General features: G+C 36.1%; 1 pseudogene across 1 annotated transcript; it reads right to left on the bottom strand.

Moving 5' to 3' along the window:
• Nucleotides 1–70,373: 70,373 nt before the first annotated feature.
• Nucleotides 70,374–70,940, bottom strand: LOC104670778 (annotated as a pseudogene). Its single transcript, XR_749185.2, has one exon. The product of XR_749185.2 is annotated as a 40S ribosomal protein S10 pseudogene (transcript).
• Nucleotides 70,941–72,089: the final 1,149 nt, after the last annotated feature.

The following is a 72,089-nucleotide window of genomic DNA, read 5'->3' as shown; positions in this document are numbered from 1 at the left end:
TCAGGACCTTCCTGTAGTTTTCCCCAGATATTCTCATTATTAGAGGCCCAAACTCTGAAAAAGGAAGGATGTCAATAGATCCCTGAGAATAACCTGTTTGTTCTCTAGTAAATTCTATGAGCAAGTAACAATCTTATCATTCCACACTCAAGAGTTGTTTAACACAGACCAGGACAATCAAGATGGTACAGATAGATTTCCCCTTCTTTCAATGCAGTATCCCTGAGGTAGATCCCCATTTTAATGCTGAGTAAATTGTTAGCAAATGGTAAAACTCAAACTACACCTATCTTAGAAATAATATTTATTAGTCTCCAAGTGAGTTTCTGAGAAGCACAAGTTTGGCAGAATATAATTCTATGTGATCAAATGCCTTTGAATATTTTATAAAATGAATAAGTGAGACACAAGAATAGCAGTCATTATTTTTAAACCTGTAGTATCAGTTCCTGAAATAATATCTTCTAATTAGGATACTACAGGTGAATATTTAGCACAGTTACAGAATGCAAAATGAAAATATTTGTAAGCATTCAATTATTTGCCTCATTCAGTTGGGAAAATTGAAAATTGAGTTACAATAAATTGCGTAGTCATTTTATATTAACATTAGCAAAAGTGCTTACAGAAAATTATACCTAAATGTAATTCATAAACCACATAAACAAAAGGTTTATTACTGGAAGGAATGTAAAAGATAATCTAGTTATGAAGCAAATATTCAAGGATTTAAAGTGAAATGTTCCCGTGATGTAAGTGAAGCAACTGAAGCTGAGATAATTTATTTGATTTCCCAACAACATAGACAAGCGTGTTGAGTAGTTCTACTTCAAAATTGTTTTTAAGTTTATGTGTAAATTTTAGGGAACAAAACAAGCTGTATATATTTTATCTTACTTTTTTAAGTAAATGTGATAGTGCCCATAAATTATGGCCATATCAAAATGTTATCAACAAAATTAAGCAAGTCATATGAAAGCTATAATTTCAATTTGTTACAACATTAAATTGGATCATAGTCTATTACAGGATATCCTTTTCTCCAAACAGTTTATTAATTTGTTTTAATTATTAGGTGTCTTACTAGTTATATTCTGGAGCTGTCTTGGGAAAAAAAGCAGGTGGTTGATACATATACTCAAATTAAAAATGAGTTTCTCACTATACTAGTTAATTCTGGCCCTTTCATTTGTGTTGACTACCCTTAAATTTGATAAATATGCTTAAATAAATTTTAAAAAATACATTATTCTCAGTAAATATCTCCTGGGCCTTTGAGGGGAAATCAGAAAACCTAGAATAGCTTGGTAGAAAAAAAAATTTTTAAGAAAGACAATTAATTTGTCAGACAAAATTAACTATTTTTATTTTTTTCATTTATTGCAAGTAAAATGGTCAATGAGATTAGATAATTTCTAGGATTACTCAATGTGGATATGTTACTAAATTCTGTCTAATGCCATCTAAAGCAGAAATGTCCTGCAGACGCTTTCCAAGTGTTCCTTTACAGAGGGTGCTAATATTCAGCCCCAGGCCCTTCTTAGCCATGCTTTTCTCCATTCTTGTTCCCATAAATAGATATCTGTCTACAACTTAGTCCACATGAGTGATCCAAAGATCACCCTAATGATATTTTTAAAAGAAAAAAAAGAACTGAAAAGAGCCTGAGTGCCCAACGAGTTCATAGAACAGAATAGAGTACAAACTAGCTCTTGATTGCCTATAGATTTTCATATTGTTTATGCTACTGTTATTTTGATTATTTCTCACAGCTAAGCTTTAAATAATATAAACAAATAGTCATTTGCACATAATAAAAGTGGAAGGACAACAAAAGGAGAAATAAAGTCAGAGAAAATAGGAACTTATTTAAAGTTGATCTGAACTTTATGCTAGAATGACTCCCTTTACATAATCAAGCAAAAATTTTACCCTCAAAAGCACACAGCTGTATCTTTATACAAATTTGTCACATGGCTGAGATTCCCACAATAAAAAATAAACACAGAAAATCTATCAAAAAATACTGTTGTGAAGAATAATAATTGAACCAAAATCCACAAAAAGAGAAGTAATAAATTTAATGCCTAAAAAATATAAGAGCACCCACAAGGAAAAATGTTATCTAAAGCAAAATCAAAAGATTTTAAAAATTGCAACATATGTGACAAATGTTGTCTTAATGAACAAAGAGTTCACACAAAAATATAGAAAATAAGTGATCCACATCTAGTTATAAAGATAACTACAAAATATTAATCAGCATAAATGTTTAACCTAACTTATAATTTAAAAGATAAGAAAATATATTATAATGAAAACCCCTTTTATCTTTCAGGTTCTCAAGGATTTAAAATTTTGACATTTATTTTGTGGCTCATGCTGGTTAAATGGACACTCACATATTATTCATTGCAGTGGAAACTAATGTAACATAGTTGAAAGACATTAGGTAATAAATACTAAAACTTAAAGTATGTGTGCTCTTTCACTCCCCAAATCTTACTGCTAGACTGCTACCTTGCAGTCCCTATTATGCAAAGATGCTCTTGGTAAGGATGCTGGTAAGGTCTGAATGTTTGTGTCCCAAAATTCATATGTTGAAATCCTAACCCTCAAGGTGATGGTATGAGGAGGTAGGGCCCTTGGGCGGGTCATGAGGGCACAGCCCTCATGAATGAGATTAGTGCCTTTATAATGGAAGCTCCAGAGCGCTCCTTTGCCCCCTCCACTATGTGAGAACACAGCTAGACCGCACTATCTATGAGGTAGCAGGCCCTCACCAATTACTGTCACTGTCCTGATTTTGGATTTCCCATCCTTTAGAATTGTGAGAAATGAATTTCTGCTGTTTATAAGCTACCCAGGCTAAGTGTTTAAAAAATACATATTTTATAATGGTAAATTTTGTTAATGCAATAAATAAGGCAATATGACAGCTATATAATGAGTGAATAGTTTTGATTGGGTGTTCATGGAAAACTCTTCTGAGAAGATGATAATTTAGCTGAAAGCTAAAGGATACCATGAAGGAGTCCCTGCAATGTTTGAGGGTAAGATGTTCAAGATCAGAGCCAGTTGAAAGACACAGTAATAAAGAATAGTTAATATTGGTTTCAGTAAGTTTTCTGCCCTGGTAAAAACAAACATGCCAGGTCTTTCAAACAGAACTGAGATTTTAAGGAAAATTAAGGGTTTTAAAATTTTAGAGGAGTAGGCTCTAATCTGGCTTTCCAGAAATGGCTACCAGTGACTTGACCTGCAAGGGGAGCTATGAGTTTTGAGATTACCACTGGATTTGCTGAGTTTCAGCACATGCTGCCAAAGCTATTATGCAGCGAGTCAGGGTAAGTTACACAGGTGCCAATGCTCCGCATTCAGAAGGCTGGTAAACAGACACTGGAAAAAGAAATTTAGCCACTGCCTCCCCAACACCTGCCTCTCAACATCCAGGAAACTAGAGAATGGATACTTGAACATGGCTGTGAGAATGCTTTGCATTCTCAAATTTGCTTGACAGAAGGAAGAGGCCAAGTTGGCAGGAAGATGCCTACTATCACTCTTCTACCTTCCAAATGTTTGCACATCTGATTAACATTCCTGATATTTATCCAGAAACACAGCTGGAAGGAAATCCAGGAAATGCAATTTTTAGCCTTCTTTTGTTTAGAGGAAGAAGGCAATTGTGGTTAGCCAAGCCAGTTATGGTACAGAGAGAAAGTTTTATGAAATCGGACTGAAAAGGTAAAGGTTGACTCAGATAGGGCCACTTAGGTCATGGTCAGGAGTCAGAATTTTATTCTAGGCACAATGGAAAGACATTGGAATTGTAAAACTGGGAGAATGTTTACTCTGTTTTACATTTTAAAATATTTATGTGTGGTATATAAATTAGATTGTGAATAGAGAGAAAGGAAGGAAATTATGTCTACAACTATGGTATAGGTGAGAGGTGACAGTGGCTTTAATTATAGAGACGATCAATAGGAGTGGATAGATTTAGAATACATTTTGAGGAAAACCTAATGGCACTTGCAGATTAATTGGATATGGGGCCAAGGGAGGTGAGGCAACGACAAAATGTTGGAGCCTTATGTTTGTATTTGAGTAACAAGGTACATAATGCTATCATATACTGTCATGAGACAGAAGGGTGTTATTGGGAGTTTTCAGCAGAGGCCTGTTTGCACTGTGAAAATTTTGAGATTTCAAGTATATTCTGATGTGTAGTATGGAGCTCAATATAGATGCTACCATTGGAAGTAGAATTTTGGAAGTCATTTGGATAAGATACGATATCTAAAGTCATTGGTTTATTGGGTATTATTCAGGAAGAGGGTATATATAGAGGAAGACAGGGAATAATTATCCAAGGCTGATTCAATATGAAGTAGAATTGCAGACATGACAGTAGGTTCCGAAGAATTAGAAGTGTCATGAAAGTCTGGAGTAGAGTCTTTGAAGACGGAAAGAATAATCAACAAATTAGTCATTGTATTACCATATGGTAGGTTTCTATGCAGTTCTTAAAATAAATGGAGCAAATCTATATATGCTAATATATAAAAAACTTCAGAACACATTAATAAGTGAGAAAATGCCTTTGTATTAATCTCCTGTGTGAACAAAATACACTTGCATTTTCATATATATAAAACATTTATAATAACAAGACTCATCAATAATAACAGTAACAATGAACTGTCACACGGGTTTACTCATTGCAACTCATACACACATTGGAAAGTCCTGATTTATAAAATTTTTTCTTTGTTAGAAATAGTTCTGCAAGTCTCTGAGAGACCTGTAAAGATCTAGGACTCTTGGAAAATAAGTGATTAGATACTCTGGTATACTGCAAAAAAAAAAAAAAAAAAAAAAAAAAAAAAAAAAAAAAAAAGCTATGGAATTCTAATCCTGGCTTTGGGGCTTTCTAGCAATGTGCCTTTATCCAGTAACTTAGACGTATGGAACAAGATAATGACAGAAAAAGAGACAAATTCAATTGTAGTTTTTAGTCATGTAATTGTAAAATAGTAGGGTATGTTTAATATAATTCTTATTGATTAAGAAGCAATACAAAACAACTAAGATAATATATTAATAGCAATAGTGATGATGCTGATGGAAGTTGTGGCAGCAACAGCAGCAGCAAAAGCTTCCCTAAAATCTCTTATGTATAAGGATACTGTATTAGTCTGTTTCACACTGCTAATAAAGACATACCCAAGACTTGGCAATTTAAAAAGAAATAGGTTTAATTGGACTCAGAGTTCCATGTGGCTGAAGACGCCTCACAATCATGGCAGAAGGCAAGGAGAAGGCATGGCAGAAGGCAAGTCACATCTCATGCAGAGTGTGGCAGACAAAGACAGTGCTTGTGCAGGGCAACTCCCATGTTTTAAAACTATCAGTTCTCACTAGACCCATTCATATCATGAGAACAACAGGGCAAAGACCCACCTCCATGATTCAATCATCTCCCACTGGGTCTGTCTCACAAATGTGGGAATCATGGGAGCTATAAGATGAGATTTGGGTGGGGACACAGAGCCAAACCATATCATTCCAACCCTGGCCCCTTCCAAATCTCATATCTTCACATTTCAAAACCAATCATGCCTTCCCAACTGCCCCCCAAAGTCATTAACTCAAAAGTCCACGCTCCAAAGTCTCATCCAAGACAAGGTAAGTCTCTTCCACCTATAAGCCTATAAAATCAAAAGCAAATCAGTTACTTCATAGATACAATGGGGATACAGGCATTGGGTAAATATGCCCATTCCACATGGTTCAGAAATTGCCCAAAACAAAGGGGCTACAGGCCGCATGCAAATCTGAAAACCAGCAGGCTGTCAAATCTTGAAGTTCCAAAATGATCTTTTTTGATTCCATGTCTCACACCCAGGTCATGCTAATGCAAGAGGTTGGTTCCCATAGTCTTGGGCAGCTCATGAGCTGGGGTTGAGTGTCTGCAGCTTTTCCAGGCGCATGGTGCAAGCTGTCAATTGGTCTACCATTCTGGGGTCTGGAGGGAAGTGACTCTCTTCTCACAGCTCCACTAGGCAGTGCCCCAGTAGGAACTCTGTGGGGGGGCTCCAATCCCACATTTCTCTTCTGCACTGCTCTAGCAGAGGTTCTCCATGAGGACCCTGCCCCTACAGCAAACCTCTGCCTGGGCATCCAGGCATTTTCATTCATCTTCTGAAATCTAGATGAGGGTTTCCAAACCTCGATTCCTCACTTCTGTTCATGCACAGATTAAACATTACATAAAAGCTGCCAAGGTTTGAGGCTTGCACCCTCTGAAGCCACGGATTGAGCTCTATGTTGAGCTGATAAAGACATACCCGAGACTAGACAATTTACAAAAGAAAGAGGTTTAATGGGACTCACAATTCCACGTGGCTGGGGAAGCCTCACAATCATTGTGGAAGGCAAGGAGGAGCAAGTCACATATTACATGGACGGTGGCAGGCAAAGAGAGAGCTTGTGCAGGACAACTCTCATTTTTTAAAACCATAAGATCTTGTGAGACCCATTCACTATTATAAGAACAGCACAAGAAAGACCCACCTCCATAATTTAATCTCCCACTAGGTCCCTCCCACAACATGTGGGAATTATGGGAGCTACAAGATGAGATTGGGTGGGGACACAGAGCCAAATCATACCAGATACCAAAAAAGTGACTTTATCCTTGGGTTCCTTCTAACTTTGTAAATTCATTTCTTCAAAACCACTTTTTTTCTCTCTGTACCAATATCAGCTCATTGAACTAATACCAAAAGTGAAAACAACAAAGAAACAAAAACAAGTAAACAAATAAAAAATAGATAAATTAGAACTGCTATGAACTAAATGCCTCCAAATTCAGGAGAGCTTTTAGCTTTTCTTGACAATTCTTGAAATTATTCTGCTCATTGATTTTTTTCCCAATATTCTCAATAATTTCTAAAATCTTAGCACTGCACCTCCAATCTGTCTCCATTCACTCTGAATAGACTGCTTTCATACAACTTTGTAGAAAATTGAGGACATTAACAGTGATCATCTATATTGCCCCGACCACATAGAAGAGGATATCCAAAACCAAATGGGAAAAATTAAAAATGTTTGCAGAAAAAAATGGAGAAGCATAATATTTACCATCTAAAACTCTAATCCTGTCTCTCCACTTAGCCCTTCACCCCATGCCATCTGGTCTCATGAGAGCTGATTTCTTTGTTCCTGCCCTTCTCTCACCTATATGCTCAATACTTCCTAAGCGTACTTGAGAGCTTCCTGCCTTCACAGTCAAGGGTTACAAGCTCTATAAAAAGACTGCCCTCTAGTTTGTGAAAGGTGGCATAAAAAGCTGGATTCCCAACCTCCCATTCAGAAATCAACTCAAATGGAAGTAAACATTTTGTCGGATAAAGTAATCAAGCTGAGAACTATCTAAAATTTGTCTACTCAACAGAGCAATACAATGTTGCCAGTCTGTGTGAAAGAAAACTTGACCTGAGTCTTCAATGCAGTGGCCAATATTTAGGCAACGTCATATTGTGGAGGGCTTGGGCCTGCAGTGGAGGGCAGGAGGATGGAGAACATTACACTGTTTCCTGTGGAAATGACATAATCACACGTATCTTCTATTTCAGTTCTCTATCTTGATTTTATACCATTTTCAGTGGAAATGACAAAATCACACATATCTTTGTTCTATTTCTGGTCTTTATCTTGATTTACTGGTATACCTGATTATTCCTGCTCAAAACTAAGGAGAAAAAATAAGTTTTATTTTGTTTTCTTACAGATCTTCTTTCAACACTTCCTGCAAAATGCACTCACCCTCACCATGTCCTTCGGTGAAAATTTTCCTTACCTTTCTCTAAATGCATTATTTGAATGAGAGTTGTTTTCTTCCTAAATATTCAGCACCCTACAGTCTACCCCTAAGAACAATTTCTGCTTCTTAGTACAGGGTCTTTAAAAGAAAATGGTAAATGCCCTCCTGATTGCGCCCATGACCTTGTAGGGCCTCCCTGGTCACTGTCTCCATTCCCTCTTCTCTGCAGAAGTGGTTTGCTTTCATGTGTTTTCTCTGCTTACACTCTTATATCAAGTTTTCCCCTTTCTTTTCTTCTGTACTTTTGTATTAAAGCTTAATTTATAAAGCCTTTGACCCTAGACCCTATATTTTATTTCCACTTGAATTTTGCTCCAATTTTCTAGGCCAGCTTAATCACTTCTTTCCCTAGCCCCAGCATCCTAAATCCAAGCCTACTCATATCTGAGACCCTGTCCACCCAGAAACAGTTCAGGCACGTTTCTGAAGTTGTCTAAAGTGACAACTTTAGACAACGTTTTTTTTCTTTTATTTCTCCTAAAAGACAAGCCCACACAAAGAAGTTATTAAAAAAAAAAAAAATCCTATTGAAAACCTGAGTAGTGGTTGCCCTAGCTTTCTCCATCTAACTTAGACATGGTTGCTTTTGTGCCTCCAGCCTTGCAGACTTCCACAGGGTCACCTGGTGAAGTTGTCAGGAATGCCAGCACGTTCCGGAGATATTGCATACAGGCAAATCTGCAATTGAAGTGTGATCTCTCCTCTTGTAGGGCAAACTAGAAATGCCAGAGAGTTAACACTCAAGACACTTCTCACTCAGGGAGGGTGGGTGTTGGTGGCAGATTTATAGCCTCTCAGAATGTGCCAATGAGGCACGTTCTTCACGGACCCACAGACATAAGGCATTGCCTTTTATACAAAAGAAGTGTCAGTACTCATTACATTGTCTTCTCATTTTCTAGTCTCTCAATCTACTGATGTCTGTCCTTTTCACCTTGTGGAACAGGATTTGATGGACTTATGCCAAGCTTCTCTCAGTGCTCCTGGTGAGCTCACCACTGTGCCCTGGCTCGAACAACACAGTCCTTATCAGAGAGTAGGTAGAAATGTATTTCTAAAATTATCTCTCTCTCCATGAATCAGCGATGTTTCCTCTATGTTCTACATAACTGTCACTTATATCTCCCATCTCTCACACAAACACCTATGCACACACATACAGGCATGCACATGCATACCCCAAATGCACAAACATTGATCTCACAAACTCTACCAGCCTCTCCCCTATCCCCTGCCCATTTCCTTCTCTTTTAAACTCATTACTCACATAGAAATTACAGGGATCTGTCTGAATTATAAATCTGATCTCACCACACTTCTGTCAAAATCCTCTGTTCCCTGCCCCACAGCCTACAGGATGAAGTCTGTCTCCCTCATGTGCATGTTGAAGATCTTAACATTGTCTTCCTCTCTTGCTCCCTTCTGTCCATTCTTGCCGTACAAATTACTTTAGGTTTACTGAAACTTGACATGCTTCCTACTTCCTCCCACCAAGTCTTTCTGATTTAGTCCTATCTGTTTAGAATGAGCTACCTTACCTTTTAACCTTACCTTTTATCCTTGTTTCCTTGTTCTTCTTTCTTTTACTTTAACTTTTTTCTTTTACTTTAACTTTTTTCTTTTACTTTAACTTTTTTCTTTTACTTTAACTGGCTAAGTTCAGTTCAGCCTTCAAAATTTAGCCATTAAATCCAGAATACCTTGTCTACATCTTTAATGAAAAGTACATACATTTCATAAGAATAATCATTGGGAATTTATTTTTCACTGCATTTTAAGTTTCTTGTAGACTGAGTTTCTATTATATACTTTGTACAGCATGAGACAGATAGAGAGGCTTTTAAAATACTGTCAATAAACCAAATACATAGCTTAATAAATGCATTACAAGTGAATTGATCACTGTAAAAATTCCTAACATTTAGAAATCATAGCTTTTCCATATCATAAAACATGCTATTAACAACTACTATACATAATTTTTTTAGTGTGATAAACCTCTTGAGAACTAGCATAGTATCTGGCTCATGTAAGCAGATAATATTATCAGTTTCCGTGGCAGATTGTATTTTCCAACAATGGCCACTCCAATCTATATCTCATCCTTCATGCCCTCTGTCTTAGTCTTTTTTCTATTGCTTATAACAGAACACCTTAAACTGGGTAATTTGTAAAGAAAAGGAATGTATTTCTTACAGTTAAGGAGGCTGGGAATTCCAAAGTGGAGCACATCTAGTTAGAGCCTTTTTTGGTAAAAATTCTCTGTAGCATCTAAGGCGGCACATGTCATCACATGTCAAGGGGGCTGAGAGTGTTAACATGCTAACTCAGGTCTCTCTTTCTTTTCTTATAAAGCCACCAGTTCCTCTCTCATGATAACCTGTTAATTCACAGACCTGTTAATCATTAATCCATGAGTGGATTGATCTATTCATGACGGTAAAGCCCACACAATTTAAACATCTTTTAAAGGTTACACCTTTCAATTAATGCCTCATGGACAATTAAGCCTCAACATGAGTTTTGGAGGGGATACTGAAACCATAGGTCTTACTAAAACATGATGTTGATACTTCTCCATTAAGAGATTGGATCTATGCTTGTATGCAGGGCATATGAAATTAGGTTATATAAAACATATGGCTTCTAGTTGTTGACATACTGGAGAGATCACTTGGAAAGCCTATATAAAGAAAGAGAAGGATGTCCTCAGACTTTAGCTCTTCCAGCCCCAGTAGTTTGTGTATACCAACTGAGGTTACAGATATTGTAAATCAGGGACATCTTTACAGATATTGTAAATCAGGGACATACCTAAACACTTGACCCACAGAATCTGTGAACTTAATGAGTATTTGTTGTATGCTATTAAGTTCTAGAGTAACTTTGCAGCCATAGTAACTGAAAGTTTCAGTGCTACCTCAAATATTCTATATGAGCAAAGGTAAGGATGAATCTTACACAAAATATATTTAAAACCCATTTATCTGTGTTCTTTATATGCCTTCATAATGTTTGACTATAACATCAGAAAGACAAATCACTAGGACAATAGAGGCAGGATAGATTTATCAACTTACTTAATATTGTTTCCTTTATGCCTGTCAATTTTAGTCAAAAAGATGCAGACAGAATGCTCATCATCACTGGCCATCAGAGAAATGCAAATCAAAACAACAATGAGATACCATCTCACACCAATTAGAATGGCAATCATTAAAAAGTCAGGAAACAACAGGTACTGGAGAGGATGTGGAGAAATAGGAACACTTTTACACTGTTGGTGGGATTGTAAACTAGTTCAACCATTATGGAAAACAGTATGGCGATTCCTCAAGGATCTAGAACTAGATGTACCATATGACCCAGCCATCCCACTACTGGGTATACACCCAAAGGATTATAAATCATGCTGCTCTAAAGACACATGCACACGTATGTTTATTGCGGCACTATTCACAATAGCAAAGACTTGGAATCAACCCAAATGTCCATCTGTGACAGACTGGATTAAGAAAATGTGGCACATATACACCATGGAATATTATGCAGCCATAAAAAAGGATGAGTTTGCGTCCTTTGTAGGGACATGGATGCAGCTGGAAACCATCATTCTTAGCAAACTATCACAAGAACAGAAAACCAAACACCGCATGTTCTCACTCATAGGTGGGAACTGAACAATGAGATCACTTGGACTCAGGAAGGGGAACATCACACATCGGGGCCTATCATGGGGAGCGGGGAGGGGGGAGGGATTGCATTGGGAGTTATACCTGATATAAATGACGAATTGATGGGTGCTGACGAGTTGATGGGTGCAGCACACCAACATGGCACAAGTATACATATGTAACAAACCTGCACGTTATGCACATGTACCCTAGAACTCAAAGTATAATAAAAAAGTAAATAAATAAATAAATAAAATTAAAAAAAAAAAAAGAATTTCAAACTGGGGGAAAAAAAAAAAGAATTCCCAATTGAGATTCTACGGTACCTAGTTAGAGCACAGAGCTTTAAAATTCAAGACAAGTCACTGGTTTCAAACTCAAACTGGATGATTTCATGCTTACCATAGAATCAAGTCACAGTATGAAAAAAAAATAAAGAAAAAAATATAGAAAAATATGGTGGTAGTGAAGATTGTTTCAATGTGAAAAATGTGGGAGGAGGCATAAAGTTTTCTTTGCAGAGTGACTTAGGAGTACAAATGTAATGGAAAAGAAAAAAATGGGACTGTGACTGCTTGGGAGAACAGGAACAAATAGCTGATTAACCTGCACACAATAAATACCAAGCTTTGCATATAGGTGGACATGCAGATATAAAGAATTTTGTTACTGAATTTGAAATAAACGATTTGTTTTCAGTGTTATATAATCAAAAGTAATGAGCACAAAGAGTTTCTACATTTTTATCCTTAGTCCTCTCATTTTGGCTAAATGTTACTTGCAATATTTTTGAATTTGTTTAATATTTAATTGGAAGAGTGTTCTTTTCATTTTAGTTAAAAGTAGAAACTAGGAAGGAACAGCAGAAAATTTCATTCCTTTAGTGTTATGAAAAGATACGCTATTATTATCTTCAAATCTGAGATGACATTCTGAGTTAATCCGTGTCCTCATTTCATTCAACATTTCCTGACACTTAACGTATCCCAAACATGCTATGCACCAGGAATATTAAGATCACATAGAAAACTCACATTTTAATGTGGGGTAGGGGTGCAGTCAGGTAACCATAAGGAAAAATGTGGCCAGTGTTACAATAAGAATTTATTCTATCTGTCCTAACTGGCCTTTTATTTATTTTTTTAATCTCAGGACACTTACATAAGGATAATCACAAATACACAATAGTTTCCTTTTGAATATTTATGGAGACAACATCCATTAGCTACTACTTATTTTCAGTTAGTTTCAGACTCACTCTTTTGTGATCTATGGTGCTGTGACTGAACTCTGCAAATTACATTCCCCAGACACCTTTGCTATCTGGCTTCCAGTTACTTTTTGCCAACAGAGGGTATAGAGGACTGGAAGGCAGGCAGGAAGAAGTAACTGTACTTTCTCTTCAGCATAGCATCAGCAGGGAGAGTTTCTCTCACTAGTAGAAGTTTGTTTCAGCCCACTACACTTCACCTAGCGGAGACAGTTGGTTGTAGATGTTAGCCTTTTTAAGAATTCCTATAAAAAAGTCTCATCAACAAACTATCCCTCACCCCCACTACTCCCAGCCAGGTACCAGGAACAGCCTTACAAAGCCCCATCAACAAAGGTTTGAGCCATATTTTACAAAAAAGATATTAGATACCTTATACAAAGTGTCTTCTGTTGAAATGCTTAATGTATTTTTTTGTTTCCCTTATCAAACCTTGGTGAAACTTGCCACAAATGTACAGAAACAAACATAAAACCACAAGAAATGTGCGAGTCTTTAAATATAGAGTTTATTCTTTCTTTCCTGATTATTTTACATGCTTCTACAGAAATTCATGAATTCATCGGTAAGGAATGTTTTATTTCATGTGAGTGTGAATGTAATAATCAATTATATGAAATATACAAAATAGTTACACAAAATATCTTGCTATACATCTATTCTAATTTTGGTTTTTTTTTGAGATTTTGAATTTTCCACCCCATTTTTCTTTATTTATGGCAGAGAAGAAAATATTATACAGCAATTACTCAGAGATAATTTCCCCTATTGTTTTTTTAAAATTATCTTTAGTAACACCACAAGGATAACATATTAAATGCATTAAATATATATTTTTTAAAAACCTGAGTTTATACTACAGAAGGAGAATAAGACATTTGGATGTATGCTGACATGTAAAACTGAAATATACATAGAAATTAAGTTATATTAAAATTGATACAAAATTTATATATTATGTGTAAAATTTGTTGCCTTGAAATCTCTACAGGGAACATATTGGAGGGAGTTTTCTCATATTTTATAACCTTATTAATTAGAACCTATTTAGAAAAATTTGAGTCTCAAATAATGACAATCATGATTTATAAACTCCAAATATATACCATTTTATTTCTTTTACACACTCAGTTTAATTAACTGCTATCAAACATTTTATAATTAGAGATTCAGCTGGATCACCTTCAATGACTAGATGAGACCCATTTGAAATTAACAGCATCCATTTTCCATTTAAATGGTGCTAAAATATCCAATCGAAAATTTCCTAAGGAAGTTAAAATACTTTCTCTTTACCTATCTGCATCATATAATTATATATCAAACCTCTTCTCTGAGATGGTAAGAATAAATTCTTCATCTGGTTTGGTTAAATATCACCTCTTACAAAATATAGTTAAGTGACTCTCTAATTTCAATTGCAAAAATCACACTGGGTTGTTTATTAAACACATAAATTTTTGGGTTATAACTCAGCTACTGAATACAAATTTATGGGAGACAGGCAGAAATAACAGCATTTTTAAGAAGCATATCAGTTATTTCTAGTACCAATAATCTATAAAACACATTTATACAAATAGTAGGGTAGTTTTGATTCTTTATATCTCTGTTACTACAAGGGTAAAAATTGACTGGCTAAGACTAGCTGGGATACTAAAATAGGAACACGTTTCTAATAAATTATTTGTAATTCAGTATTTAAAACATTAAAAAAATTAAAAAGCAAATTAAAATTGATATTTTATATTTTATCACCCATTTTTCTCTTTAGTCTCATCTCCTTCAAAAATCATGTTTTCCAAAATAAACTCTCCGACACTTCTGATCAAGAAAACACTATTCACAAAAAAATGCAGTGGATTCTCACCTCCCTTATCCAGTCTTGGACTAAAACACAATAGGATCTTCTGTGACTTCAAAAATCTACAATAGGCCGGGCGCGGTGGCTGTCACCTGTAATCGCAGCACTTTGGGAGGCTGAGGCGAGTGGATAATGAGGTCAGGAATTCGAGACCAGTCTGGCCAAGACGGTGAAACCCCCTCTCTGCTAAAATTACAAAAAAATTAGCCAGGCTTGGTGGTGGGCACCTGAAATCCCAGCTACTCAGGAGGCTGAGGCAGAGCACTGCTTGAACCTGGGAGGCAGAGTTTGCAGTGAGCTGAGATCGTGCCACTGCGCTCCAGCCTGAGCGACAGAGTGAGACTCCGTCTCAAGAAAAAAAACAAAACAAAACTACAATATATTTAAATGTAGTCCCCTAAATAAGAATCTATCTTAGAAATGGATTCTGAATTCACGTGAACTATTGAAAAAGATTCTTATTCTATAATCCATGGCTTCCAGAGTTCTAGTCTAAGGCACTACATTTATCAATGTTCTAATTCATTTGTGTGTTTGCTGAGGTGTAGGGTAGGTTTATTAGGGAGAGACGGAACTCACAGAGCTGAAGTTTTCCTCCAAATTCCAGTTCTCTTACTGTGTGGTGGTCATTCTTAAATTCAGAGTATGTTGTTGATGATTGCGTGTCTGATCCTCCCTCTCACCTGGCTCCCTATTACTGCTTTGAACTATGCTAAAAATCTTTCTGTCACTAATACTCTGTCTTTTTTGTACCTCTATTACCATACATACACACATTTTTAGCTGCAAGGATACCAGATCTTCCTGCCCAGACTCAGTCATGTTGCAAAATAAGAGACTTTCTCACAACTAGAAAGCCAGAAAGTATTGGAATTTTACTCTTCTTGTCATGATATATCTGATGTAGTTTGGCTCTGTGTCCCCACCCAAATCTCATCCAAATTATAATTCCCATGTGTCAAGGGAAGGACCAGTAATCCCCATGTGTTGAGGGAGGGAGGTGATTGGATCATGGGTGTGGTTTTCCCCATACTGTTCTCATTATAGTGAATGAGTTCTCAGGAGATCTCATGGTTTTATAAATGTCTGGACGTTCCTCCTTTGCTCTTCCTTCTCCTGTCACCTTGTGAAAAAGCTGACTGCTTCCTCTTCCACTATGATTGTATGTTCCCTGAGGCATCCCACCCATGTGAAACCTTGAGTCAATTAAACCTCCTTTCTTTATAAATTACGCAGTCTCAGGTATTTCTTTATAGCAGTATGAAAACAGACTAATACAACATCCTTCAGGTTATATAAAGGTATTATCAGTATCTCATCATATTTTTTCTCATGTGTTTTTTTGTTTCCCTTACCAAACCTTGGTGAAACTTGACACAAATGTATAGAAATAAACATAAAACTACAAGACATTAAAATAGATGAAAAATTAAATTTTTGTACAAAAGCAGTCATTGAAAGCCAATAGCCAGAAACACCAAAGTGACATAGTGCAGAAGCAAGAAAGATTGCACAACTCCACAGGGCCTCCATGTCTCACTATGCAGGATCCAAGCAAAACTGCTGCTGTAATAATAGGTAAGATAAACCTGTTCCTTCATCAAATAAACACAGTTGGTTGCTTCTGTCGCTCAAGATGTCAGACAACTCCTCTTTTCACTTCAAAAAGATGTCTATTACCAATGACATTGGCTGATTAGAAGGCTAAGCCTCAGTTACTTGACAAATCTTTAGTGGAATACAGTATTAAGTAATATTGGCTAAATGAAGTATTATTGTCAATTAAGCAATAGTTGTAGCTTATTTAATAGCATTTTCAGTGAATTCTCAAATTATTACTGAGGAAAATGTGACAGTGCTTCAAAATAGTAGTAATTTATTCTCATCATGCTGCATTTATTATTAAAACCAACAGTGGACAGTGAATGACCAACGGATCCTTTTTGGGGAACATTACTTCCAAATGAACATTAACTTAAATATTGGAATATGAATACACGATTGCTTTTACACTAGAGAGGTTATTCCTGGCCACTCTTTCAGCAGCATGTAGCTTCAGGAATTCATGTAAGTGATATTAATCATCATTGGAGACATCTTCCCTTTTCTTCAGGATTTCCTGTAGTGGAGGAGAGTGCTAGACTAAAATCTGAAGACAGGCAAAATAGCCTCAAACAGTGTCTCCTGGGACTCCTAAGCACTAAGAAGTCTCATTGGACATTGATAGTGCCAAAACAGACATATTTGGGGGATCATCAAGTCAAAATTTTATTTTATTTTTTCTGTTTTTTGGAGATAGATTAAATATCTTACTAATTCAGCAGAAACTAGGGAAAACAGGTCTTGCTCTGTTAACACCCATTAAGTACTAGTTGCTACTTTAATAATATCTTTCACGAATTTTCAAATTATTAGTGAGGAAAATATGGTAGTGCTTCAACAAAGTACTATTATATATAGGGTATACATTTAGTAAACAGATGTATCATCATTTTATAATAATATGCTCTAAGTATACTATTATACTTCATTATGCTAAAGAGACAAATAATCATTTTATAATGATATGGTCTGGCCAACATTTGTGAAGATGCCTGTAACATTATTTCAGATTATTATCCTAAAAAAAAGATTTCAAAAATGATTTTTTCTTCTAAAAAAACAAAAGCAACTGTTCTTGGGCGGGAAAGGCGGGAATCATGGTTATCTCCAGACAATTGTAGACAAGGATTCTTACACATATTTTAAAAAGAGTAAGATTTGGAAGTCTTTCCTGATCTATTTATAAGCAAAAATAGAAGACAAATGATGGGGAACTGAGGGGAATGCACAAGAGAAAACCCTGTGTTTGAAAGTCTGAGTTTGTCCCTATTCCAAATAAATGCATTGCCAAGAACCTTTAAGGATAATTTGCATCTGCTGCAAATGAAATGTGATTATAGCTTGTATAATGATGGTTTTGATCACAGGTCCATTGGTCTAAAAATGTACACTTTTACAAGGGATCATATTTTCAGGTCTTTCACATGAAATTTGGAGAACTATATGCATGTAAGTAGCTTTTCTTGTCAAGTACCCTAAAAAATTGGTACATGTCCAAAGAATCTCAATACTGTGGCAACACTAACAGTTCTTGTCTCTGCCCTTTCCAAAAATAGTGCCATTATTTTTAAAGTTTATACTACTTTTAAACTTTCCTTTGGTTATTTTGGGAAAATGTTGAGCAAATCCAACTGGCATTAGAGAACATGTATATTAGATAACCATGTTTTATTTTTCTAATTTTAAAAATGTTCACATTTTAACCCTCCATAATTAAGTAGCATCTTTTATTTGTCTTTCCTTTTGCTTTCTTCTCTACTTCCTTCTTCATTTTGCCTTTCTTTTTTTTCTTGCACAATTCCTCTATTCTTTCTTACTTAACATATTTCCCATCTGCATTCTGATGGGATTTTGGAAACTTTAAGTAATCCACTGAATATAATATAAAAATCATTCACTGAGTTTATAAAAGGTAAAACAGAAAATTACATGTAATTTTAGAAAAATGAATGTGGGTCATAATATAAAATATCACTATTATATTTGGAAAAAATTGTTCTAATACTCCTAATGGTTACAATGAAAATATATATAGTACTATCTAGAAACATTTTATTTTCTTTAAATTTACGCAAAACTTTCCAATAAACAAATCTTTACTGAGTAGCTAACATGACCATGCCCAATGTTAGATGATTACTACATGGTGGGAAACAAGATACATATACATATATACACATACATGCCCTCACACAGCCTACAGTCTAGCAAGACTGGTTGACAATATATAAGTAAAGACACAAATAAAGTTTTATGTATTACATGATGTGGTCTGAAGGAAATAAGCAGAATTGTGTGAAAGAAAGGACAAATTCCGAGTTTTTTCCTCTAAAGATGGAACGTAAGCTGAAAATAGAAGGCCGAGACAGATAAACCTCTGCAAACAGTAGCAGGGTATATATTTCAAACAAAGCAACACACTGGAAGAAGGGAAAACCTGGGAATAGCACATGAACTGAGAAAAAGGAAGTGTAACTGAAGTATGCTGAACAAGGTAGGTTGTGAGACGAAATGATATTGGAGAGAAAGGCAAAAACCAGCACATGCTGTGCATCACAGGTCTGTAAGAGGTTTTAACTTTATTGTAAGTGCTAAAGTAGGATAGTATATGACATTAATTTCATTTATGTGTTTTAAATATTAATTTGGCCACTTTCTGGAGAATGAAATGAAACAGAGCAGGAGTAGAAGCAGAGAAACTGATTATGAATCTATTGTTTCAATACCTTGTTTGTACTTTTCCTATAGCAGTGAAAGGGTGAAAACCAAAGGGATATGGGATATATTTTATAATGATATAAAAATAAATTTATTTATAGTCTAATTATGAGGCACTAGGAAATGGTGAAAGTAAGTATGGGGCTTGATTACTAAAGTATATGGTGTTGCTTTTGCTTAGATGGAAGTACATGGGATAAATTAATATGGTGATGGAAAAGAGAGGTGGTGAGGAAAAGGGTGGGAAGAGAATAAAGAATTAAGTTGTGTAACTGTTAATTTTGAGAATGTTATATCCACATCAAGAATATTAAGGAGATAACTTGATATTTGGATTTGAAGCTAGGAGGGGTCTATGTCAGAGATTCTAATTTGAAATGAACAAAGGTGAAATATATAATGAGAAGAGGGCCTTGTAATGAGTCCTTAAGCACTTCGGCACTTAGACAGTGAATATAGATCTTTGGAAGACAATTATAAAGATAAGCCATCAGGTGGGGAGAAATCAGTGTCATGGAACCAAAGAGAGAGTGTTTGAAAATATAAGGGGCAATTGATGGTTGAATACTGGTGAAAGTTTGAGTCCATTGGAATTGTCCCTAAACATTTGGGTTTTGGTAACACTGATAAGTGGAATTTCACTGAAGTGAAGCCAAATTGCAGTAGATTAAAATGTAAATAAGAGAAAAAAGTGGAGTGAAAGTCTATGAATACATGTCTTTTGAGAAGTTTGACTATAAAGAATAGCAGATGAATAGAATGGAACAGTTTTAAAAAGTTCTCTCTTCCTCTTTCCAAAAGATACTTGAAAGATTAAATTTTTAGGAATATAAGTAAAGTGTTATCCAGAGTACATTTTCTTAAGATATTAACATAATTTTATTGAGAGGCTACAGCTAACTTCTTTTATTTTTATTGACATATTTATATGCAATAAACATCATCTACATTTAAAATGTAGATAATGTAGAAAACATTCTAGAATCAGGTAAATTTTTTTAGTTATATAAAATCATCTGTAATTATATAAAATCATCTGGCCACCAACATAATGAAAATATCAAATAGTTTCATCACCCTAAGAAGTTGCCTTATGCCTCATTGCAATCAATCCCTTCTCTACTACTCAACTTCAGACAACCACTAATCTGTTTCTGTCACTGTAGTTTGTCTTGAAAGTCAAGTAATGGAACCATGTAGCATGTGTCACTTGTGTTTGACTTCCTTCACTTGGCATAATATTTTTGAGTATCTTCCATGATGTTGCATGTATTAATCTTATCTTCCTTCTCTTCTCTTCTCTTCTTTTTTTGAGATGGAGACTTGCTCTGTCACCCAGGCTGGAGTGCAATGGTGTGATCTTGGCTCACTGCAACCTCTGCCTCCCAGGTTCAAGCGATTCTCCTGCCTCAGCCTCCCAAGCAGCTGGAATTACAGGCGCCCGCCACCATGCTCGGCTAAACTTTGTATGTTTTAGTAGAAAAGAGGTTTCTCCATGTTGGTCAGGCTGGTCTTGAACTCCTGACCTCAGGTGAACGAGCTGCCTTGGCCTCCCAAAGTCCTGGGATTACAGGCGTGAGCCACCGCGCCCGGCCCAATATTTTGTTATTTTCTATTGCTAGTAACCATAGCATCTTACGACTATCTCAAATTTGTTTATTCACCAGATGGTGTATATTGGGTGGTTTTAGCTAGTATAAATCATGCTGCTATGAACATTCAGGGTACAAGTCTTTGTGTATGCCTTTGTGTTTATTTTTCATGAGTTAGTACTCAAAAATGAAATTTCTGAGTAGTACGTTAAGAGCGTATAAAACCTCATGTGATAGTACCATACTGTTTTCCACAGTGGCTGTTTAATTTTTCATTTACTCTAGCAATGTGTCTGAAGTTAGCGTTGCTCCACATCCTAACAAAAACTTGGTATGTGGTCTGTCATTTTTTGTTTTAGCTTTTCTTATATGTGTGTAGTGATATTAATTTGCATTTCTTTTACTAGTGAATATTCTTTTGAGAAGTATCAGGTTATATTTTTGCCTATGTGTAACATTTAAAAATTTTTTATTTTGTCTTATTTTTGATTTACTACAAAGAACCAAGGGGTTCTTGGATAAATGGCTGATTTCACTGCTGGAAAAAGGAAAACATAACATGGGCCTGAAGCAAATAAAGATGTACTTTAAAAAATAAAAAGATAGGGGTATGTTAAAAGGATATAAGAATCAATTTGGAAGAACTCACAATGCTAGTCTGGAAAAATGTGAACAACAAAATTAACAGGACAGTCATAGATTATAACCCATGTATATAATGTATATATACATTGTATGTATATATACATTATATAAGAAATGTATATAAGAAAAAAGTAAGTTCACAATGATAGAAACAATTGAATAAAAAAAAATTGGAGAAGTGGTAAAGATTATTTGCAGAAATATTTCAGCTACTATGTGTAGATACTCCCCCAACTAATAATTGAAAATCAAAAGTTTACATCCAAGTATCATTTTCATTAGTTTATTTAACAAACACATACTGAATAAATGTCTTATACTGTATACCAAGAAAACAAAGATTTAAAAGGTATAGTCCTTGACTTCATCAGGGAGAAGCTTTTTTTTTTTTTTATAGATTTTATTTCATATGTGTGGTTCATCTTTATGCCTTCTATTATACATCAAGTAACTAAACACTAGGAATAAATTTCAGTCATTTCTATATTCTATGTAAAATTTTAGTGTAAAGCTGTGCATGTTTCCTCAACAAATATTTGATTATTTTTCACATAAAAATGAAGAATAAACAGCAAATGAGATGATTCATCTCTCATCTCTCATCTTATTTTTTACATGATTTAAGAAGAAACATATGAATGCTGAGTCATGACAGAGTCCTAACATATGCTATCTTGAATGGGATTTCTGCCAAGCAGTGCAATACAAAACTATTCTTATTTAACATTTCCAGTAAGATTTTGAAATATAAAATTTATTACATATCAGCACTCTATAATGACCATAACATTGTAAATATGGATTTACTGCTCTTTAAAAACATTTCATAAACATGATGTTTTACTGGCATTTGCTCAACACTTTCATCGTTTACCCAGAAATGAAAAGAGTTAGATCCAAGACTAGATATACAATATTCTACTATCTTAAGTTAAAATATTCTGCATTTGACTGAATGCTGGAGCTAAATTTTAATCTTCAATTAGTTTTAACAACTGTAACACATTTGAGGGAGTATTTCACTAAATCTATTGTTGATCTCTTCTTTGGAGTTGCTGTTAGGACATTTTAAAGGTTGATCTTCTATTTTTGTCTTTATGCTTAAAATTGGTGTGTAAATATTATAATAATCTCTAAAATTCATCTTTAAAAGGAAAAGATTTCCTAAGCTTTTCTATTAGTACACTTCTGTGTTTAAATTTACTATATTCTGCCAATTATGTAAGTAAACCGTTCTGTTGTATTTATATTTTTTTATTTCTCCGTGCAATTATACTGTTTTAATTCAATATAACAATATTTGTTTCTCCCTCTTTTAGGATGGGTGCAGCACCAACTTAGTTTAAAATCTAAATTAATGAAAGACCATATAAATGTATTTATCTTAAACTAGTATAAACTGTATTTCTGATAAGTAGATGATAACAGAGTATTTTACTTGTGTGTGTGTATGTTATGTGTGTGTGTGTGTGTGTAGCTGTGCATGTGTGTGTATTTTTCATATTATTTAAGAATGTTTCTCATTATACTTCTTTTTTAAGACTCTTTTCAGTGTGGAGTTGTAGCTGCAGACAGAAAGCAAAAGCATTTTTATTTACCTACTGTTTATCCACCTTTAAGATTACCTCTTTCACTAAGATTTTAAAAAACTTGTTTCTTTTCTTAAAAAATTAAATGTTGCAACCTTGAAGATGACATTTATTTCAGACTGATTGAAAAGCCTTATATGTATTTGATTTTGTTGCCTTAAATTGAAGAATAATCTGCTAATAATTTTCCACTTATATTCTATCAAAAAAATGAGCTGTGATATTGTTTCCAGCATTTATGTTCTTGCACTCTTATGCCTATAACACTTGGCAACATCTACTTCCTTTTGCGTTTTCATCTAATATAAGCAGCATCACCTCTCAGAGAAAGGGAAAAGATTTCACATATTCTGCCAATTTAAAGTTTATATAAAATTTGACTTCTGAGATTTTAGTTTAACTTTCTAAAAGCCTGAGTTAACTTGGCTAATTTACATTCTTTGTCAACAACTGAAAAGCTTTTTCTGTTAAGTAGATACATGGCAGAGCATTTTACTTGTTGGCAGTTAGAAAAAACATAAATAAATTATTTCTCAAATCACTATTATAAATATAAGCTTTAAAAGAGTTTTTGCATTTCTCATACATGCAGTTCTTCATTTTTTTATCATAAGAGCTTGTTCTAATATTATTCATATAATTATTCAATAATTCACATAATTTCATCATTTTTTCTTTTATCTGCCCTAATTTTGAATTCTGCCTGCTACTAAGAACATTTAAAAGAATTTGGCTACAGGAATAATAGCACTTCTAGAACATACTTCAAAAAAAATAAGGTATCTTATATAGTTTGGAGATGGATTAGTGGAGCAAAAGTACAGTATGACTATTAGTTAATAGAAGACTCCTTATTTTCCACCAGATTTAGTTATTCCTGAGTATGTGAATTCTTTTCCAAAATTTATTTCTCAGCCCCTCTTGTAGCTTAGTATGACCCTCAGTGGAAATAGGCAAGCAACATCCATCTTACTTGTCACTCAGCCAAGAAACAACACAATTTGTTCATGGTAACAAACTGTCTGGATATCTCATGATTCATTTATTTCTGATCATATCTCAAAAGACCTATGGATCAGCTAAAGATGACCACCTTTTGTCTTCTCCTTATAGGAACCAAGTCTAGAGGAGCTGACACTATCTGGGACATGCAATTCTCAAGTGGATGGATGGAATACGAGGTAAGGAATGAATGCAAGCTGAGGCTACATTACATTGACCAAAGAAAGTCACAGGGCTAAGTCTAAAGTAAAAGTGGCTGAAGAATACACAACACCTATAGGGAAACATGGAAAGATATAAGAGGCAACAAATAATCATCATTAATTAAGAAAATCTACCACACTTGCGTAAGCAGAAATTTTTCACTGTATCTTTCTTACTTCCTTGTTGTCAGTGTTTGAATGTGAATATTGCAGCAATCAAGCTTTTGCTATGCAGAGAAGGAATATGAAAAGGAAATAAGGATCAGGAATGAGACAACAAAAAAATGAAAAGGAACTGTATAACGGAGTAAACTTTCGGATTAGCGCTACTCTGCAAACTGAAATGGCCCAACTTTTAGATGAAATAGAAAACAACAAATTAAATAACTCTTGTAATATATTTGTAATCAAATTGAACTTTTAAATTTTAACACAGCCGGGTGCTGTGGCTCACGCCTGTAATCCCAGCACTTTGGGAGGCTGAGGCAGGCAGATCACGAGGTCAGGAGATGGAGACCATCCTGGCTAACACGGTGAAACCCCGTCTCTACTAAAAATACAACAAATTAGCCAGGCGTGGCGGCGGGTGCCTGTAGTCCCAGCTTCTCGGGAGGCTCAGGCAGCAAAATGGCGTGAACCCGGGAGGCGGAGCTTGCAGTGAGCCGAGATGGCGCCACTGCACTCCAGCTTGGGCGACAGTGAGAGACTCCGTCTCAAAAATAATAATAATAACAATAATTTAAACACAATTGTAGATTCACATGCAGTTATAAAAAAGTATATGGTAAGATTCTGCTTATAATATCACAATCACGATATTAATACTGATACAGTCAATATACAAAACATTCTATCAGCAGGAGCATTCTGACTGTTGACCTTTTATAGCCATACTCAACCTGTTTTCACTACACCACGTACCCTTAATTCCCAGAACTTAACTCCAGGAAACCACTTAATCCATTCTCTATTTCTATGATTTGTAAGTTGAAGAATGTTATATAAATGCAATAATATGTTATGTAGTCTTTTTGGATTTTTTTTACTCAGCATTATTGTCTAGAAACTCGCCTACATTGGTACACATAACAATAGTTGTTGCTTCTTTTCTTTGTTGTGTAGTGTTCCACTATATAGATGTACCTAAGTTATTTTCCTTTGTTTATTTGCTTTTTTGTTTTTGACCATTTATCCTTTGAAGGACATCTGAGTTGTTTCCATTTGGGTAGTATTATGAATTAAACTTCCATAAATTTCCATGTATAAGTTCTTGTGTGATCATAACTTTTTGTCTAGGTTAAAGCCCAGTGGTTAATTGCTTGGTTGTATGTTAGCTGCATGTTTAGTTTTTTTTTTTTTTTTTTTTTTTTTTTACACATTGGAAAACTATTTTTCAGAATAGCTGCAATACTATATTCCCACTAGCAATTTATGACTGATCTATTATAGTTTCTCCATATACTTGCAAGAACTTGGCATTGTGACTTTTAAAAAAGTTTAACCTTTACAATAGATACGTAGCAATTTCTTGTTTTAATTTTAATTTCTCTTCTGGCTAATGGTGTTGAATATCTTTTCATGTGTTAATTTGCTCCCTATACAAATTGTATCCACTTCTGTGAAATATCTGTGTAAGTTTTTTGGAAGTTTTCTTATTGAATTTTTTTGTTGTTGTTTTGTTTTGTTTTACTGTTGAGTTTTGAGACACCTTTAGGTATTCTAAGTAAAAGTCCTTTGTTGGATATGTGGTTTGCAACTACTTGGCTCAATCTATCGCTTGTCTTTTTATCTTTTAACCAGGTAGTTGGTGAGCAAAAGTTTTAAATTTTGATGAAGCTCAATTTATCAGTGTTTCCTTTTATGCTTTTGGTATAAAGTCTAACTTTTTGTTTATCCCAAATTCTGAAGATTTTCTCCTATATAATTTCTAAATTTTTCATAAATTTATATCTTACACTTAAATCATTGTCTTAGTCCATTTTGTGTTGCTGTGACAAAATAACTAAAATTGGGCAATTTATAAACAATAGAGGTTTATTTGGCTCAAAGTTCCTCCCATTGGGATCTACCTTTTTTTTTTTTTTTTTTCTTTTTTTTTTTTTTCTTTTGAGATGGAGTCTCGCTCTGTCGCCCAGGCTGGAGTGCAGTGGCTGGATCTCAGCTCACTGCAAGCTCCGCCTCCCAGGTTTATGCCATTCTCCTGCCTCAGCCTCCCGAGTAGCTGGGACTACAGGCACCCGCCACCTCGCCCAGCTAGTTTTTTGTATTTTTTAGTAGAGACGGGGTTTCACCGTGTTAGCCAGGATGGTCTCAATCTCCTGACCTTGTGATCCGTCCGTCTCGGCCTCCCAACGTGCTGGAATTACAGGCTTGAGCCACCGCGCCTGGCCAAGGATCTACCTCTTAACACTGTTGCATTGGGGAGTAAGTTCCAACACAGGAACTTTGGGGGACACATTTAAACCTCAACAGTCATTGATCCATTTTAAAAGTTATTTTTTTGTATAACACAGAACACTTAATATAAGTTTTAAATTAAAAAGTTTAAGTTTTCTACTTATTGATGGTGAATTGTTCCAGTACTGTTTTGTTGAAAATGCTATTCTTCCTCTCTTGTATTGCTTTTGAACCTTTGTCAAAAATTTGTTGGGCATATTTCTGTGATAAATTTTTTGGGCTTATTTCCAGAATACCTATTTTATTCCAATAGATCTATGTGTCTGTCCCTCTTGCACTGCCACAGCCTTGATTACTGTAGTACATGATAAAGCTTGAAATTACTTACACTTTTTTCTCTCACTTTCTTCTTGTCTTTTACAATTATTTGAGCTATTTTAGCCTCTTTGCCTTTCTATGTAAATTTTAGAATGATCTATATCTACTTGCTGGGAATGTGATGAAAATTATGTTAAACCTTTATATTTATTTGAGGACAACTGACATTTTTACTATGTTGAATCTCCCAATCTATAACCAAAACATAAGCTCAGTTTTTGACATTTTTGTCTACGAATTCAAGTTTGGATCATTAGAAAATATTTATGAATTTCCTATTATATTTTCAGATATTGTTATGGACTTTTAAATTTGTTACCTCATATAATCCCTATAAATACTTTTCAATTATTTGTTACTTCTTCTAATTTGCAGATGAGAAAAATTAAGACTAAATTATATTAATTTACTTGCTCAAGTCACACAGATGGTAAGAAGCAGAAAAAGAAATTCAAACGAGGCCTTTTGAATTCCAAATTTCATGCTTTCTCTTCTAGGTATCAAAATCTCCCTTGGATAAAACTGGAACTTCTTGTAAGATACTCAGAATGTACCACAGTTACTCTCACTTTTTCTTATTGCCTCTAGCATTCTTTTCTCCTAATATGGAATCATCCTACTTCCCTATCTAGGTGAAACCTAGCAATACATTACTATTTCTTAGAAAATTTCACCACTCATATTAATCTTTTCATCTACCTTACTCCAGTCACACCTTCACTTTTCTGTAATCCAATTTTGCCTCTAATAAATCATGCAATTTAGAAGTAGTCTCACTTCTATATTTTTCCTCCAAATAGATGCTGAGAATATTGGAGACATGGGCAATTTCCTAATTTTCGTTTTGTATCTAACCTGTTCCACTTGCCACCAGCAACTGATTGTTAAAATGATAAAGTGTCAGCACCAAAAATGTTGGTAACAATCCCCATTTCATCGCTCATTTCATCGCTCATTGCTCATTCATCTTAGTTTTTTCCCATCATGTGAGCATAATTTCCTCTGATAGGTGTGTTCATGAATTAATTTCATGTAACTCTCTTGTGTCAACAAACATAATAAAAAGCTAAGCAAATTTGAGAAATGTTAGATTGTTTTAAGTTAATTAAAGAGAACTAGAGTAAGATATCTGGTATGTGACAAAATATTAAATTCTTCAGACTCTTGAGAATCTATGTATCACCATAAATTTTGTCATTATTCACAGTAATGATAGTTGTATATGTCACTGTATGAAGCCATTGTTATCACTACTGGTTATTGTCTATGTTGATTGTGTCAGTTTCATAAACTCCTTAATGACAAGTGCATGAGAGAATTTTTCTTGATTTTTCAATAAAGCACACACATCTATGTTTAAAATCCCGTTATTTATGGGTTGAAAATTATGCCATAGTCATTTTTGAAACAATATCACATATATTTTAATTTTTAACCATCTTTTATAAAAACATGACTTTTTCCCTCAAGTTAGTATTTTTAATGTAGAAGGAGTGAAAGAGCATTTTGGTATATTTTTCACATTTCTAAGGCATGTGCCTTACTAGTCTATTAATGTGCTGAATGTTTGACTTCTTTACACATTTTTTTTTTTGAATATACTAAGAAAAAGACCAATAACCATACTGAAATAAAATTGTCAAACTAAATTTTATGGCGACTTAGTGCCACAAAAATATGTCTGTTAATGTGTATGACCTTGTTGGAGAGAACTGCAAAGAGAAGCAGGCCGCTAATTAACTATTTCCAAATTGATGTATCACCTCCATGTGGCTTTCTATGAAAGTTTGCAGCAAAGGAGAAAGTTAATGACATTCTGACTAGGCATGAGTACTGGCATAGATCAAAAATACCATTTAGCATTCACAAACCACAATGGCATCAAAGGATTATCTGAAATACCACAAAGACTTTAGATTTGGGAGCCTCAGAAAATGAATTTGACCATGTGTTTTACTGACCCCCAAGGAACAGGATCGTCTAGACAGTAACAGAGAAACAGGAAATTATCCTTTACTTTATAAGTGTTACCTCCTAGGCTCTCAAGGGAAGAACAAATGCCAAATGAACATCATGGCAGTTCTTTAATATAAAAGTGGGAGTAGGAATTAGAAAAGCTGAAAAAAACTAGTAAAATCAAGATTACCTTCATCCTAAGTGCAAATTAGACTTTACCTTTTTGGGAGGTTATTTACGGCAAAGTTTTATAGGTTCTTTTGAGATAGCCGAGAGTCAAATAGAAATAAGGAATCATTTGTAAGAGACATACACTCAGTAGTATACAAATTATAAAAAGTAAGAAAAAGAAATATACACTTATTTAAAAATAATAATACCTATTTTTTATTATTCTCTAGGACATTAGAGTATACCAAAATGATATAGAAGAAAGGTGATGAGATACAAATATTAAAAAGAATAAAATGAAAATGAGGAATGTAATTAAAAGAGGGGATTAAAGAATGGAAAGGAGAGATGACTGCATAAGAATAACAACTCACCCCTACTCTCCATAACTTGGAGTTTATTAGATTTTCAAAGTTCTAACATTTAACATTAAATAATGGTTATTCCTCTAGAATTTTTTTTCACAGTCTTTCATAAAAAATAAAGGGTTGCATAATTTTCTGTAAGCCTGTTTTATCTTTGTAAATTCTGAGAGTAAAAGAATATTGATAAAAAGATATAGGACAGCTTGTAAAACATATATGGAAAAAGAACATCTCAGTTGTAGTTTAAAAAATAACTATAATTAATTCCTATGGGCTTTCATACTAGGGCCATAATAAAATATCCAACTATTATTGAGTACTTATTTATATGCTTGACATGTCTAAGTGCTTTACATACATTAGCTCATCTAATCTACTACAAGCTTATGAGTTAGGTATTAACTTTTGTCATCATTTTATAAAGTAGTACACTAAGACATAAAGGTGAATAACTTAGCCCAAGCTACACCTAATAAAAAGCAACCCTAGACTGAACTATGACAGCCAGTTTTCAGATGCATTGTCCTTGATCATAGAAAATCATCATCTTAAATTTATCATCATAATCAAACAATTAGCATTTTGTTATTCTGTCTGAATTGTTTTTTGGTTCTATATCCAGTCATTTTCTTCAGGTTCACGAGTTAACTAATTTATTTGTGAAAATGCCAATATAGTGAAAATAGATCGTCGCTAAAGATGTTGAGACAAGGTAGCCACAAAACGAATAAAATGTGTACACTGTATACACAATATTAGTGTTTGATAAGGATATTTTGCCATAAAATTCAGAGATGATTTAATTTCAAAATATAAGAAAAGAGCACAAACCCATCTGTCTGAGACTTTTAGTGCATAATTAGATTCTCAGGTGTTCTGCTTTGATAAAAGTAACCAGAGCTCTTTTGTATTGAAAAGGGCATTGAGCATAAAGCTAGAAACTCTCACTTTTGTTCCCGGGTGTACCAGTATGAACTTGGGCTTATCACATAAATCCTTGTCTCTCTGTTCATTTCTAATTTGGGGATAACCCAGCATAGCAGCATCTATTCACACTACCTCGCTGTGTTTTTGTATCAAAATTGCAACATAAAAAATGATCCTTTGAAAAGCAGCAGTCATCTCTTAAAAGAATAGTAATAAATCAAAGTCTAAATTGAACCTCAGAATGCACAGTGATAAGGTTTGGATTTGTGTCCCCGCTCAAATCTCATGTTGAATTGTAATCCCCAGTGTTCGAGGAGAGTCCTGGTGGGAGGTGATTACATCATGGGGGGCAAATTTTCTCCTTGCTGTTCTCATAATAGTGAGTGGATTCGCGTGAGATCTGGTTGTTTAAAAGTATGTAGCACCTCCCCTTTGCTCTCCGCCTCCTGCTCTGGCCATGTAAGATATGCCTGCTTCCCCTTCCGCCATGATCAAAAGTTTCCTGAAACCTCCCCAGCCATTTTTCCTGTACAACCTATAGAACAGTGAGCCAATTAAACGTATTTTCTTTACAAATTACTCAGTTTCCGTTACTTCTTTGTAGTACTGCAAGAACAGACTAATACACACAGTAATAGAAAAAGTGTATTCAAGAACCAGAGTAACTTGTTTTTAATTCTTTCAAAGTGGTAAAATCCGTATTTTGTCGTGCTTGGGACCAATTCATTTAAATATCCTAAATCACTCTGATCATGTCATTTAAGAAGGAGCATCTTTATGGAATAGGATGTTATCGATACTTTTTGGCATCTTCTCAGTAAAAAAGAAAGATGTGTATTCACAGAGGATCACAAGTGGCTTTCAGAAGTAGAAGAATAAAGCTAACAGATATGAAAATTAATGATTATAATCACCTTAGTGATAATGTAATGTGTTCATCCACATCTCATCACTGAACGTAGCATATTGGCTAATTGGTTGCATGTTCATTTTTAGCTTTCCTATCATGTCTACCTCAGTGCCAAGCCACAGTAGATGCTTCGTAAGTACCTACTGCCATTAATGATGACTTAGGTCCTTAAGTCAGACATTTTTACAGGATTTCACTTTCACAAATACTTTACTATGTTTTAAGAGTATGTAAAATGTTTGTCTCCTACTTCAGTGATTTTAAAACTAATTGTGAAACCCACTCACCTAACCTGTGGGGTTTAAACTTAAGAACTCATTCATACAGATTGCCTTATTGGGCTTTTGTTGACAGAAGATTAGGGGAGTTTTTATGCTTGGTGAACTACATTTTGAATGCATTTAATTACAAGAAAATGACTTTTAGTTTATCCCAATGGTAAGTATGCTTGGGAAACCAGGGAAAGTGATAGAAGGGGAGGAGGGAAAATGCAAACTCTGTCACAGAGTAGCACCTTGGGAAATCAAGGTGAGCCAAAATTAGAAATTGCACAGAGTTTGTGCAAGCACCATGGGTTGGTAACCCTTGATTTGAGAGGCTCCTTTCAAAGTAAATTAGTGAAAATAAAATTTTCATAAGGACTTCTAAAATCAGAGAGGAAGGATAGAAATCATAAACATGTCATCCCTCTCTCTCTCTCTTCTGTAATAATTTAGAGAATTCCCTTCTGTTAGCAGTCTACTAGTATTTTTTAATATCTTGGCAACCTGTCAGATTTTGCAATGTATAGTGGTTGAGATGGTGGGAGAAAAGAAGTCCAAATAAGTAAAATAATGTACAAGAAGGAGTGCTGAATTATAGATATGGAGAAAGTAATATGGAGACACAAAGGACAGGGAAATATTAGTTCCTGCTGGGAAGATCAGAGATGTATTCATGACGAGGATATTTGAGCAGAGCATGGAAGGTTTGATGGGAATTTTGAGACTAAGATAGATGTATATCAGCTTTGCATGAGACAAGTACAGATCTAGAACAGGATAGGCATAAGTTTAATTGGCAGATTAGCTGGACTAAAAGCTTACATTTTTGTCTCATCCTTTCTTTACATCATTTATCAAGTTACATTTCAGCTTCTTAATCAAGAGATGGACTCTATGCATATGCACCTTGATATTGATTTAGATGTGCAACTTGCTTTGGCAGATTGTTAGCATATGTCACATAGCTAATGCATGCAGAGCTTAATACCTAAGTGATGGGTTGATAGGTGCAGTAAACCACCATGGCACACATTTACCTATGTACCAGACCTGCATGTACCACACATGTATCCCAGAACTTAATAAAATAAACTGTGTTTTTTTAAAAAAAGGACTTGCTTCTGTGCCTTGAGAATATGATTGGGCCACCGTGCTGGGGTATGAGAGACACATGGAGTCACCCCAGACATCTTAAGCAAGGCATGTCTGGATCAACCAATAGCCCAGTCAATCCTCAGATATATAATTAAGTCTAGCCAACATTAATAGAGCTGCCTTGCCAATTGCCCCATTTGCATGAGCAATACATACTTCTAGCTGTGAGTTCGATTTGTGGTTGTTTATCCTACCAGATGTTTATAGGCATTCACAGAATCCATTTCCAGACATGAGAACACAGAAAGAAAAGAAAGACTATGTTTCTACTATCACTTTTTCAGGAGTTAGAAAACTCTCTCCACAAACCCTTCTGGAATAATTCAGCTCATGATTCATTGACCAGTCCTGAATCATATGCCCATTCTCTAACAAATTGATGGCAAAATGCAAAGAGATTAGACTAATTATATGGGGCAAAATGGATGTAGAAGAGTCAATTGCCATGACTTTCAATCATACTTAATGTAAAACTATAAGTGAATATTTACTTGTGTGATAATGATTTTTGTTTTAATTTTTAACCAAATTATTGAGGTATAATTTAGAGAAAATAAAATGCACCTGCTTCAATTTGATGACTTTTGACAAATGCAACTACCAACATAACAACAAATACAATGCAACTACCAACATAACAACAAATACAATGTTTTAGTCACCCTACACAGTAAACTTGTGCTCTTTTACAGTTAATTCCCCCTTCCCTTATATATGGCCTCAAGCAACCATGAACCTACTTTCTCTCCCTATGTATTGGCTTTGCCTATTCTAAAATGTTATAGAAATGGGATTTTATGGTAAGAATTCTTTTGCATTTGGTTTCTTTCATTCAATATGTTTTTGAGATATTTTTCAGGTTGTTGCATATTACTTCATTCTTCTTTTTTATGGTTGAATAGTAGTCACTTTTAGACACATACCATTATGTATTTGTCTATTCACTTGTTAAATTGGTAGACAATTTAGTTGTGTTTCAGTTAGGGTCCAACTAGGAGAAAAAAAAGACACAGTAATTTAAACAGAGAAAGTTTTAGTATGAAAAAATATTAAATATAACAAAGAATAGAATTAACATGTGATTGACTAGCAAGAAGTAGAGAGACCTCAAATGAATATAAGAACCATAGACAGTGGAAAAGTCAAACTATCCCAAGGGATGTAATAGAGTACCCAAGGAAGAGGAATTCTTTCATCAAAGGTTGAGATCCAGACTTCACTGGAAAAGAAACAGATGTGGTTCACTGGATGACAGAGAAGACAGTGAGATACCCATGGAACTTGCTGAAAATATACCCTCTCTGGTGCTGGTAGAAGCCATGCCAAGAAAGATGCTACGTTTGGAACTCATTGCAAATCAACTGATGGGGTATAGGTGAAGATGTTCATTGGGGAGGTACTCTATTGATATCAGTTCACCAACCCAGGTAAGAGGTATGGTGGGAGATTTGGGTCCCTGATGGCTATCAGTCATTATAAGAAGTTGTGTCTGGAGAAGCCCCTAATTCTGAGGGCTGGGCACTGGGGGAAATGTATGCAGCAGGGGCTGGACATTGGAAAAGTTAGACTCTCCATGTGCCCATCACTAGTGAAACTGCAAGTGGAAGGAGCTTGGTAAGAGGGGCCTGCTGAAATCAACACGTGTCCTTTCACCTTGTGCTTTCTTCTGGCACCTTCTACTGAGAAATCTTAACATTATGTTATTATTCGAAAGAGAAATATTTAAAGCACACAGCCCTATTTTCACAGAGCAGTGAATGAACAGTGTATTTGTAGTTGAGAGGTAATAAACTGACAAATGGCACAGATTACTTGCAGTTTCTGGCTATTCTAAATAAAGGTACCATGAATTGGTGTGCAAGTCTTTGTGTAGACATAGATTTTCATATTTCTTGGGTAAATGGATAGCAGAAGAATTGCTGAGTCATGATACAGGTAGGTATAACCTTATGACAAACTGATAAAATGTTTTCCAATACTTGGTGTTGCCCATCTTTTTAATTTTAACTATTGTAGTGAATGTAAAGTAGTAGCTCATTGTGATTTTAACTTGAAATTTCTTGCTATTTATTTAGTTGAGAATCTTTGTGTATTTCTTGGCCATCTGTCTATCTTCTATTAGAAAATATCTGTTCAAAACTTTTATTATTTAGGTAATCTGAATATAAGTTGTCTGTCAGAAATACATCGTGTCAATTTACTTGTTCTTAAAACGTTTTGTAAGAAAGGTTGGTAATAGAAGGATAAGATCAGATTAAATGGGCAAAATAGACTATAGACTCTATAAACTCTAAAGTTTCTTTCTTCATAAAGATAAGCACATTGTTATAAATAATCATTAGACAGAATATTAAGGTTTATTTCATACCTTCAATTTGAAAAGCTATGTGATTTCCATGTCAATGTAGATCCAGTCTGTGGCTTGCCTATTTTTTTCTTATCATATCTTTTAATCACCATATTTCTTAATCTTAATACATTTTAATTAATCAAACTTTTATAGTATGTCATCTATCTTTTATGGTGTATACTCTAAGAAATATTTGCCTATCCAGAACACATGTAGATTTTCTATTGCATCTTCTTACAGAGCTTTAGAGCTATGATTCATTTTGAATTAATTTTAAAATCAATCTTCCTTTTCCCTCCTCCTTATGTTTAATAAATGGGGTCTTGTTCAGTACTACAAACCTAGCATAAAGAACTGTATTTCTCCCTGATATGGTAAAGGCAAGAGCCTTTCCTTTACTCTTTTTTTTCTCTCTCTCCCTTCTTCCCACCTCCTACTTCTTATAGTTACAAGCTAAATATCACTAGTAAGAACCAGCCAAATATAGGAGAAGATAATTTAATAGAAGTTGATACTAAGAGCATATTGAAGGTTAGCTAGATGTATATTGACACAGAAATTGCATGACTTTTCAAGTTTAAAGTAGGAAAAAGTCTTACCGCCTTACCAATGATTATACCTTTGTTCTTATCTTCACTGCTAATTTTGGCTTCAGATCCAATAAAAATTAGATTATTGAGAAAATAAATAACCTTTTCTAGGTAATTTTTTTAGTGAAGAAAGAAACTGGATTTTATGTAGTATAATTTTATCTTGCTCATTTAGTCGGATCTTATCCTTACATTGCCAACCCTTTCTTACAAAACCTTCAAAAGCAAGCAGATAACTGTTTTGATTAATTATATTTTAAATTTACATTATTTGTCCATTCTTGTGTTTGGCTTGTTTGCATTTTCAGTAAGAATGAGAGGTATGCATACAAATCCGTATGTTAATTCATTCAAAATTGGTAAACACCCGCTTTGGTTAAGACACTATTCTAGTTGCTTCAGACACAGCAATGAGCAAAGTCAAGCCCCCATCTCCCTTTTACAATAAATTTTATAATATTACACCTTTCTGTGATGAGAAATTTGCCTCCGAATGGTTATTATCCTGTTACAAAGAGAGGGAAAAACCTATTTAAAACAACCAGAGACACAAATGAATGTAAAGAATCTACAGAGTCTTTGTTCTCTTGCGATCTGAAGTCCATTTTTTAATCTATAAATTTAATATGGAATAGAACTGTGCTACTACAACTTTAACATGCATACAAATTGGGGATGTCTTGGGTGGAGCATCAGATTCTACATTTCTGGCACTCTCTTAGGTGATGGCCATGCATGACTGAGATAGGGTGATTTTTTAGGTTTTTTGAGTGTTTTTATTTAAAAGCAACAAAAAATATAACTGCAAAATTAAAATTAAATGTATGCCACAGAACTATTCACTTCTCACTTCTGTTAGAGGTCTTTGAACTTATTTTCAAGATTCTAAGAGTTTTTAAACAAGTATTTCAATGTTGGTGATAACCAAAAAAAAAAACGAACAAACCAACCAAAATGAATGGAAGCAGTACCTGGATGACCACTTTATAACCAAAGATTGTCAGGTGTTATCAATGCCCACATTTTCTACAACACCACAATTTATATTTGAAGCCTAGATTATTTCAATAGCCTTCCTGCCTCAGTTTTTTGCCTACATCAATTTATTTTCTTTTTTCTTTTTTTTTTTTTTTTTTTGAGACGGAGTCTCGCTCTGTTGCCCAGGCTGCAGTGCGGTGGCCGGATCTCGGCTCACTGCAAGCTCTGCCTCCCGGGTTTACGCCATTCTCCTGCCTCAGCCTCCCGAGTAGCTGGGACTACAGGCGTCCGCCACCTCGCCCAGCTAGTTTTTTGTATTTTTTAGTAGAGACGGGGTTTCACCATGTTAGCCAGGATGGTCTCGATCTCCTGACCTCATGATCCGCCTGTCTCGGCCTCCCAAAGTGCTGGGATTACAGGCTTGAGCCACCGTGCCCAGCCTAGGAAGAAGACTGAAATACCTATACAATATAATTCAGGGCTGGGTTCGGTGGCTTATGCCCCTAATCCCAGCACTGTGGGAGGCTGAGGAGGGTGGATAACGAGGTCAGGAGTTTAAGACCAGCCTGGCCAATATAGTGAAACCCTGTCTTTACTAAGAATATGAAAAACATTAGCTGGGTGTGGTGGTGGGCACCTATAATCCCAGCTATTCAGGAGACTGAGGCAGGAGAATTGCTTGAACCCAGGAGGTGGAGGTTACAATGAGCCGAGATCGCACCACTGCACTTCAGCCCGGGTGACAGAGTGAGACTCCATCTCAAAAAAAAAGATTTTTTATATATATATATGTGTGTGTGTGTGTGTGTGTATTTATTTATATTTTTCAGCTCAAAACTTTCCAAGGTCTTACTATGTCACTTCACTTACTATTACCTGCAGAGCATTGCATCATCTGGCCGCATTCTCTCTTTTCCTTTATCTCCTGCTACTCTCCACTTGCTCAGTGTAACCTAGAGGTTTTGTTATAACTCAAGAAATGCTAGCCACAGACTGCCTTCTCATCTACTGTAACCTCTTCCTCATGTAGATCTCTCCCTTAACTCCTTTGGATCCTGGCTTAAAGGTCACTTTTCAACAAAGCCTCTCCTAACCACCCAATACTAAGTTAAAACCATCCTATCCCAACACTTCTTATCCCTCATCTCTGTCTTGTTTTTCTCCAAGGTAGTGGTCACCTTATAATATTGTATAGTTTATTTAAAGTTGATGTTTAATATCTGTTATTTCAGTAGAAAGTAAGCCCTACAAAAGCTGGGATTTTAGTACATTTTTGTTAACTTTTTTCCCCCAGTTCAATACTGCCTAAATATAAAGGGTTTCAAAAAATTGACATATACATATGCACGCATACATACATATATATAATATACACACATATATATTCATGTATATTATATTAATACAAATGAATAAACGAAAGACTACTCTATAAAACAAAAGAGCAAAAACAAAAATTATTTAACTTGAAGCCAAATATGCCACTGATTTTTTTTTTTTTTTTTTTTTTTTTTTTTTTTTTGAGACGGAGTCTCGCTCTGTCGCCCAGGCTGGAGTGTAGTGGCGCGATCTTGACTTACTGCAACCTCCGCCTCCCAGGTTCCATCAATTCTCCCCTCCTGAGTAGCTGGACTACAGGCTCCCGCCACCACACCCAGCTAATTCTTGTATTTTTAGTAGAGATGAGGCTTCACTATGTTGTCCAGGAAGGTCTCAATCTCTTGACCCCGTGATCTGCCCACCTCGGCCTCCCAAGGTGCTGGAATAACAGGCATGAACCACCATGCCTGGCTGATCTTTGTATTTTTTATACATAGTTAAAATTTTTGTATTGACTTAATTTTATGTAGTATCTTTGCACCTTTGTGCTAACTAATATAATAATATTAGCTATCTTTAAGAGAGAGTTCTGGTAATCTTACGGCTGGATCTGTGCCTGCTACCAGAAAGGCATTATTGGATTTAACTTCAATGTTCTCTTTTTTTTCTTAATTTGTTATCAAATAATTTGAGAGAGAGCTAAATTGTTTAATGTTCACAATTTTTTTTTTCTCACGCTATTTTTTCTTTTCTTGTTTTAAAACTTTCCACCTTCTGTGGAGCTGGCAATTAATCATCTCAGGTTTGCTGGCAGGAGACTGACTGTTTGGCTCCTTTATAGAACATACCTTATGTTTTTTCTTTATTCTTCTTCACTGTTTTGGGATTTATTTTTTCTTCTGTGTGTATGTGTATGAGTTTCTTTAAAGGGACAAGAGATTGTTCTAAGTCACTGGAGTCAGCCAAAGTGAAAGGAATCATTTTTGGGTGGCTTCTCCTAGCCATAGTCTATGCTAGCTCATTAAAAATGTTTATTTAGAGGAAAAAAATATTCATTTATTTCACTGGATAATGGAAACAAAGAGTTTGTGTGTTGTGCGGTGGGGTAGATTGAGGGCGTGGGGGGCGGTGGAGGGTCCTGGTGATTAACCAGAGAAAAATTGTTTTTAGTAGGAATCTTGTTCCCAGAACAAACATTAAAAGGAAGCAGTTTCTCCTTAAGTCAGCAAGGAATTTCTAATGTAGTTTCCAAAACGAATTGAGTTGATGAGATCTGATTATTTTTTCAAGACGTGCCAGATTTCTGGTCCTTACCATCTGCTCAGCCTATTGGTAGCAAGTAAAAATATAGTTGGGAAGATGAGAACTAATACTGATTAATTAACCTCCAGGCAAGTGCCGTGGGACCTTATGACTTTGTCCTATTCTTAGATCCAAAGCCATAGCCCTTTTGTACATGGGGGTCATCAGAGAACTCTTCACTCTTGAATGAAAGCTTTACTCCTTCCTTCTCCAAAAAGGGCCTAACAGAGCTGCAATGGAAAGGCTAACTGAAGATTAAGATTCCTGCCACATCTAACAAAAGAATCTAGAAAACAATTTAGTTTTATATTTTTATCATCCCAAGTTCACTACTTTGGATAATAAGAAAATAATTTTTATTCTATAAAGAATTGGCATTTCTTTCTTTTGTTCATCTTTTCCTTCATTAGCACAAAAATTATGTAACAGGAAGAACTGAAGATGTAATGAAAATACACTGACCCTGTTTAATATCAAGTGCATTTAGTCATTTATTTATTGACTTATTGTCTGGGGAATAGCAAACTAATTAACCATAAGCAATGCACAATGGTGACCAAATCTGCACAATTTGATAAAGGGCAGAGATAGTTCATTTACCCTCGTTTTGAAAAACAGGTCAGCTCAGTGTGGTTGCTTAACTTAATGTCTATCACTGCATGGTAGAATGTCTCTTAGCACATACTCACTGCTACTTATATTGGGATATCTCCTTGATCTCCTACAACTTTTGTTTATCTGGCTTACTGCAACTTTCATTCTAAATTGTAGAAACCAGGTGTATACTACCTAAAATTCAACCGACTCACAGAACACCTAGTAAATATTTTTTTGAATTGAAACTCATTTAGGATTTGTTACACAGATTTGTTTTTATAGTTGCTCTTCTACGATTCCCTAGAACCATGGAATAGGCAAAACATAAGGTAGTTTGCATAATTTAGTCCAAAATACCCAGAATAATTTGAATTCAGAGAATATAAGTATTTGCCAAAAGTAATTGAACTCTTGTTATTTAAAATAGGATGAAATCAAATTTTTTTAAAAAATTGCAATACAAATTATTAGTGTAAATAAGCTGTCTTGTTGAAATGTTTTGTTTATTCTCAAATGGTCACTTGGGAATTGAGTTCTAACCCATGAAAAGAGAGTATGTGTGATGCACGATCAACTTAATTGTCTTCTCCCCCTGATACTCGTCATCATTTAGGGCATCATCATCTCCTACCTGACCTGCTGCAATGTTTTCCACATGGCTGCCCTGCTCCCATGCTTTCTGCTTTCTGATACATCCTTTATGGCGCTTTGCTGATTTCCTTCCTTAATCCTAGATTACTTTACTGGGCCTCCCATCCCCAGAATAAAACCCGATTTCTTTGACCTCTGTTACACTGGTGCGTATCTGTCATGGTCCTTTTCACGTGTGTTTTCTACAACTGCTCTCCACCACTTCACCCCTAGTACAAAATCTATCTCTTCACTCTACTTTTATTGTGCTTTGTACGTGTTTTCATCCAGAATTTACTCAAGTTAACTTATCCCTTTGTATCAACCTAAAACATGAGCTTTTCAGAGAAAGTACATCATGATTTATTCATCTTTTGATACCTAGCCCTTAAATAAGATTAGTCATTGTAAATTTGCTGGACAGACATTTGTATGGATGAATAAATGAAAGACCGATAGCCAGTTTCTGCTTGATAAAATAGTGATTGCATTAGGGTTGGGATACATTTGAGAAACATGAGCTCAAACTATCTCAGTTCTTAACTATAAATAAATTGTATCATGTAACACAAATTGTAAAACACAAAGCAAAGAGCTTATCTAAGTTTAGAAGACTGATCTGGTATCATTGAATGCTGGACATTATCACAAGAAGGAGAAGCTGCTTGATTAGAAGGTACTTCTTACTTACATATTTGTCACTTTTTTTTTAGTAGAAAGAATGCACACTGTAACTAAAGACTGAACACATACATATTTCAGAAGCTGTATGAAGTGTCTTAAATTAGGAGAGGATTATATGCTTTACCAAATGATAGCATTTTATATTTTGAAAGGATTTAGTAAGTCATCTAAACCAATTCTCACATCTTGAAGTAAAGAGGTGGCATAGCATAATGACTAAGCACATTGATTTGGTTCAATATGTAGCTCCACAACTAAACATCTGAATAACACTGGTAAGTTCTTTTACTTTTCTGTGTCTAAGTTCTTTTTTTATCCATAAAACGATGTTATTAATAGAGCCTGCCTCATCAGGCTGTTGTGAAATTTATGATGTTAAGATTTAGGTACCACATGTTTGCAATTCATATTACTTATGAACAAACTGATGTTTATAAATATTGAGTGAATTGTTCAAAATAATACAATACGTCAGTGGCCTTGTAGGCGCACAATCATTTCTTGAGTTTTTGTTCTGTAGTGCTTTAATATAGATGCTCATAATTTTACCCCTTTGTCTTAGGTATGCATCTGAAAATTTCATTTTTAAGCTATGGAACCAAAAATTGCTATTAAAAGGTGGATTTACAGATAAGATATAATTAGATCCTCAAATCAGACTTCTTCATAGCAATTTGTTCTCATGCCCATTTTATAGATCTAAGAAACCATACTATGAGCAACTAAACAAGGTTAGAAGCAAAGCACTTTGGTATTGCTATTTCAAGGAGAATCCATATCAAGATAATACTTTTTTATGAATCTTATTTATGATAATTTTTTGTTAAAAATACTTTCTCCCTCTGAACCTTGAATATATCATTTATCACAGAAGAATGTATACATGTCCACATACACACAGAATTCCAAGATCTTTGAAATTATTATATCAAAAATTTGACGGGTTCTGAAGATACTGCAGAAGAAAATAAGTCAGTTTGAAGACAACTAGAATTTTTAATGTGCCTATTATCCAACCAAATAACTCACACAAAATACATTTAAATCATATGGGAAGAAATCCAAACCTCCAAATCATCCAAACCAAGTGGAAAATCCCTATACTGTATTCTTATTAGTTTCAAAAGGACACTTATCTGGATAGGTTGATTTAATTAAATTCTGTGTATTTCTGAGTTTCCATTGGCGTATTTTCTGCCACACTAGCAACTGTAATTTTTTTTTTTTTTTTTTTGAAACTGAGTTTCATTCTCATTGCCCAGGCTGCAGTGCAATGGCACGATTTGAGCTCACTGCAACCTCCGTCTCCCAGGTTCAAGCAGTTCTCCTCTCTGAGCCTCCTGAATAGCTGGGATTACAGGCATGCGCCACTACGCCTGGTTAATTTTTTGTATTTTTAGTAGAGACGGGGTTTCTCCATGTTGGTCAGGCTGGTCTCGAACTCCTGACCTCAGGTGATCTGTCTGCCTTGGCCTCCCAAAGTGCTAGGATTACAGCTGTAACTTGTTTTGGAAATTCTACATATGCAGTAACATTTGAAAATTGATATTTATGGTACACTGAAAAGGTATACAATCCAAAGTAGTTCTATGTGAGGGTACATAAGAGATATGACACATTGCTCACTTTTCTTTGAAGAGCTAAAAGTGTTCATAGTACAGTATTATGAAACTATAGAACAAGATTTGAAATTAAATGACATGTGCTTAAACACATTTCCTGCTATGTAAGAGCTATATGAATTTAAACATGTCTCAGTCTCATTTCATCTCCTAAATAATGGGGAAAATGATGTGAAACCCACGTACACAGGAGATTTGCTAATAGATTCAAGAATTAAGTGCTTTGAGAAAACAGGTGCAGTGTGAGCTATTAGTTTTATCACCTTTTCACTCAACATACTTGGCATTACTGAGTCAGAAAAGAAATAGAAGGTCTCTTAGAAATATATAGTTCATGAATGTAACCTGAATGTATCACAGTTCAATGACAATAAGATTAATTCTCCTTGGTTCTCCCATAAGTTCCCACTATTCTTTATGGAATCTCCCCAAGGTGGTGTCTCATGTGCTCAGAAACAAGTCTGCACGTGTTTGTCCATGTTTCCTCCTCTTCCTAGTGCCTCATCATTGCCTGTACTGCCAAAACTCTCTACGTCAATGCCATTGAGGTTGTTCTCCCCAGCTGCTTTAAAGCCAACAGTACTTGAGGTGCCCAAGCATTACTGAATTTTTCACAAGAATGTGGAAAATGCTCCTCTTCCTAGCCTTGTCCTATAATTTGTCATCTTATTCTGAAAACACCATGGACATTACTCTGAATCAAAAAGTAGCTCATAAACTAGTGCCTTCTTCCAGAAGCTGAAGTCTTTTGGGGTTCCAAATCAGTCCAAAAGCATAGGTAGGGAGAGTTAACATCCCGTGCTCTCTAGGATTCTCTCCCTTTTCTTGCACATCTGGTTGCCTCTGCTCTAAAATAAATACATACTCACATACATATCAGAAGATATTCATGAAGTGAAGATTAGTATGTAAAAGATTTATCAGCCAAGTGTTCTAAACAGATAATTACAAAAATGTCAGGGAAACAAAAGAAGGAAGAGGAAGAAACCAAGCAAGGGTTCAATTTTAGCCACAGTCTCACCCTTATCATGGTTCCACAGGGGAGCTCTAGGGTATAAATTATACCTCAGTGTTTTACCCTGCTACGGCTAAACAAGGGGAGTTTTCACATTCCTGCAGCTGTCTGTCATTGGTAAGAGTTGCATACGTGTGATGTGAACTTCTGAGGATATGGGCAAAATGGCTCGAGTATTTGTAATGCTCCTCGGGTGTATGATGTTAGAAGCAAAAACACACAGAAGCTATGGAAGGGGCACTTGTAGATTCACTGCATCTCCCTCTTGTAGTCCAAGAAAATTAACTTGGACTAAAAATGTTCCTATGTATGCAATTCATTTAAATATGTATTTGGGAAAAAATGTACTTCACAACCCCACTTCCCGGATGCATTGAAGCCACAGCTTTGCTCCAGACAGACACTTTGTTTAACAAGATATGAGCAACCTAACTACCCGTTGATTCATGGTAAATTTCTATAGGCATTTCCAGATATTTAAAATGCGTCTATTGGCCAATAAAAGCTTCCTAGGAGAGATTTTTACCCAAGTTACTACAGTAAATGCCATGGGTGACACATGCATCCATCTAATTTTCCTTATCTGAGTTTCCTTCTATATTTGCTTACTATATAAATAGATACATGTACCAATGGTATACTAAAAATATACATTTCTACTTGTGACACTCACAGTGACTATTATGTGGATGTATTTGATGTTTCGCCATTTATTTTCTGTGAAAACAAGTGATAGTATCTCAGAACATTTAATGATAAAGAGTCTGGCATTTACTTCAATTCTTGAGGGTTACTCAGGCATCAGTAAAGAAAACTATTGAATGGCTAATAGGGTGTGTGTTGACCTTGGACGATCAAGTTTCAGTCACTTCAGAACTGCTCCATATGTTGACGTAAGGTAAAATAAGTAATCACAACTTTTCAACACAGATACTTCACAGAATGAGATTTTTTTGGTGTAAGTTATAGAGTGTTTCTTGATTGGTTAAATCAGCCATTTGTACCTTAAATACTTATCAGTGGCTCAAATTTGTGATTTAAATGATCTCTTTAAGTATTCATGATCTTTATGTAAAACTCCCTATTTAAAAATGAAATCAGTTTAATTATCTGTTTATTTTTACTCCTTTTTCTTATAGGGGTGTAAGCTCTAGTTCAGCGTGGAGAAGATCCTCCTGCATTCAGTGATTCCATGCCTAGGTCTTAGATACATAACCCAAGATTCAACAAGCAATACCTGTTCACATTAGATTATATTCTAGGCACTACAGGAACTCTGAGGGTACCATTAGGGTCAGGAAATAGTAGCGTGGAGGACAGCAGAGCTGGGGAGGACATCGTTAGTTTAAACAGAATGACACTCCTTTAAATCTGTTATACTCTCTGTTATAGAATGTAACTTCACATTCTGGTCATAAAACACCCATAAAAGGGAAATTTTGTGGACCACAGAAATAATGTTAGCTTCTAATAGATTTTTCTTAAAATCTATAGAATAGTCATTTGGAAATGTCTAGTTGGAAGATGTTAGAAAAATGAAGGATAGAAGAAAATTAATCATGGAAATAGACATTTAGAAATCACTGTCAGATAAAATCATAGTATACAAAATTCAAAGGAAAGAGTGGGAGAAGAGAAATACCTATGGGCAAATATCTTCGGGAAATCAGATACTAAGAGGTAGAAAGAAAAGGGAAGCAATGCATATATATACAGTCAAAATATATATATATACACACATATATATGTATATATATATACAGTCAAAAGTCTATCTGGTGAAGCCTAATTTTTTTCAGTGCTTTTAGAAAAATGCTGAAGAGCATTAGTTGCTATAACTCTCTTTCGCTTTCTCTCTCTCTCTCTCTCTCTCTCTCTCTCTCTCTCTCTCTCTCTCTCTCTCTCTCAGGATCAAAGTTGCAGGTGATTCATTATGTCAACTAGTGTTGTTGCCCACCTTATCCCACAGACCCACTTCCCCTCTCCTCTCATAATAAGGTATGGTCAATGTTCATAATGAAAAGTTACTGCAATTGGGAAAACCATAATGTTATATTAAGGGAATAAATATCATGAGAATAATAAAATATCCCCCATTTGAACACAATATGATAAAAATTAATGCAAAAATACATTACTAGACTGAGAAACTATTTTGACGTTGGAGATGCAGTGATAAAGAAGATATTTTAAATATAACTTGGATATAAAGAGATTATAATAAACTGGGTGAGTAAATGAGGAAAATGGGATGATTGTCATGGACCTAGCCTTTTTTTTCCCCAGGATCCCAAAAGCTTCAGCTACAAAATAAGGGGTTATATCCTGATACCTAGGCACAGATCAAAACTAAGAAAAATATTATCACCTCGTAAGTATGCCTTAGTGATAAAAGGGGATGGTTGATAATCAAAAATGTAGAAATATATCCCCCTAAAGGACAGAATTGAAGTATCAAATTATCCCCTCTCTGAGAGTGGCTTGGAGCTGTCAGGTAGACTGGAAAACTCCCCAGAAAAAGCTTGAGTGTGGAGATCTATAAACCTAACAATAAACAAGACTACAAGGCATTATCAACATGTAGCATAATTCAAAGCACTGCATTCTAGTCCCACATTTTGGTGGTTTGTGAGAACAGTTATTTCTTTTCAAAAACAGTATTGGGGATAATAGAAGTAGATTGGATAGTATTTTTTCTCTGAAACTTAGCTTTTCATTTTTATATGTTTTTAGGCTTACACATTTGCTTTTGTAGGTTTTTCGACTTTTATATTTTGATAATGTGACATTTTGAGAGTTAGAAATCAACACTTTCTGAAAAAAAGTATTATTTCAGATAAAATATATTTTAATGTATATATAGTAAAATTACAATAATACAAATTACAACAAAAATTTATAAATTTTATTTTTACACAGATTACTTTTTTCTTATTGAAAGTTAATTTCGTAAAGTTCAGAAGTGCTGACTTACAGCATCTTCATACATTATGAAGTTTCTTTTTAGGTCTAATATTATCTCCAGATCATCTGTCCTGTGGTTTTTAATCAAATTTCTATATTTCGTAAACTGTATATAGCTAAATGTATAGCACTTTATTATCTCTTACTTTAACCTTATCTGATTAAAATGTAACAAAATTTATATTTCAAACCTCATCTAAAGATGCATGAAAAATATGATCTACAGCCAGCTGAGAAGGGAGTGTCCATGAAATAATTTAATTACACTATGCATGAGTGTTTTAATTATTACTTCACATTAAATATAAGATTTTCAGATTAAACAAATAAAATAATTATTTCACACAAACATTTGAATTTAGTATAGCTTACCAGTCAGGTAGTATCTAAGAGTACCACTTGTTGGAAAGATATTTTCAGAAAGCAGCTTGGAGATCCAGGATACAGATAGCTTTTTCTGATTTGGTAGCCAACCCAATTCCCCTTGTTAATCCAGCCCCGTTTTCTAAAATGGTTATCTGAGCTTATAAGCATGAAAGGCAGATATTTAAGAGAAGATAAATAACCAGAAAACGTAGTTGGAAGTTGAGAGTAATTCTTGTTACTGTATGTCTTTTATGTGTGTCAGAAATGTTCATTCTTACCATGGCTGATAAGACTCTATGATCTGGTTTCTGCCATCTTCCTGACTGCATCTTCTACTATATTCCTCATAAGTTACTTCTCCACCAACAGAGGCTTTCTTCTTGGTCCTTAAATACACTTCACAGCATTTGTAAATGCTCCATGATTTTTCTGGAATCCTTTTCCTCCTGATAGCTGCATGACTTGCTCAGTCATTTCCTATATTTCTGCACATATATCACCTTAGTCTTCCAACATAAATACAAAACCTCTCCTCTTTGTGCTATTTTGAAGTTCACTATTCTTGTTTGTTTAATTTTTCTGCACTCACACCCACTGCAATATAAGCTCTGTGAAAGAAGAAAATTTTTCGTTCTTTTTGTTTGTTTGTTTTGCCTGTTGATGTGTATCTTACATCAAATACACTGTTTGGGCCCATTGTGAAGGCTCAATATTTGGTTAGAATTGAATATGAACACTATTACAAAGTCAATTCAGAACAATGTGAAGTATCTCGAATAGATTTGAACTCTTTTGATGTCAGTGATATCTCTGTACTTGTAAACAATTCTATTGTCTCCCACTTTTAAGTCAGATGTTCACTACGTTATATATCCCTGAATCTTCCAGTGACATTCCAATTTCATATGATTTTTTTCAGTCAACATCATTATATTTAAGTCACTGATACATCTGAATTTTTAAAAAGTGCCTGTTTGCAGTAACAGTTGAGAAAACAGGAATCACTTGCCATCTACCATCGCTAAGTGGATATCAGCAGCTTTGCTAAGGGTCAGGGAGTTAGGGCAATGAACTGTGATATCTGAGTGAAGGTACAAACTATGAGCTGGGAAAAATAGGGTGAACAATAGATCACTACTGGTGAAGAAAAGAGATGGCTCTTATAATAGATCAACAAATATACTGATAATTATGTGATGAGTAATAAACTGTATTTATCTCATATAACACAAACCAAATCCAGATGAAAAATAAAAATTCAAATGTGGTAGAAGCTGATGGTTTTCATTAATATAGATTACTAACTACTCCCTTAATATTTAACTTAAGAATTTTAGCTGCACTGCTTAAAACTGCTTAAAACTAAACTAACTGTTCCAACCTGCTTTTAAGTGTGGACGTGTGACTGGTTTTGACCAATGGGATAAAAACAGAAGTGTTATATGTGAATTCCAGGATTTATAATTAAAGAAAAGGTTAACGTTATTTTTGTGCTTTCTTCCTTTCTGTTGTCTTGAAAAAGATCACAATGATTTAGGTGAAGTTGCAACTTTGGATAACAGGGCGTGCTGTTTACCAATATATTACCTCTTAACTCCAAATTCACCTTTTTTCCTATTCTTTGAAAATTGGCTGGTTCCTTTTAAATATTTTCATTTTTTTCCAACTGACACAACATTAAGCTTTTCTTAATGGAGTGCTGAAGAGAGAATGCAAAAGGAAAGGGCTTGCTTCTTATACTAGAATACTTTTGTAGGCTCCTACTTTCCCTAGCACTGGGCTCCTGTGAGGTGATCAACAATTCCAGCCTTCAAGCCCTAAGAAGTGCTTGCCACTTCTCCAGTGCCTGACTGCAGCAGGGTAGCCAGCACTACCCACCTGCCATCCAGTTCCCCAGGATCCTTGTTCAGATAGTTTTGTAGCCGAGTGTCTCTGATGAGATACTTTTCTGTCAACAACTTTCTCTAGCACCCAAGAGGGGTGATTTTCTGTAAGTTTCAGAGAGTATACTTCCAGAGACTTCTGCCAGAGCAGCATCACAGTGACTTTCCTTCCACTGTGTGGGCTATAGCCTTGCTGTCTCCAACAAGATCTGGATCACATCCTTGTTTGGGGGAGGTTGGGGTGGAGGGTCTTCCTTGAATGCTCAGCCTAGTGCAGTGGCTATATCATATGGTATCATGTCCTAGGACATTGTATTATCTCTGCTATTCCTGTATTATTTAGAGGTATCTTTATTTCTTTCTAGCTCATATATTGCTATTCCCATCCAGTTATTATGAATAGTTTCCTATATTAAGCTTTCCCTGTTTTGATCACTATGTGACTTCCTGCTCAATGTGGCTGCAGACTGATACACAGGGTAAACATGTGCCAAGGAATGCATAGCAGCAGCTTTCATGTGAAGAGAAACAAATAACTTGTGTAAATTACAATGATTTTGCTTTTTCAGCATCTGACTAACATTTAAAGTTGTATAAGCAGCTAAATTAAACATATTTTACCATACAACACCAAATATTCTGTTTGAAGTTCTCTGAATAATAGAGGCACACTTCCTGCCATCTAGTATTTGCTTTGCAAATACTTGCTAAATAAATGAGCAACATAGTTCACAATAAAAATATAAACAGTTAGCAAGCTCAAGAAATAAATATCATACATGAAAGGAGTCCAATATTATGCAGAAAATATCAAATTATAGAATGGAGTAAAATGCCATCCTTGACTATGAAAGAAAATGATACATAAATTTCAAGGGAAATTGTCTAATTGAAACATTAGAGACCTATTTTCCTTAAATCTCCTTGAAAATGTTTAGTATTAACAAGATTCTTATGGATGTGAAGAGACAAACCCGAAACATTCAACATCCCACCTTCCGCTTACTAGCCCAATTCTTAAATACATTAGTTCTACTAATGTCATAGCTGCCAGCTTTTCTTAAGAATAAATATTACGGACTGATTTGTGGTAAGCATAGACACTTTCATCTTAAAAATATTTTTTCTGTGGAATAATGTTGCTTTGGAGTCTACAGAGATAATTAAGGCATGACCACTACTCTTCAGGAATTCCTGGTATAAGGGAGAAGCTGCATATTAAAATGACTTTTGCATAAAGGAATGAAAAAAGCACCATAATACATAAAGTAAGTTGTATGCAACCTACTTTCATACCATAATACAGAAAGCACCATAATACAGAAAGAAAGTAGGTTGTATGTAAATTAGAGAGATAAATAAATAGTGTATAACTGATATGGTTTGACTGTGTCCCCATCCAATTCTCATCTTGAAATATAGCTCCCACAATCCCAACATGTGGTAGGAGGGTCCCAGTGGAAGGTAATAGAATCATGGAGGTGGGTTTTCCCATGATGTTCTCATGATAGCGAGTAAGTCTCACAATATCTGATGTTTTCGTAAAAGGCAGTTCCCTTCCACACACTCTCTTGCCTGCTGCCATGTAAGATGTGCCACTGCCCCTCCTTCACTTTGTGCCATGATTGTGAGGCCTCCCCAACTATTTGGAAGTGTGAGTCCATCAAACCTCTTTTTCTTTATAAATTACCCAACCCCAGGTAAGTCTTTATACACAGCATGATAATAAACTAATATAGTACATTGGTAATGGGAGTGGGGCACTGCTGTAAAGACACCTGAAAATTTGGAAGTGACTTTGGAACTGGATAACAGGCAGAAGTTGGAATGGTTTGGAGGGCTCAGAAGAAGATAGAAAAAATGTGGGAAAGTTTGCAACTTCCTAGAGACTTGGAGGGCTCAGAAGATAGGAAGACGTGGGAAAGTTTGGAACTTCCTAGAGTTGTTAAATGGCTTTGACTAAAAGGATGATAGTGATATGGACAATGAAGTCAGGGCTGAGGTACTCTCAGATGGAGATGAGGAAATTCTTGTCAACTGGAGAAAAGGTGACTCTTGTGATGCTTTAGCAATAAGACTGGTGACATCTTGCTCCTGCCCTAGAGATCTCTGGAACTTTGAACTTTAGAGAGATGATTTAGGGTATCTAGCAGAATAAATTTCTAAGTAGCAAAGTGTTCAAGAAAAAGCAGAGCATAAAAGTTCAGACAATTTGCAGTCTGATGATGCAATAGAAAGAAAAGCCCATTTCTGGGGAGAAATTCAAGCCAGCTGGAAAAATTTGCATAAGTAATGAGGAGCCGAACAATGGGGAAAATATCTCCAGGCCATGTCAGAGACCTTCATGGCAGCCCCTTTCATCACAGGCCCAGAGGCCTAGGAAAGAAAAATGATTTCTTGGGTTGGGTCCAGGGCCCCCTTGCTGTGTACAACCTCAGGACTTGGAGCCCTGTACCTCAGCTGCTCCAGACATGGCTAAAATGTGTCAAGGTTCAGATCAAGCTGTTGCTTCAGAGGGTGCAAGCCACAAGCTTTGTTAGATTCCATGTGATGTTGGTTCTGTGGGTATGCAAAAGACAAAAACTGAGGTTTGGAAATCTCCACCTATATTTCAGAGGATGTATGAAAACACCTGCATGTCCAGACAGAAGTCTGCTGCAGGGGTGGAGCCCTCATGGAGAATCTCTGCTAGGGCAGTGCATGAGGGAAATGTGGGGTGGGAGTCCCCACACAGAGCCCCACTTGGGCACTGCCTAGTGGAGCTTTGAGAAGAGGCCCAATGTCCTCCAGACCCCAGAATGGTAGATCCACAGACAGCTTAAACTGTGTACCTGGAAAAGCTGCAGACACTCAACGTCAACCTGTGAAAGCAGCTAGGAGGTACCCTGCAAAGCCAGAGGGGCAGAGCTGTCCAAAACCATGGGAAACCACCTCTTGCATCAGCATGATCTGGATGTGAGACATGAAGTCAAAGTAGATTTTTTTGGAGCTTTAAGGTTAATGACTGCCCTATTGGATTTTGAACTTGCATAGGGCCTGCAGCCCCTTCATTTGGCCAATTTCTCCCATTTGGAATGGGTATATTTACCCAATGCCTTTACCCCATTATATCTAGGAATTAACTAATTTGCTTTTGATTGTACAGGCTCATAGGTGAAAGGTACTTACCTTGTCTCAGATGAGATTTCAAACTTGGACTTTTGAGTTAATGCTGAAATTCATTAAGACTCTGTTGGGAGGGCATGATTGGTTGTGAAATATGAGGCCATGAAATCTTGGAGGTGCTGGGGCAAAATGACATGGTTTGGCTGCATCCCCATCTAAATCTTATCTTGAATTGTAGCTCTTACAATCCCCATGTGTTCCTGGAGGGGCCAATGAGAGGTGATTGAATCACAGGGGTAGGTTTTCCCAACTACTCTTGTGATAGTGAATAAGTCTCATAAGATCCAATGGTTTTATGAAGGGCAGTTCCCCTGCATATGCTCTGTTGCCTGCTGTCACGTAAGATGTGCCTTTACTCCTCCTTCACCTTCTGCCATGATGGTGAGGCCTCCCCAGCCATGTAATACTGTGAGTCCCTTAAACTTCTTTTCCTTATATATTACCCAGCCTCGTGTATGTCTTTATTAGCAGCGTGAGAATGGGTTAATACAACAACTGAAGGGACTGGGGGATTTTTTTCATAAGTTATAGGATTTATGGTAAATCTTAACTGTCAGAAGGGTTTGAAAATCAGAGAGAAAAAAATAAAGCATTCCAGGTGATGCCACTAAGCTAAACAAACCCACAGTGCTCAGACTATGCAAGAACTTTTCAGAGAAGAGTAAAAAGCACTTGTTGTTTACAGTTGTCTGGATGGAACCTTAGAAATAAAGCTATAATTATAAGTCATAGCAAATTGAATGACATTTTAAGTGCCAGTTGGTGAAGAGATAAGAAAAATTTTTGAGCACAGGTGAGAAAAGAGTGAAAAAAAACTATTTCGAGAAGGTTGCTCACAAAGGAATTTGTAGGAGAGATTGGAGATATGAAAGACTAGAAGCAAAGAGACTAATCATTGAAGTTGCTGTAGACATCAAGGCCTGATATAGTTTTCTCTGTCCTCACCCAAATCTCATCTTGTAGTTCCCATAATTCCCATATGTCATTGGAGGGACCTTGTGGGAGGTAAGTGAATCATGGGGGTAGGTATTTTCCACATTGTTTTCATGATAGTGAATAAGTCTCACAAGATCTGATGGTTTTATAAAGAAGAATTCCTCTACACAGACTCTCTCGCCTACTGCCATGTAAGACATCTCTTGCTCCTCTGCCATGATTTGGAGGCCTTCCCAGTCATGTGGAACTGTGAACCCATTAAACCTCTTTTCTTATAAATTACCCAGTCTCAGGTATGTCTTTATTAGCAGTATGAGAACAGACTAATACAAGGCTTGAGTGTGTATGGTATGGATTTAGAATTCAGAAACCAAAGAAGTGAACAGTTGAATATTTGAAGTAAGAAAACAAATAATCTGATTTTAAAATGGGCAAAAGAACTGAATAGACATTTTTCCAAAGAGGAAATACAAACAGCCAACAGTTATGTTTTTAAAATGTTAAACATAGTTCATCAGAGAAATGCAAATTAAAACCACAATGACATATCTTCCCACTTCTGTTAGAATGGCTATTATCAAAAAGACAAAAGACAACAAATGTTGGGAAGGACATGGAAGAAAGGTAATTCTTGCATACTATTGTAATGTAAATGAATACAGTCATTAGAAAAAAAACAGTATGGAGGTTTCTCAGAAAATTAAAAATAGAACTATCATATGATCCAGCAATTCCACTTTCAGATATATATCCAAATAAAATAAAATCAGTGTGTCAAAGAGGTTTCTGCACTCTCATGTTCATTACAGCACTAGTCATAATAGCCAAGATACGGAATCAACCCAAGTGTCCATCAACTGATAAATGGATAAAGAAAATGTGTTATATATGTACAATGGAATGCTATTCAGCCTAAAGAAGAAGGAAAACTGCCATTTTGAATAACATGGGTTAACTTTGAGGACAATATGGTAAGTGACCTATGCCAGGACAGAAAAGACAAATATCGCATGATCCCACTTAGATATTTTGGGGAGCTATTGTACAGCATGATAACCATGGTTAACAGTCTATTATGTACTTGATAATTGCTAAGGGAGTAGTTTGAAATGTTCTCAACACAAAACAATGCTAAGTATGTGAGAGGACTAAAATGTTAATTAGCTTGATTTAATCATTTCATAATGTATACATATATCAAAACATCACATTACGTGCGATAAATACATACAATTTTTGTCAACTAAAAATAATGTTTCAAATGTTAAAAAAGTTAGCAGAAAATGTTTTGCAACAATACAAATAGAATTTTATAGCTGATAGATTTCCAGTTGCTACGAATAAAGAGATTTTGAAATTCTAAGGTTTTAAATTTATTCAGTGTTTGCACATAAATAAAAATGTGCACACATATAATTACAGTTTTTTCTTTAATTTTGGTATGGATTAACTCAAATTCTTTAATTTTTGTTATGCTTTGAAATAAATATTATAAGAATTATTTTTATTTATAGCCTGGTAGATGTAACCTATAAAATTATTTGAGATAGGTGCATAGATAGGAAGGTGAAAATTTAATTTCCACTACTCTTAGTGGAATTAATGTTTCTATTTACTAAGAATAATTATGAATTTCATTAAGAACTCCAAGTTTACTTGTTGAAAACTGTGTATAATATTCGGTTACATTGTGTATTTATCATATGTAGCTATTATTTTGTTTTCCTTTTTCTTAGACTTATTGTATATGTACATTTCTCTATGGTATTGATCTTTTAAATAATCAGGCTTTCTGTGTTTTTTATTAAAATTATTTAATAAAAAGACATCCTTTAGTAGTTATTATGTTTTTATTTTACAGCACTGTCATCAAGAGAAATGGTTTATACGTTTCTTATTTTGTAAATGTATCTTTTCTTTCCATGGATTTATGTGAATATTTTATGAGTAATTAAAATAGGAGATGTATTCTCTATTTTATGATTATAGATTGCTAGAGTTTAAATATTTGTTCTCTCCTAACTCATATAAATATGTAATTGCAATTGTCAACAGTATTACGAGATGAGACATTTAGGAGGTGTTTAGGTCATGAGGGCTCCACCCTCATAAGTGGATTATTGGTATTATCCCAGCAGTAGATTGCTTATCAGAGAAGTGGATTTTTGCCCTCTCACTGTCTATCTAACCCTCTATCTGCCCTTCTGAAATCAGGCCTTTGACAAATGCCAGCCCCTTGTGGACTTCTCAGCCTACAAAACCATGAGACAATGAATTTCTGTTTATTGTAAATTACACAATCTGTGACATTTTGTTAGAGCAGAAAAAAAATGATTTCTACTAACCAACATTTTTGTTGAATAGTTACTTCATAAGCTCAGTGAATTAGTCTGTTCTCACACTACTAATAAAGACATACCCTAGACTAGGTAATTTATAAAGGAAAGAGGTTTAATTGACTCACTGTTCAGCATGGATGGGGAGGCACAGGAAATGTCTAATCATGGCAGTAGGGGAAGCAAACATGTCCTTATTCACATGGTGGCAGGAAGGAGAAGTGTAGAGTGAAGTGGGGGAAAAGTCCCTTTGTAAAACCATCAGATCTTATGAGAAATGAGTCACTAGAACTCATGAGAACATCATGTAGGTAGCTGTCCCTATGATTCAATTACCTCCCACTGAGTCCTATCCACGATATGTGGGGATTATTGGAACTACAACTTAAGATGAGATTTTCATCCCTGTGTTTACCCAATGGGCCCACGAAAAAAGTGGTCATCATGGCAGGGATGATGGTTACACATGGACTCAGCAACATGGACTTTCACTCACCAGAGCTGACCTGGACACGGCCACCTCTGAGTGCCCAATTTGCCAGCAGCAGAGACCAACACAGACCTCGATATGGCACCATTCCTCAGGGTGATTATTCAACTACTTGTTGGCAGGTTGATTATATTGGACCTCTTCCATCATGGAAAGGGCAGTGGTTTGTCCTCACTGGATTAGACACTTACTCTTGATATGGGTTGGCCAACTAGCATGGAATGCTTCTGCTAAGACTCACAGAATGCCTTACACACTGTCATGATATTCCATATAGCATTGCCCCTGACCACGCCACTCACTTTTATGTCTAAAGAAGTGTGGCAGTGTGCTCACGCTCGTGGAATTCACTGGTCTTACCATGTTCCCAATAATACTGCAGCAGCTGGATTCACAGAATGGCAGAATGGCTTTTTGTACTCATAATTACAACACAAACTAGGTGACAATATTTTATAGGGGTGGGGCAAAGTTCTCCAGAAGGCTGTGTGTGCTCTGAATTAGCATCCAATAAATGGTGTTGTTTCCTGCATAGCCAGGATTCATGGGTCCATGAATCAAGGTGTGGAAGTGGAAGTGGCAGCAACCACCATCACCCCTAGTGACCAGCTAGCAAAATTTTTGCTTCCTGTTCTTTCAACATTACATTCTGCTGACATAGAGGTCTTAGTTGCAGAGGGAGGAATGCTGCCACCAGAAGACACAAGAATGATTCTATTAAACTGGTAGTTAAGATTGCCACCTGGCCACTTTGGGCTCCTCCTACCTCTAAATCAACAGGCTAAGAAGGGAGTTACAGTGTTGTCTGGGGTGATCGATCCCGACTTTAAAGGTGAAATCAGTCTACCACTCCACAATGGAGGTAAGGAAGAGTATGTGTGGAATACAGGAAATCCCTTATAGCATCTTTTAGTATTACTGTGTTCTGTGATTAAGGTCAATGGGAAACTACAACAGCCCAATTAAGACAGGACTACAAATGGCCCAGACCCTTCAGGAATGAAGGTTTGGGCCACTCCACCAGGTAAAAAACGATGACCTGCTGAGGTGCTTGCTGAAGGCAAAGGGAATACAGAATAGGTTGTAGAAGAAGGTAGTCATCAATACCAGCTACAACCATGTGACCAGTTGCAGAAACGAGAACTGTAATTTTCATGAGTATTTCCTCCTTATTTTGTTAAGAACATATTTATGCCTGTATACATGTGTACTAAGAAAGTATCTTAATTTTGTTTCCTTTCTTTTTCCTTTATCATGTGACGTAAGATTTATTGACTTCGTATCAGCAGTTAAGTGTCGTTAACTTTATGTAATAACATTTAGGTTAAGAATTACTGTGCTTCCACTTGTATGGAAGGATAGCTGTATTATGTTAGGTGTAATTACAACCATATTATTGTCTTTATTTAAAGATTATGTATGATTTTAAGAGATGTGCATGGGTTCAAATTGACAAGAGGTGGACTTGTCATGGTTATTATCAAGTGTCAAGTGATTGAATTGAAGGATGCAAAGTATTGTTCCTGGGTGTGCCTGTAAGGGTGTCGCCAAAGGATACTAACATTTGAGTCAGTGGGTTGGGAGAGGCCAACCCGCCCTTCACCTGGGTGGGCACCATCTAATCTGCTGTCAGTGTGGCTAGAATAAAGCAGGAAGAAGAAAGTGGAAGGACCTGACTTGCTGAGTCTTCCAGCTTTCATCTTTTCCCCGTGCTGGATGCTTCCTGCCCTCGTACATCAGACTGTGAGTTCTTCTGCTTTTGGACTCTTGGACTTACTTCAGTGGTTTTACAGGGGCTCTCGGGCCTTTGGACACAGACTGAAGGCTGCACTGTCAGCGTCCCTACTTTTGAGGTTTTGAGACTCCGGCTGATCCACCACTGGCTTCCTTGCACCTCAACTTGCAGATGGTGTATCTTGGAACTTTACCTTGTGATTGTGTAAGTCAATTTTCACTAATAAACTCCCTTTCTTATATACATAGATCCTCTTGGTTCTGCCCCTCTTGAGAGCCCTAATATACCATCATTATTCAAGCTTTTGTTCTTATATATATATGGTATCATAAAAGTTTTGTATTTAAATATTGCTACAAAAATAAAACAATGTTACTTTCATACTATTGGTTACTTCTACATCTTTATATGTGTAAACTATTTTTTTCTGGATTTATAATCTATAATAATACCTTTAGTACTCAATTACATATAATGAGAAGAACAGCATCCTTATGTTTCTCCCATGTTTCTCCTTCTTCCTCTCAATTGTTGTTAATAGACAGCTACATTACCAAGATTTGTAACATTTACATTTTTTCTATATTCCTAATGGCTCTATTATTAATATGTGTAACTTTTACATTTTTCTGTATTCCTAACTTCCAGCTATTAACCTTATTTATATATCGAAAAAGATTCAAGGTTTGTCATGACTTCTCTATATTTTGGTTTGTAGAATTTCAACATCCAATAGTTTATTTAAAAAATTTCAAAGGTTTATTTTCTCTAGTCTGTGTATTTTTTATTTTAATTTTTTTAATTGACAAAATTATATATTTATAATACATAATATGATGCTTTGAAATGAATATACACTGTGAAATGGCTAAATCAAGCTAAGTAACATATGCATTACCTTACATAGTGGTCATTGTTGTGGTGAGAACAATAAATATCTACCCGCTCTGAAATTTTCAAGAATAAAATATACTGTTATTGACTGTAGTCACCATGTTGTACCACAGATCTCTTAAACTTACTCATTCTATCTAACTACAACTATATTGCGTTTGACTTACATCTCGCCAACCCCTTCTCACCAACACCCTATTTCTGAAAACCACTATTCTACTCTCTACTTCTAAGACATCACTTTTTTTAGATTCCTCATATAAGTTACATTGTACAGTATTTGTATTTCTGTGCCTCGATTATTTCACTTAATATAATGTTTTAAGTTTGTTGGATTTGTTAAATTTTACCAACGTGATTGGTTATGCAGTTACTAGGTTTTATAGATTGGTTTTACCTGAGGATCTCATAAACTTTCCCTTCATTTTTTAACCATTAAATATAGCTATGAGAAATGTAAGGACAACTTGACTCCCTTATATGTAATAAATAGCTTTGTTTGGTTTTTTGGTTGGCTTTTCTTTTCCAAACAAGTAAGTAATATAAATGACCTAATTTATATTTTCCCAGAAAACATTTTATTTCACCACATTTTTATTATTATTATTATTATACTTTAAGTTCTAGGGTACATGTGCACAATGAGCAGGTCTGTAACAAATGCATACCTGTGCCATGTTGGTGTGCTGCACCCATCAACTCATTAGCACCCATCAACTCATCATTTACATCAGGTATAACTCCCAAGCCATCCCTCCCCCCTCCCCCCTCCCCATAATAGGCCCCAGTGTGTGATGTTCCCCTTCCAGAGTCCAAGAGATCTCATTGGTCAATTCCCACCTATGAGTGAGAATATGCAGTGTTTGGTTTTCTGTTCTTGTGATAGTTTGCTAAGAATGATGGTTTCCAGCTGCATCCATGTCCCTACAAAGGACACAAACTTATCCTTTTTTATGGCTGCATAGTATTCCATGGTGTATATGTGCCACATTTTCTTAATCCAGTCTGTCACAGATGGACATTTGGGTTGATTCCAAGTCTTTGCTATTGTGAATAGTGCCGCAATAAACATACGTGTGCATGTGTCTTTACAGCAACATGATTGATAATCCTTTGGGTATATACCCAGTAATGGGATGGCTGGATCATATGGTATTTCTAGTTCTAGATCCTTGAGGAATCGCCATACTGTTTTCCATAATGGTTGAACTAGTTTACAATCCTATCAACAGTGTAAAAGTGTTCCTATTTCTCCACATCCTCTTCAGCACCTGTTGTTTCCTGACTTTTTAATGTTTGCCATTCTAACTGGTGTGAGATGGTATCTCATTGTGATTTTGATTTGCATTTCTCTGATGGCCAGTGATGGTGAGCATTTTTTCATGTGTCTGTTGGCTGTATGCATGTCTTCTTTTGAGAAATGTCTGTTCATATCACTTGCCCACCTTTTGATGGGGTTGTTTGTTTTTTTCTTGTAAATTTGTTTGAGTTCTTTGTAGGTTCTGGATATTAGCCCTTTGTCAGATGAGTAGATTGTAAAAATTTTTTCCCATTCTGTAGGTTGCCTGTTCACTCTAATGGTAGTTTCTTTTGCTGTGCAGAAGCTCTTTAGTTTAATTAGATCCCATTTGTCAATTTTGGCTTTTGTTGCTATTGATTTTGGTGTTTTAGACATGAAGTCCTTATCCATGCCTATGTCCTGAATGGTATTACCTAGGTTTTCTTCTAGGGTTTTTATGGTATTAGGTCTAACATTTAAGTCTCTAATCCATCTTGAATTAATTTTTGTATAAGGAGTAAGGAAAGGATCCAGTTTCAGCTTTCTACTTATGGCTAGCCAATTTTCCCAGCACCATTTATTAAATAGGGAATCCTTTCCCCATTTCTTGTTTTTCTCATGTTTGTCAAAGATCAGATGGCTGTAGATGTGTGGTATTATTTCTGAGGACTCTATTATGTTCCATTGGTCTATATCTCTGTTTTGGTACCAGTACCATGCTGTTTTGGTTACTGTAGCCTTGTAGTATAGTTTGAAGTCAGGTAGCATGATGCCTCCAGCTTTGTTCTTTTGATTGTCTTGGCAATGTGGGCTCTCTTTTGGTTCAATATGAACTTTAAAGCAGTTTTTTTCCAATTCTGTTAAGAAAGTCATTGGTAGCTTAATGGGGATGGCATTGAATCTATAGATTACTTTGGGCAGTATGGCCATTTTCACGATATTGATTCTTCCTATCCATGAGCATGGTATGTTCTTCCATTTGTTTGTGTCCTCTTTGATTTCACTGAGCAGTGGTTTGTAGTTCTCCTTGAAGAGGTCCTTTACATCCCTTGTAAGTTGGATTCCTAGGTATTTTATTCTCTTTGAAGGAATTGTGAATGGAAGTTCATTCCTGATTTGGCTCTCTGTTTGTGTGTTACTGGTGTATAAGAATGCTTGTGATTTTTGCACATTAATTTTGTATCCTGAGACTCTGCTGAAGTTGCTTATCAGCTTAAAGAGATTTTGGGCTGAGATGATGGGGTTTTCTAAATATACAATCATGTCATCTGCAAACAGGGATGATTTGACTTCTTCTTTTCCTAACTGAATACGGTTTATTTCTTTCTCCTGCCTGATTGCCCTAGCCAGAACTTCCAACACTATGTTGAATAGGAGTGGTGAGAGAGGGCATCCCTGTCTTGTGCCAGTTTTCAAAGGGAATGCTTCCAGTTTTTGCCCATTCAGTATGATATTTGCTGTGGGTTTGTCATAAATAGCTCTTATTATTTTGAGATACGTTCCATCAATACTGAATTTATAGAGCGTTTTTAGCATGAAGGGCTGTTGAATTTTGTCAAAGGCCTTTTCTGCATCTATTGAGATAATCACGTGGTTTTTGTCTTTGGTTCTGTTTATATGCTGGATTACGTTTATTGATTTGCATATGTTGAGCCAGCCTTGCATCCCAGGGATGAAGCCCACTTAATTGTGGCGAATAAGCTTTTTGATGTGCTGCTGGATTTGGTTTGCCAGTATTTTCTTGAGGATTTTTGCATTGATGTTCATCAGGGATATTGGTCTAAAATTCTCTTTTTTTGTTGTGTCTCTGCCAGGCTTTGGTATCAGGATGATGTTGGCCACATAAAATGAGTTAAGGAGGATTCCCTCTTTTTCTATTGATTGGAATATTTTCAGAAGGAATGGTACCAGCTCCTCCTTGTACCTCCAGTAGAATTCGGCTGTGAATCCGTCTGGTCCTGGACTTTTTTTGGTTGGTAGGCTATTAATTATTGCCTCAATTTCAGAGCCTGCTATTGGTCTATTCAGGGATTCAACTTCTTCCTGGTTTAGACTTGGGAGAGTATAAGTGTCCAGGAAATTATCCATTTCTTCTAGATTTTCTAGTTTATTTGCTTAGAGGTGTTGGTAGTATTCTCTGTTGGTAGTTTGTATTTCTCTGGGGTCAGTGGTGATATCCACTTTATCATTTTTTATTGCATCTATTTAATTCTTCTCTCTTTTCTTCTTTATTAGTCTTGCTAGTGGTCTATGAATTTTGTTGATCTTTTCAAAAAACCAGCTCCTGGATTCATTGATTTTTTGGAGGGTTTTTTGTATCTCTATCTCCTTCAGTTCTGCTCTGATCTTAGTGATTTCTTGCCTTCTGCTAGCTTTTGAATGTGTTTGCTCTTGCTTCTCTAGTTCTTTTAATTGTGATGTTGGAGTGTCAGATTTAGATCTTTCCAGCTTTCTCTTATGGGCACTTAGTGCTATAAATTTCCCTCTACACACTGCTTTAAATATGTCCCAGAGATTCTGGTATGTTGTATCTTTGTTCTCATTAGTTTCAAAGAACATCTTTATTTCTACCTTCATTTCGTTATGTACCCAGTAGTCATTCAGGAGCAGGTTGTTCAGTTTCCAAGTAGTTAAGCGGTTTTGATTGAGTTTCTTAGTCCTGAGTTCTAGTTTGATTGCACTGTGGTCTGAGAGATAGTTTGTTATAATTTCTGTTCTTTTACATTTGCTGAGGAGTGCTTTACTTCCAATTATGTGGCCAATTTTGGAATAAATGTGATGTAGTGCTGAGAAGAATGTATATTCTGTTAATTTGGGGTGGAGAGTTCTGTAGATGTCTATTAGGTCCACTTGGTGCAGAGTTGAGTTCAATTCTTGGATATTCTTGTTAACTTTCTGTCTCATTGATCTGTCTAATGTTGACAGTCGGGTGTTGAAGTCTCCCATTATTATCATATGGGAATCTAAGCCTCTTTGTAAGTCTCTAAGGACTTGCTTTATGAATCTGGGTGCTCCTGTATTGGGTGCATATATATTTAGGATAGTTTGCTCTTCCTGTTGAATTGATCCCTTTACCATTATGTAATGGCCTTCTTTGTCTCTTTTGATCTTTGATGGTTTAAAGTCTGTTTTATCAGAGACTAGTATTGCAACCCCTGCTTTTTTTGTTCTCCATTTGCTTGGTAGATCTTCCTCCATCCCTTTATTTTGAGCCTATGTGCATCTCTGCATGTGAGATGGATCTCCTGAATACAGCAAACTGATGGTTCCTGCTTCTTTATCCAGTTTGCCAGTCTGTGTCTTTTAATTGGAGCATTTAGTCCATTTACATTTAAGGTTAATATTGTTATGTGTGAACTTGATCCTGCCATTATGATATTAACTGGTTATTTTGCTCGTTAGTTGATGCAGTTTCTTCCTAGCATCGATGGTCTTTACATTTTGGCATGTTTTTGCAATGGCTGGTACCGGTTGTTCCTTTCCATGTTTAGGGCTTCCTTCAGGGTCTTTTGGAGAGCAGGCCTGGTGGTGACAAAATCTCTAAGCATTTGCTTGTCTGTAAAGGATTTATTTCTCCTTCACTTATGAAACTTAGTTTGACTGGATATGAAATTCTGGATTGAAACTTCTTTTCTTTAAGAATGTTGAATATTGGCCCCCACTCTCTTCTGGCTTGGAGAGTTTCTGCTGAGAGATCTGCTGTTAGTCTGATGGGCTTCCCTTTGTGGGTAACCCGACCTTTCTCTCTGGCTGCCCTTAAGATTTTTTCCTTCATTTCAACTTTGGTGAATCTGGCAATTATGTGTCTTGGAGTTGCTCTTCTCGGAGGAGTATCTTTGTGGCGTTCTCTGTATTTCCTGAATTTGAATGTTGGTCTGCCTTACTAGGTTGGGGAAGTTCTCCTGGATGATATCCTGAAGAGTGTTTTCCAACTTGGTTCCATTTTCCCCCTCACTTTCAGGCACCCCAATCAGACGTAGATTTGGTCTTTTCATATAATCCCATACTTCTTAAAGGCTTTGTTCATTTCTTTTTCCTCTTTATTCTTTAGACTTCTCTTCTCACTTCATTTCATTCATTTGATCCTCAATCGCTGATACTCTTTCTTCCAGTTGATCAAGTCGGTTACTGAAGCTTTTGCATTTGTCACGTATTTCTCGTGTCATGGTTTTTATCTCTGTCAGTTCATTTATGTCCTTCTCTGCATTGATTATTCTAGTAATCCATTCTTCCATTATTTTTTCAAGATTTTTAGTTTCTTTGTACTGGGTACATAATTCCTCCTTTAGCTCTGAGAAGTTTGATGGACTGAAGCTGTCTTCTCTCAACTCGGCAAAGTCATTCTTTGTCCAACTTTGATCCATTGCTGGTGATGAGCTGCATTCCTTTGGAGGGAGAGATGCGCTCTTATTTTTTGAATTTCCAGCTTTTCTGCCCTGCTTTTTCCCCATCTTTGTGGTTTTATCTGCCTTTGGTCTTTGATGATGGTGATGTACTGATGGGGTTTTGGTGTGGGTGTCCTTTCTGTTTGTTAGGTTTCCTTCTAACAGTCAGGACCCTCAGCTGTAGGTCTGTTGGAGATTGCTTGAGGTCCACTCCAGACCCTGTTTGCCTGGGTATCAGCAGCAGAAGCTGCAGAATATAGAATATTGCTGAATGGCGAGTGTTCCTGTCTGATTCTTGCTCTGGAAGCTTCGTCTCAGGGGTGTACCCTGCCGTGTGAGGTGTGGGATGTCGATCTGTACCTAGTGGGGGATGTCTCCCAGTTAGGCTACTCAGGGGTCAGGGATCCACTTGAGCAGGCAGTCTGTCTGTTCTCAGATCTCAATCTCCATGTTGGGAGATCCACTGCTCTCTTCAAAGCTGTCAGACAGGGTCATTTGCATCTGAAGAGGTTTCTGCTGCTTTTTGTTTAGCTATGCCCTGTCCCCAGAGGTGGAGTCTACAGAGACAGCAGGCCTCCTTGTGCTGCTGTGGGCTCCACCCAGTTCGAGCTTCCCAGCGGCTTTGTTTACCTACTTAAGCCTCAGCAATGGCGGGCACCCCTCTCCCAGCCTCGCTGCTGTCTTGCAGTTAGATCACAGACTGCTGTGCTAGCAATGAGGCAGGCTCCATGGGCGTGGGACCCTCCCGGCCAGGTGTGGGATATAATCTCCTTGTGTGCCGTTTTCTAAGACCTTTGGTAAAGCACAGTATTAGGGTGGGAGTTACCCGATTTTCCAGGTGTTGTGTGTCTCAGTTCCCCTGGCTAGGAAAAGGGATTCCTTTCCCCCTTGTGCTTCCCAGGTGAGGCAATGCCTCGCCCTGCTTCAGCTCTGGCTGGTTGGGCTGCATCAGCTGACCAGCACTGATTGTCTGGCACTCCCCAGTGAGATGAACCCAGTACTTCAGTTGAAAATGCAGAAATCACCTGTCTTCTGTGTTGCTCATGCTGGGAGCTAGAGACTGGAGCTGTTCCTATTCGGCCATCTTGCTCTGGGTCCTTCACCACATTTTTTTTAAAGAGAAAAATGTCAGCTGTACTTCCTCAACTATTTTCCTATTAACAAATATGACTGGATATGTGAATTTATAGGATGTAAATTAGTAGTCTAGATAAAAGCTCACATGAAATACTGAAAATAAAATCAAAATAATAAAGTAGTATAATTATTACATCAATTTTGCAGTTCTTAATTTTTATTTTTCTTTAATTCCATTGTTTAAAAGACTTCTCATGTTGTATCAGTTTGTTCTCATTTATCTATAAATAACTGCCTGAGAATGGGTAACTTACAAAGGAAAGAGGTTTAATTGGCTCACAATTTCACATGTCTTGGGAGGCCTCAGGTAACTTGCAATCATGGAAGAAGGCACCTCTTCACAGTGTGTCAGGGGAAAGAATGAGTGCAAGCAGGAGAAATGCCAGATGCTTATAAAACCATCAGATCTCATGAAACTTATTATCATGAGAAGAGCATGAGGAAAACTAACCCCTTGATTCAGTTACCTCCACCTGGTCCCACCCTTGACAAGTAAAGATTATGGGGATTACCATTCAAGGTGATATTTGGGTGGGCACATCAAGCCAAACCATGTAATTCTGCCCCCGACCCCTCCCAAATCTCATGTCTTCACATTTCAAAACACAATCATACCTATCCAACAGTCCCCCAAATTCTTAACTCATTTAATCATTAACCCAAAAGTCTAAGTCCAAAGTCTCCCTTCTACCTACAAGCCTGCAAAATCAAAAACTAGTTAGTTACTTTCAAGATACAATGAGGGTACAGGCATTGGGTAAATACACCTGTTCAAAATGGGGGCAATTGGCCAAAATGAAGGGTCTATGGGCCCTATGCAAGTCTGAAATCCAATAGGGCAGTCATTAAACCTTAAAGTTCGAAAATGATCTCCTTTGACTCCATGTCTCACACCCAGATCATACTGATGCAACAGGTGGATTCCTATGATCTTGGGCTGCTCTACTCTGTGGCTTTGCAGGATACTCAGTGGCCTCCTGACTGATTTCACAGTCTTATCATTTGGTATCTGTGGCTTTTCCAGTTGCATGGTGTAAGATGTCAGTGGATCTCCCATTCTGGAGCCTACAAGACTGTGGGCCTCTTCTCAAAGCTCCACTAGGCAGTGTCCCAGTCTAGACTCTTTATGGGGGCACCTACCCCACATCTACCTTCTGCACTGCCCTAGCAGAAGTTCTCCATGAGGGTTCTGCCCCTGCAGCAAACTTCTGCCTGAACATCCAGGCATTTCCATACATCCTCTGAAATGCATCTGGACATTCCCAAACCTCAGTTCTTTTCCTTTGTGCACCCACAGGGTCAATACCACATGGTAACTTCCAAGGCTTGGGGGCTTGCACCCTCTGAAGTAATGGCCAGAGCTGTCCTGGGCCCTTTTAGCCATGGCTGAAGCTGAAGCAGCTGGGATATAGGGCGCTATGACCCAGGGTTTTACATATTAGGGGTGCCTGGGCCTGGACCACAAAACCACTATTTCCTCCTAGGCCTCCAGGCCTGTGAATGGAGGGTCTGCTGTGAAGGTCTCTGACATGACCTGGAGACATTTTCCCCATTGTCTTAGTAACTATGCACATGTCTGCAGCTGGCTTTAATTTCTCCCCAGACAATGGGGAGAATTTTCTTTTCTATTGCATCATCAGGCTGTATATTTTCCAAACTTTTATGCCTCTTTCTCTTGAACACTTCACAGCTTAGAAATTTCTTCCACCAGATACCTTAAATTATATGTCTCAAGTTCAAAGTTTTACAGATCTCTAGGGCAAGTGCAAAGTGTCACTAGTCTCTTTATTAAAGCATAATAAGAGTCACCTTTGCTCCAGTTCACAAGAATTTCCTCATCTCTATTTGAGACCACCTTAGCCTGGAATTTGTTGTCCATATCACTATCAGCATTTTGGTCAAAACCATTCAACAAGTCTCTAGGAAGATCCAAACTTTCCTACGTCTATCTTCTCTGAATCCTCCAAACTGTTCAACCTCTGCCTGTTACCCAGTTCCAAAGTCACTTCCTCACATCTGGGTATCTTTACAGCAGCATTTCACTACCTCAGTACCAATTTACTCTATTAGTCTGTTCTCAGGTTGCTATAAATAACTGCCTTGATACTGGGTAATTTTTAAAGGAAAGAGGTTTAATTGACTCACAGTTTCTTATGGCTGGGGAAGCCTCAGGAAACTTACAATCCTGACAGAATGAGAAGCAAACACATTTTTCTTCACATGGTGGTGGGACAGAGAAGTGCAGAGAAAAGTGAGGAAAAGCCCCTTATAAAATCATCAAATTTCATGAGAACTCACTCACTATCATGAGAACAGCTTGGGGAAACTGTGCCCATGATCTAATCACTTCTGATGATGTCCCTCTCCCAACACATGGGGATTACAATTCGGATTACAATTCAAGATGAGATTTTGGGTGGGGACACAGTCAAACCATATCACATGGCATACTAGAGGCAGGATTAATACATGTGACATATAAATCAATGCTGTTAAAGACGTCCCAGAAAATTATAATTTAAGATGAGATTGGCACTGTCCTATTATTTTGATTTTTAAATTCTGCAATCATGGAAAATATTTATTTAAACATCTGATATTAAGACAGACTAGGTTATCCTCAGTAACACACAATTTTGTGTCACTGATTTCCCCTTCCTACATGGATTTTTGAATTGCTCTTGATGATTGAGCTGTCTTTTTTTCATCTTTAAGATCCCAATTTAAGTGTTAACCCTTTTGGGGCCTTTGCTGGTAAATCCTGCCCAATTCAGCTCCTCCTTTTCAGAATTCATATAATATTATATGTCATACTTACATTTTTAGTACCTCACAGGTTAAACTGTTGTTAGTTATTTCCTGTGTGTTTGTAATATTTCTCCAGTTATCTAAGGGCATGAACCATGTTTTCCCCTAACAACTGGTATGGATACAGATATTATATAAGTGCAGAATAAGTCCCAGTTACTACATTCATATATTGTGTAAAAGAGTACTTACCACATTCTATACACTTTTGTAAATCTTGAAGGCCAAAGATAACACATTCATCAGTGCTCCGCATAGACAAGGTGCTTAGTAAATGTTATTTAGATAAAGAATGACTACATGTATGTTTTAAGAACCCAAAGTGAGGGAATCTAAGTAATTACAAAATACAAATAAACTAGCCCTGGTAGAACTACATGATAGGTAGAGGCAGAGAATTCTTTATTGTAACTGAAGTTGGGTGCATAACTCTGGATGTGGTCATGCTAGTGTCTGTTCTGGTTCTTAATCTCTTTTGGGTAATTGTAATTAATTAAAGGGGAAATTGGGCTCCATTGTTCATCATCGTTGGTAGAATCCCTAAAACCTTGTTCTCAGGACAAAGGGCAAACTCTTTAGTCTAGAATGGGAGACCATTAAATTTGGCTTCAAACCATCCCTCTAATATCACTCACTATTTTAGCCATACGTGACTTCTTTTCTACAGTTGGAAGTCTATTCATTCTTATAAAATAATCCTGTTTTTTATTATCCTTGTCCTATTGCTTGCGCTATTTTTTTTCACCTGGAATGCCATTATCTTTCTCTGTGTAATTAAATACTTCCAGTTTTTATAGGTCTATGTAATCCTCAGTTCTCTGTAAAGTCTCCACTATCTCAAATTTTAGTAATGGTGTATTTAAGCAGGACTCTAGCCAAAACCAAGCCCATAAAACCTTACAAAATCTTAAAACATGCAATGAACCTATTTTCTACATAATAAAAAGGTATACTAATGGCTTGCTCAAATAATCATTATGATATCTAAATTAGATAATATATGTGTTATAGGTAGAATTTGAAAAATAACCCTGAAAATCCCTACCTCTAATGTACACACAATTTTCCCAGTTATTTTATGAATCACAAATCTAGGTTGCTGTGAAGTTTTGTATATATAATTGAGGTTACTATTTATTTGACCTTAAACTACACAGATTATGTCGCTGGGCCAAACCTAACCACATAAGCTTTTCAAAAGCAAAGATTTTTCTCCAACTGGTGGCAAGAGAGGTTGTCAGAAATTTGAAGCACAAGAAGAATTCAAGGCAGCATTACTGGCTTGAAGATGGAGAGGACCTGGTGGCAAGGAATGCAAGTGGCCCATAGCACCTGAAAGAGGTCCTGGCTGACAGCAAGGAAACAATGACCTCGGTCTTACAAGTGCAAGAAACTACATTTGACAAACAAGAAGAATGAGTTTTGAAGTGAAATTTTCCCCAAAACCTCCAGACAAGAACTCAGCCCAGCCAATTACTTGGTTTTAGTCTTATGATATCCTCAAGAGAGAACCCAGCCATACCTATGAAATTTTAACCTATAGAAGTTTGAACTAATTTATGGGTATCATTTTAAGACACCAGGATTATGGTAATTTGTTGCACAGCAATATAAAATAAATACATTATGTAAAATTCTGCTTCTGTTGACTCATAGCCCCCAGTATGTGAAGCTCCACTTCATTGCCTTGGAATCTCATGTCAATACATGTTCATGCCACTTCATTAGTATTTAACAGATTCTACTGTTATTTATTGTTAATATTTTCATGCATAACTTTAGACTTCTAAACAGGTTAATAACTGTAATAGCAAATATTGTGTTCACTTATTTGCCAGTTATTGTATAAAGTACAATATATATGTTAACTCATTAAATTTTCAAAGTTATCCTATATCTCTATATGTGCTACATATAAGGACATTGAGAAAAAGGGAGGTTAAACAAATTGTCTAAGGTTACACAGATTATAAATGATGGACCTGGGAACTGAACTCAGGTAATCTGGTTCTATTGTCTGTGTTCTTAACCATCACATTCTAAGGGCCAACACCAACAACTACACCATTTTACAGCCTCAATGTTGTTTCCAACTGCCATTTGCATAGCCAACATATATTTGGAATGATTATAGACTACGTTAATGAATTTATTATTTTGTGTTTTTCAATAAATGTAATTTGTTAAATATCTAACAGTTATCAAGAATCCTTGACCAATTCTCCACTTAGGGTACTTAAAGAGCTTCTTAATACTCATCATACAGTGAATATATTGGGTTGGTGCAAAAGTAATTGCGGTTTTTGCCATTACTTTTTTTTTTTTTTTTTTTTAAGGTTTTTTGGCTGTAAATTTATTCAATGCAAAATAATCCTCTTCAATTTTACTGAGGTGGCTGACCACGTCCACGACCAAATCTGCCTCTAAACTGGAATTCGGTTGCTGACCCAGCCCCAGCCTCGGCTTTCTTGTCGGCACCAGGTGGCACAGCACTCTGTCTGTAGGTATCTCTGTCAGCTTCCCCTCTTGTGAGTCTTGCAGGTCGCTCACCCTCCAGACCTTTAGGCCGAAGCCTGCCAGTCTCTGGACGGCTTCGGCGTAAGGTGGCAGGCACAATCTTCGGGGGCAGATGAAGGTAATCACGGAGATACTGGATACCCTCATTAGTAAGGTACCAGTAGAAATGTCTCCAGGCAAACTGTTCCTTCACGTAGCCTCGGGACTTGAGAGACTGCATGGCCTTCATGACATGAAGGTTGGGCACATTCTTGTCTGCCAGCTCCGGGTGCTTAGGCATGTGGACATCCTTCTTGGCCACCATGACTCCCTCCTTAAAAAGGAGTTCGTAAATGGCAATCCGGTTCTTCTTAGGCATCAACATCTCGGCGGCTGCAGGGTGCGGGGCCGGGTCTGCCATTACTTTTAATTACCACTATTACTTTGCAGCAACCTAATACTGTCAAAAACATATTCATGAAAATAAAAGCCTTTTTTCTCTTTAAAATAACCCTTCTAAAATATGTATAATTATTCCAAGAGAAAAAATTACGTATATTGTCTAAGGAAATAACAATATGTTTTCTAATATGTGTGGATAATTATTTTTGTACAAAATTTATCCTCACCTCATCTGTAATGTTTCCATGAGATAATAGAGTCACATAGTTTCTAGTAAGCGAAAGAGATCAAAGGTTGTGAAGGGATGTCATTCTCGTATATACTTTGCATGGTATGAGAGAATCATGATTGAATGTTCCAATGGGGTAGCCATAAAAGGATTCACATCCTTGTAGCATAAGTTCCGTCACACTTTGAGAACTTAGCCTTTGCCTTTTTGTAGGAGTGAGTACAGTGGCTTTGGATCCCGGATTGTCACATATTTTAAAGAATACCGTGTTGTTGGCACTGTCTTGGAAAACCAAAAACTAGACAGGAGAAAACCTTGGATTGATCTTCTCTTAGTTCTTGAAAGTTGCGTATCTTTGCAGTTAAAGGTTTCAAAGTATGATACTGAAGAAAAGAGCCAGCTCTACATTTTGACAAGGTTCTAAAACATTGCCCAAAGATTTTTCATTCATGGTTTTGTAAAACAACTAAAGAAAAGAAAATTGATTTTTTATGTGCATGAACATTTTTGGTTTAGAAAATAAAATAACTATATATATATTAGAAGACCAACAACACTTTTTATTGAAATTAGTATGATCGATATCACTAATCACATACTTGTATTCTAAGTGTCAGCCCTATGAAAATTATTTTATATGAGCAATAACATGTTGTGATTCTTTTTAATTTTGTTTCCAAATTACTTGCTTCTTTGTATCTTAGAATATTTGATGGCTGCTTAAACAATAATTGATTAGTCACTGGTGTTCTCTTTTAATTCAAGAATCTGACAGTAGCCTTGGAAAATATGGGTGGGTTAACTACTGACAGATGATAGCAATTAAGAGTGATTCTATTCTAGTTAACTATTTGACCCACCGAATGATGAGAAAACCAGTGAGAGAATCAACTGTGCATTTCAGCATTGGCCTTGAAACAAAAT

Source organism: Rhinopithecus roxellana, chromosome 17, assembly GCF_007565055.1.
Source record: "Rhinopithecus roxellana isolate Shanxi Qingling chromosome 17, ASM756505v1, whole genome shotgun sequence".
Taxonomy (NCBI): Eukaryota; Metazoa; Chordata; class Mammalia; order Primates; family Cercopithecidae; genus Rhinopithecus; species Rhinopithecus roxellana.
The sequence above is the reverse complement of the archived record's forward strand: the minus strand, read 5'-3'. Positions and strand labels throughout refer to the sequence as shown.